Source organism: Gadus chalcogrammus, chromosome 19, assembly GCF_026213295.1.
Source record: "Gadus chalcogrammus isolate NIFS_2021 chromosome 19, NIFS_Gcha_1.0, whole genome shotgun sequence".
NCBI lineage: Eukaryota > Metazoa > Chordata > Actinopteri > Gadiformes > Gadidae > Gadus > Gadus chalcogrammus.
The window spans coordinates 9,964,698-10,036,312 of NC_079430.1; the positions used below are offsets into that span (position 1 = coordinate 9,964,698).

Genomic DNA, 71,615 nt, shown 5'->3' on the forward strand with positions numbered 1-71,615 from the left:
CCCTGGTTCGAGGAGCAAATAAAACGGACCCATTTGCCTTATTCAATGCAAGACCAAACCAGTGCGCTGTCATCAGTTTGCAAGTAGCGAACAGAAGTGTGAGCTCTGTAGCTGTTAGCTGGAATTGAACCCTCTTCGACTGCGTAAACCCTCGACCAGAAAACCGGAAGCTGAAACGAACTACATATAAATTTGGAATAGCGCTAACAGACAATTCTACAAATATGAAGACCACCTGCTAACGTGACGGATAAATAAATAGATGGAAAATAAGAATATTTAACGAGAATAATTGCCTACGGGATGACGAGAAAGTTTGACGGTAAGGTAATGTATCCACCTTTCTATCCACCTATAACATTCCATATACTCATCTCTCACTCTGACTAAATAATACAAAGATACGTTTTAATTGATCGCTCTTCACTGACCAAATGTGGGCCGAGGAATTGTGTCGAAGCTTCTCTCACTTGAAAACCTCCCGCGTTGAATAACAAAGGTTCTTTTATCAGGTAAGACAGCCTGCTTGATGTTATTTCTCTTCATAGGCTTCATGAGAGCTGGCTAATAGTTATTATTCTTCAGTGACCAGGTTGTTTTAGGCCAGGAAATGACTTCCCAGAATTGAGTTTAGAGGTAACACGTCTATTATCCTGCCATTACATGTCACTGTACAAACTGCTTGTGGGTTTTGTCAGTTTCGTTAGTCAGCTGTGAGGAGGCAAGATGAGGAGCTGGAGCTTGTGGGCATTTCTTCCCATATGCTTTTCATTATGCACCGCCATTGGACTCATACTTGTGTAAGTAACCCTTTACATTCGGACAGACCCCCTACATTTATAAAGACCATCTACATTGATTTTCTCACTCACACACACACACACACACACACACACACACACACACACACACACACACACACACACTCATACACACAAACACACGCAAAGACACACACACGCACCTATACCTGCATAAAATCATTATTTTTATTATATCATATAAGGCCTACTATCATAATACACCCATTCAGATTAGTAGGATTTACATATAGCCCCTACTTGGAAACTTCTCCTGTTTCGAGGGTGGAATAATGGATTTCTCATGTGCAACTATGTACTTATATTGCTATAGGTATTTCATCGCTCGACAATATGACACCATAACCTCTTTGGGTTGGCAGAGCAGGTAAGGGCTAAACACGTAAAGGCACCTCAAATCATACTGTATCTTGGCCTTGCAGTTCTTTTTAACCATTTGTTTACAATACTTTTTATTTTGTAGTAATAATCAGAGATCTCCACCGTATATAAGGTAAGAACTTAAGGGGCTTTAGTCTAGCTTGAGAATAATTTAATAAAGGTGTCCTACCATATCCATTGAATATGGTATTCAATGCATATTATTTTCTCAGTATCGCAGGCGATCAACCTCCCGCTAGCTGTGTCTTCAGTCAAGTTATGAATATGGCAGCTTTTATGGGTAAAGTGGTCATTTATATGTTTATATTGTATATGAATAAAATGAATACATTACATTAAATTACTATTCAATATATATTAATATTTGTATCATAATAATATAATAATTTATAATACTAGTCAATTCAATATATTAGTGTCCTATTACAGGTTTACTACATAACTATGTATTGTGTGATGAAATACCTTTATAGGAGAGTATGAAACTACAGTAGGGTTAGGGGTTAGGGTTAGGATGAATGTGTGTAAAGTAAGTTCCATTGTAGCCTATGGCGATACTGTTCCAGAACTATATTTCGTCTTAAATTCAAGCTGTTACAGGTTGTTACATTGCTTATTACATGTGTGATAAAACTAATGAGGACACTGTATAATCAAAAATGTAACCACATTTCAACTCTTTCATGTAAAAAGCTTTATTTTTTTCCTGTTTAGGATTCCTCATCGGGTTCCTCAGATACCTCCAGCTGAAGCCCAAAGTACGCAAGCCTTGGCTGAACATAGCCAGCCTGATCACCTTCTCTTTGGCCTCCTTTGGGATGACACTAGTGGGCAACTTCCAGGTAACATAGCGGCCTCCATACTACAAGGCACATCTAAGACATTGTTTTATTAATGTTCTGTAACAGTACGTTTACAGCTCTATCAAGGCTCAACATGAACCAAGAGTAGAACATTGTGGCCAGGAATGAAGGGGTTGATCTGGGTTAGTCAGGGAGGGAACCTTTTCATCACACCTTTGTTCAACAATGCCGTAAGCATTTAACTACAAAGAGAGTAAGAGGCAATCAAACATCTTTGTTCAAGACCATACCTTCAATAGAGAGAGCCACATGTTGACTGTGTGGTTCTTCACCCCGACCTCCTCTTGATGCAGTTCTCCAATGACGAGGCCGTTCACAACGCTGGCACCAGCCTGACCTTTGGCCTGGGCACGGTGTTCTGCTGGCTGCAGTCCATCGCCACCCTCAGACTCAATCTGAGGAACGAGGGAAGACGCTTGGGCATCATTCGCTTCGTGCTGTCGGCGGCCATCACCCTGAGCGTGCTGCTCTGTATCCTATTTACTATTTACTATTGGGTCATTTTGAATATGCCTTATGTCTGGTTATGTGACTCAACTTAAAGGCCCCCTATGGGTCTATGCAGCAAGAATGTATGATAGATCAACCTTACAGCTGGTAAAGGCCACTCTGTGGACTGGTTGGTCCACAGAGTTGGTCCAATTCATCATAAATCTGGGTAGACACACTCGCACTTATGATGTCACAAACGAGAAAATGAAATGGCGGGTAATGGCTATCAACATCACACTTAGTGATTTAAATATGGGCGATTTAAAGGGGACCCGTCAAGCTTGGCAATGTTTTACCAGAAGAGAGTACTGCTTCATTCACCTACTGTGAAAAAACCTTCTCTACAACATGAACCCAGTTCTACGCATTATAAATCCGGGAAAAAAGTTTGCCCATTGACGTCGTTCGTCTGATTTGAAGAATTCAAAATCCATGACCAATTACCGAATCCATTACCGATGCTCTATTATGACACTCATCCCATTTTTGCCCGGTTGCTCCTAAACGTTACATGTGACAGTCTTCTCCCTCATGTTGCGGGGTCATCATCTCCACGGGGCGCGAACGCAGTGGTGCCTGGTCATGTTCCTGCTGGCCTTCATCGGCACGTTATCTGTGGAGTTCCGCCACTTCAACTTCGATGTCGTCTGCATGGAGCACCAAGAGCCGCCCGTCACCCTGTCGGACAGGTTCTCTGTGGTGTCGGAGAATCACCCCGGTACCACGATGCAAACACAGGATCACCCTGGCTACTTTTGAGTCAAATAAGAGAGAACTAGTTTGTGGTATGTTCAAATCATCTGGCGTATCACAACTCAAGCATACTATTTTTTTATGCAGACCGTTTGGTCTACATTATGGGTTTTACGATCAAATGGCATAGCGTAATCCAGTTACGCCATAGCGTAACCCTTCATTAATAATGGTCACTCCTACTAGATGTATATATTTTTTCTACTTTTCATGTATATTTTATTATTCTTTGCTTATATTTTGGAGTCTCAGTTACCACAGCAAACAAACTAAATACCTCTTGCTGTCTAGATGTAGATTCAAAGTTAAACCGCAACCTTCAAGGTAATGTCCTAACTAAAGACCAGGTTCAAGAAAGCATATTCCAGACTTATGCATCATCTTTATGTAGGCCATGGTGGGCAATTCCACATTTACTCCAAGACTTTAGTGCATGTTTTATTATCCAACATGAGCACAATTGTTCTGCCAATGCAACAATACAGAACTTCAGCATACAATTCATTTATTGGAAGGTTTCGTCAAATCATGTATGGTCAGGATTTAGACGTCGGGTACAGAACCATTACATTAGGGCGAATCTTAGGCAGATATCACTGTCATATATCAAGTAGCACATTTAAATACATTTTGAAGTGTGTGCGCTTTTATTTTGTTGTGTGCATCTGTTTTCTCATTAGTATCAGAAGAAAATGCAATGCCGTTTGCGTAACTGGATTAAAATATTTCTTAAGAGGTTATTCATGGGCAACATTCCTTACAACGCATTCAAACACGTTTATAGGACACGACAACTGTACATGAGTGGAAGAGAAACGGGAATTACAAAAAAACGCTAGACAAACACTTGGTACAAACATACTCAGCTTCTGCTGTGTGACGGGAGGTGACCCATCCTGAAGAAGCCACCATACTGGTGTATATTGAGAACAGTTGGCACGCTGTGGGCATTCACTATAGGTTGGTTGGTTATCAACGGCTTTAATCTACTCACAATTTATTTATTTTTTTACTTCTTCTACTAAACACATGGCACAAGAGGGTATTGCGGACCCGGGGTCCATTTTCTTTCTTAACTCTGAGGTTAAGAATTCGATGGTCATACATTTAAATAGGACGATCATGTAAAAAGAAAAAGAAAAAAATCCTTAGAGATGGGTTCCAGGCGTGGCTAGTAGTCCCCTTGGTTTGATCTTGACTGTCACTGAGTACGAGAGAGAGCGAGAGAGGTTAGCGGTCGTGGAGACCGAGCCCCTCTCTCCCTCCCAGGGGTCGGTGTTAAACGCTCCCCGTGACTTGGAGCTGGTTGAAGGATGTGACGAGTGTGTAGAGGCCCCGCTCCTCCTCGCTCAGCTCCAGGTTCCCCGGCCTCACCACCACCACCACGTTCATCCCTGCGTCTTCCGCCGCCTTCGCTTCTGCACCCAGGGAAAGACGAGGTCAGACGTTAACACACAGTAATGACTATGCATAGGCCAACGATGGACATCGCTGGTATTGGCCAAAATATGGAATACTAAAATGGCCGATATCGAAGGGGACATTATACCACCAGGTATGAGTGTGATTAGCCGTTACAAGGCGCTTTGAAAAATCGGCCTCTTCTGATATCACAAGTGGGAATGTCCAACTAGATGTGTGCTGGATAGATCAGTCTACCAGCCTACCCAGTGGAATGTAGCAAACGTTGCTTATCTATCCAGCAAACATCTAACTGTACACTCCCACTTGTGATGACAGATTTTCAAAACGGCAAAGTCATTAGTGTACAGGCTGCAGATTACCAGTTGATTCAGTCTATAAATCCAGCCCTTCTGGCTGCTGGACACCTCTACATAGTGATATCACAAAGGGATAACTATTTTGATGAGACTATACATTATATACATGTCATGTATCGGCCCAATTTGGCTTATGAATCTCAGTATGGGCTAAGAAACTAGGGTATCGGTCCATCCCTAAAGTGTAACTTAGTAAAGAGTAAGAAACTGCTTGTTTAAGAAAGACCTAAGCTGTGTCAGGATTTAAAGCCAACAGTGGACTTAAAATGTGCACTCTGGGCATCTTTTTTCTGCTGCCGTCATCGCTTTTATTTTGAAACTTGATTTCCTCCCTAGAACAAATTGATTTAGGAGAGAGGAATACAAATCGCCCTGGGTTATTTGAGCCGTCGACGTCGTGTGTACATTTTCGTACTTTTTTCGGGTGGAATCTAGGATGGATCCGTTCATACTTTAAACATTTTGAAAAAAAGAAAAACCACTACACTGTGTAGGTTTAATAACGCCTGCACAAAAAGGCATAGTCACTCACAAGTGATAAATGAACAGATTATCTGGTAAATAAAGTTTACAGAGAGAGCTAAAACACTACCTCTAGAGACGTCCGTCAAGAATGTGATTTCTTCAGGCGGGCAACCAATCCGTTCAGCGATCCTCTCGTAGCTTTTACCCTCCACCTTGAGTCCGATGTTCGTATCAAAGTGGCCATCGAAAAGCTGCCATGGGAAGAAGAACAGCAACAGATAACAAACTGAGAACACAATTTATTCATTAGAGAAAACTGAAGACCCAGCTCTTCCAAGGAATTCAACTGACTGGTGCACTTTTTGTTTGGATTTAACCTCTTATGCATAACGAAAATCCTTTTAACGAAAAAGTAGGTCATTCGTATAGCACTTTTTTTGCAGTCAACGTAATTTTTATCATATGGTTTTAGTGTTACCAGCCTACCCCAAATTCGAACAAAAAACGCAACGCAAGCGTAGCTTAATTCCATGCACTTCCCAATCCACAATCACAATGATGCCGTCTTCACATCAGTCATTATATAAAAACGCGCTATATAATGTCCTTATAATTCACATTGATTATCTTCCTCGACTCTTTGGCTTAGCGCATCTTATCAATGATCTATGTCAATGCAAGGTGTAGATGTTCATGACCTTGTGAAAAATATGCACAATCTGAACATAAGCGCTTGTCTATATGCAGCGCTCCTCTTCATGAATGGAATGACTCTGTCGGGTGTATGGCTCGTGCTGCAAGCCGACTTACATCTAAAACATCTCCTTCCACAGAGTATCCAAACAGAAGCTTCTGGGCCTCCACGCTTCCAGAGGAGTAGATGTACACCTTCAGGCCGTGTCTCCTCCAACTTCTAATAGACGGAACTACATCCTGATACATTCTGTTGGTAACGACACACAAGAACAAAACCCTACGGTTACACCATCGGAACTCAACAGGATTCATGCAACATTGAATTTTAAATACCGCCGTCCTGACAGAAAGCAGAAGCGAAAATTGCAGCACATATATAGATGAACAGATGCAAAGCTCTGAACTCCACAACAAACACAGAGTCACAAAATCATTCATATTTAAAGATCTGTGAATTAAATAATCTGTTGTTGAAAATAACAACTTCTCCAGTGTATCGAAAAATAACTTTGCTCCCCTCCCCCCCATATGTTTATACACAAACTATATGAAGCAGCTTTAAGTGCAATTTGCCTCCACAACAAGCAAGTTTTGTGTCTGTGTAAAAAATCAATGCAAACCTCTGGCTCTTCTACTTACTCGCCTTTGATTCTCCCTGCAGAGTAAGCCGCCCGCCACATGTGACCCTGGAACTGCTTGAGCGCCGTGGTCTTCCTGTCAGCCGCCATCTGCCACAGGACGTTTTCCATCACCTCGTGGATGGCCTTCTCCTCGTCCGTGTGCACCGTCTGGTCAAGCACATGCACGGGACACGCCCGGTTCTGCCGGAGGTCCTCCTCCAGCTAACGTGAGGAAAGGCTTTACTTTTAGCATAGTATTATTCCTAGCATTTTGAAAAAGTGGTCGCACTGGACTTGAACTTTTGGGTAGCTACTCCAGTTCAGATGCGTGGCTTAAATGTTTTCCACCATTAATCCCCTGTTTTAATGGCTTAAATGGCTTAATGTAATTTTAATGCATTTGCTTTTACTGGTTACAGCCACGGTTCCTGCATTCAATACAGAAATAAAGGGTTTAAATGCTAGTTTGAAGGAGTGAATATTGTAGAGTTAAAATGGTGGAGTATAGCATTGACACTGCAAGGGATGGGAGTGTCCCACTTGGGTCGCCCTATGATAAGAATGTATCGAATTTCAGAAAGATATGTACAAAAGACTGTTCAATGGAGTAAGAATTAAGAACATCCATGTGTCTTGAAGTTTACAGATTTTTAAATGACTAATTCTTATTAATATTATGAATTATTAATGTCCAACCTCCATTAGCCATGGTAGCTGGTGAATAGTTAATATGACTTGCCCGTCTCTCCAACAACTCTACCTGTTTCTTTAGAAGATGAACATCCTGTTTGCATTCATCTTCTTCCCAGTGGGTTGACAGATAATCTTCAAGTTGATCTCTGATGTATGGAAATAAGATATCCTGCCAAGTACAAACATGCAGTTGTTTGATTTGTTCGATTTTGTGGAAGCATTTTATCTTATCTCAGAAACCATATAAAAACGACGACCTCCAGAGCATGAATGCACTGGCCAGCTTGTAACGGCTTCGCCCACTTCTGCACAGTGGCAAGTCTTAAGATGCATAATACATTTATCCAACATAAATTTTTTAAAAACATTTAGCGTTTGTTAATTTCCATTATATAATGCTTTCTCAAGCTTGTGGAAGTGCTTCAATATTACCCCATAGACAGGTGCCTCTAAATTCAGACTTTGAATTTGTTTGCAGATGATAGCTCTCGGCCTGACAGTCATTGTTCCATTGGCCTTTTATTAACCAGTATGTGTACTGTGCAGAACAATGCGCCTCTTCTTTGCAGATCGACCCTTTCGGTATGGAAACTGCCATTGGCATGCCCGTGCTTTAACCGTACACTAATGTCTCCCTATGTATACATATAGTATTATTATTAAGGACAGTACTAGCAAGAGCTTAACGTCATGCAAAAGCAGCGTGCATGCATGGTGGCACTCTGCAAAAACGTGGGATACAATGGAAACTACAGGTCCCCCACTGTGGGTTAACAAGGCCCCCCGGGCAATGTGATTGTCACAAAAATAGAAACTTACCTTAACAAAGGTTATCGGTGTTGTTGTCCCCTCAATATCCAGCAACAGTGCTGTGGTATTTGCTGGAATCGCCACAGTGGCCATGTTTTTTGAAAGAATCTGCAGCTAGTTAGCTTAGCTGACGCTAGCCTGGGCGTCAAAACGTTAGCCTGTAATGACAAGACGAGGGTGAAAGCGCGTACCAACAGAACCGTGCTCACAGCGAGGCCCGTCCTGCGGTGTTCCTAATGGTATTAAGGCCTACGATAAGTGTCGGTCTATCTATGGATATAGCATTGCAGCTAGTCGGCACAGGCTGGGACCTGACTGCAGACACCACACAGAGAATGGGTGCGTCTGTGACGGGGAGCTATAGGCGGACTTCAACTGTGCAAGGGGGGTGTCAACTGTCATCTGAATAAGTGTTTCACCCTCAGCTCACCTCAGTGAAACACTCCGGGTCGCTGCAGGCGTTAAGGGTATTGTGTAATTTAGAGTCACGCCTCAGAAAGTATTTTATGCAGTCCTTGTGTTGTACAACAGTGTCGGTCAAATTTGCCAGAGATTCATTTATTTTATTAGTTGATATATATACCTATCTGGACGAATAACTTTGTTTGAAATCATCCCAATCCCATCTAAATAAAATTTAGAAGGGAGGCATCTAGGACATATTTTGCAAAATAATGTGGAGCATAATAATTTGTAATATATAATAATAATAATACTAATTGATAAATACTTATTAATTATACTTATTATATGACTATAAGCAAAACACATAAGTGACAATTGCTGATAGTCGGTTTTTAAAGAAAGAAAATCTAATTTTTAAGCGAATGTTTGAAAATACATAGGATTGTACCCCTGAACCACCAGGGGGCGGTGACGGACCTGAAAGTTTAGAATCATCAACTGACGGCAGCTGAGGAAGAGGAGAGAAGAGGAAAACCTTACGGATAATATGGTAGTTGAGTTCCAGTTTCCTAATTATATGAAATATCAGCTTCTAAATAAGAAAATCTATTTTTACCAGCTCCGTCTTTTAAACGTACAAAACCATTAACCGACAACCGCAGCATATTGTCAGGTCCCTAATTTTGCTAACTTGAGCCACAAGGAGCGACAGTCTTTAGTCGTTATCCTAAATAACAGAGGCGGTTCTTCATCACCGAGGACAACCACAGCCTGTCATGTCGGAGGACCTTGAATTCGGAGATGACCCGACCATGATGACCATGGAGGAAGATGGAGAGGCGAGCAACGACGAAGCAATGTCTGCCACGGCTGACAGTGGCCTAGCAGGGGCCGAGTCCGAGGGATCAAAAATTGATGCCAGCAAAAACGAAGAGGACCAAGGGTAAGGAAACTAGACGTCATGTTAGACATGTTAACCTGAGAGCCATATCTTATCTTAACGTTCAACTATATGTTGACTCATTCATGTAAGACATGTTAGTACCGGCTTAGAGCAATGTCATATCTAAACAATGTCCACTGAAATGTGAGTGTGTGCCGGTATTATGAACGAAGGATGGTGTAACAGTCTGCACTGACACAATGTTGAAATATGCGAAAACTAAGGGGCAATTTAAGGAAGGTGGTTGATTGTTTAAATGTCTTATTTGAATGAAAACAGTAAATTGTAATCCTTCCAACGGTTTTTTAATGCCACCTGTGGTGACAACAAAAACGCGCTACCATGACGATGTCAATCATCACACATGTCAAGCATCAATTGTTATTACCTGAACATTTTTCATGAGTAGACTTGCACATGTCTTATAATACGTATATGCCTATTCAACATGCAATGTCAATCATATAGATTTTGGTGTCCTCCCAGCTCGGCATAATGGAATAAGGAAATGTAGGGAGGAAATTTAACTGTATATATCCATTAATAATATTATTCCCTTTACCCTGTGTCTATTTTCCTCAACTACATTTATATTCCCTATTACAGTTCAAACTTTTTGGACAATTCCCAAGCTTAGTTTTCCATGGAATGTTCTTAGTTTCTTCTCCCTTTGCAAGCACAGTGGTTCATAATGAAAAGCCTCCAATTCAAACCAACATCCAACACCGCCATCATCCCTCCCTCTCCACCAGTTCATCCTCATGCATCGATTCTTATCTCCACAGGAAGATGTTTGTGGGGGGGCTGAGCTGGGACACCACCAAGAAAGACCTGAAGGATTACTTCTCCAAGTTCGGAGAGGTGGTGGACTGCACTCTGAAGCTGGACCCTATGACCGGCCGCTCCAGGGGCTTCGGCTTCGTGCTGTTCAAGGAGGCGGACAGTGTTGACAAGGTGAATGGGGGGCTTCACTCCTGCGTCATGCATATCTTTTTACATTGACCCTTCACATTTAGTCCTTTGGACGAGGCTTTTATCCCAAAGCGACTTCCCGGTGAGGCTCAGAACGAACATAGCATGGATGCAGTCACTTGTACTACTACTCTTGGTGGTGCATGTTGAAAAGAACAACAACTGAACGGAATGCAGAGTATTTGTAGCAATCAGAAACAATAAGGTCATTTTTTTTTATTAGTTGTAGGTAGGGTTGGGTAAAAATATCGATTCGACAACGCATTGCAATTTATTTGTTCGCGATTCAGATTTTTTTTAAATCAATTATTTCCATTAAAAAAAAAAGAAGCATACTCAGTCATTGTAATCTAGATGCAAGTTTGTGTAAATGTACATGCCCTTTCACATTTGTCCATGTTATGATTATTACTTTTATGCTGCAATTTTAGCTCAGGAACAATACTATACAATGGTGTATTCCCTTTTTGCTAGTTCAAGCACAACAAAATGGTTAATTCATTTTGAAATGGTTCACTCTAAATAATATTTAGGTTTTGTCATCTGCACGTATTATTTAATCGATATCAAAGTAATTGGATCAATATCAAATCGAATCGATATCGAATCGAATCAAGACCTAAAGAATCGAATTTAATTGAATTGTGAGGTACCTGGCAATACCCAGCCCTAGTTATAGGACATATTACGAGTTTGGGGACATTCCAACTGTTCTAATATTCAGTCATATTTACGACTATGTATCCAATGCATCCAATGCATGTCATTACCTGTCATTGAAGAGCAGGTAGGGGTCTTCTTGCTCAAGGGATCGCACCCAGGTCCTATCCTGCCTAGGGATAGCCTGTGTTAACAAGTGCTCTATCCATTTGTTGTTACATATGTGCATGTGAGTTTTTTTACACAAATGGACCGATTTCGAGTGTGTGATTGTGTGTTGACTAAATAACCGGTGCGTCTTGTTGTTCAGGTGGTCACACAGAAGGATCATAAGCTTAACGGGAAGGTGATCGACCCCAAGAAGGCCAAAGCCATGAAGAGCAAGGAGCCGATCAGGAAAGTCTTTGTGGGCGGTCTCTCTCCCGACACCCCAGAGGAGAAACTCAGGGAGTACTTTGGTGCTTTTGGAGAGGTAGGCCTAGATATACACAGGGATATCTTTAATATACATCATGTTTTATCATGGCTTTATCCCATTAGCAGGCTAATCATGAGTTCTCTAATGTGTCTTTTGATGGTGGTGAATTTTCCCAGAATGCACTGCAGGATAAAAAGTTGTATAATGCCGGGAAAGGAATGCAGTATTAAAGGGCCTCCTCGGCTACCACATGGTGTTAGGTTGATTAGCCATTTAAAGCCACTTCAAAGGTGTTAGGCCTTATTTGAAAACGTATTTGTTCTCATCAATCCCATCGTTAAGGAAGACCACCTGCCTCTGAAGGGTTGCTGTGGTTGTAACATCTAAACAGGTGGAGGCCGTAGAGCTGCCGATGGAGAACAAGACCAACAAGCGGAGAGGTTTCTGCTTCATCACGTTCAAAGAGGAGGAGACGGTGAAGCAGATCATGGAGAAGAAGTACCACAACATCGGCCTCAGCAAGGTGCACCAGCTCTCCTTACGCTCCTCCTTAAGGCAGTCAGTGTGTTTACATGGGACAGCTAGATCGGATTAAGCCTTATACCGATTTTCCTGCTCGAACGGACAGTGTAAATTATCCGAACGTACATGGCCTTTAAGTGATCGGATAATGGCCGGAGCATGGCTGAATCCGCTACCCTAGGTGGCGCTGTAGCCCTTTCAACAAGTGGTTATAGAGCCACTTCCTGTTGACCTCTACGTCCCAGCAACAACGAACTCAGGCAGCATTCGAGAATGATGTTTTCAGCAGACAGCTGTCAGTTCACTTCGGGTCCATGTCATTTCTCCGACGATCCATTGTTCCGACCTCTCAAGTCAAGCCGTATACACGTCAGAAGAAAAAAACTTTTATTTTGACAGATGTGCCCGAAGTTACTGCTTTACAACCTCGTTGATGACCAACGTTTAGAAAAACATGTACTTTTATTTCAGCCTTGGGTGAAATCGAAGCGTAGTGTGTACTGGATGCATGTTGATGATGATACACTTCTTATAGGGGATAACGGCATGAAACCGGCTTCCATCTTCTGCGTCACCTTTTTAAATAAATCGTAGTTTCTCGTTTCCCGACGGCGACAACCATAAACATATTAAAAAAAAATATATATATATATATTTATAAAGAAATACGAATTGTTGATACGTCTATGGCGACAACAACATGACTACCGTCTCCTTCTACTTCCGGCTCACATCCCCCGGCCGCAAGATCTCGAGCATGCACAGAACGCGAAATCCCATACGAGATACGATGCGGGTTTACATGCAGGCAGAGATCGGACAATGATCGAGTTATCTAGGTGTTCTTATCCGATCTCGCTTGTCCGTTCATGTACCGATTTTGGTCCGAAGTAGAACGGGTAAAGGTGTTTACATACATTTTAAAACTCTGGTTGAGGCCTTTTTTGAGTGTCATGGACCTTTGTGCCTTTCTAATGGGTTTAAGTGAAGACCGACACGACAGAAGGTTGAAGAGAGGGAAATGACATGTAGTATAGGATTTGCAAATTAGGAAACCAACTTGGGTCGCACTACAAGGAAGGTTGTACATGGTTTGTGCACCTTGCAGCGGGTTGTTAAGGGCTGTGGATGCTCTTTGGTTATCTTTCGTCCTCTTAAAACCCATATGTTCACTTTTTAAATGCGTTGTCGGAAAGCTTTTACTCTCCCTCCCTCACTTTTATTGTAAATGATATCCATGCTGCTTGATCTTTTTTTTGCTGTACTGTTTTTCCGTATTTTGATATGTACTATAAAGAAAGGTATTGTTTTTAGGGATTATTATCTGAACAAGGGGTTGGGGACACAGCCTTAAAATAATACTGAAGGGTAATTTGCGTAAACGATATTCATGATGATATTAATACTGCACAATAATTTATTGGAAGTTGCAGTAGCCTTTATTAGTGCAAATAGGGACAACATAAATCAAAAAAATAAACATAAAGTAGTTCTAATGGTGTCATTAGAACTTTAATGACATTAGAACTGTCATTAAAAATAACTCCATCGTCAGAGGCTGACGGCCTGCTCTTGCCTTCAGGCTGCTTGTTTCATTCGGGGGACCAGAACGCTGAGGGCTATTTGCATGCTTGAGTAATATGCATTGCAAATGCATCAACACGTGATCACGCCGCTAAAACTTTAATATCATGATGAGCCACTTTTATCTTATGTACAAAGTTATGCCTGTATTATTGTGAAGGAAATGATATGAGACAGAAAAAAACAGCATTCATCAACGTTGGGTACTTTCTATTTGAATGATGGGTTGTAACCTGGGTGGTGTTCTTGTTCACTTGTTCAGTGTGAGATCAAGGTGGCAATGTCGAAGGAACAGTACCAGCAGCAGCAGCACTGGGGGGGCCGAGGGGGCTACGGCTCCCGACCTCGGGGAAGAGGGGGTCAGTAAATATACCGCCTACTGTAAACCATGACTAAAACCAGATTCATCGCTTCAAATTACGTTTTTCACTAATTTCTGGTTGTTTTTCCTCTCTATAACAATTGCCTTCATATGTTAGACCAGTGATCAAGCAACAGTTTTTCCTTAAGGATTAGTGTATTCAAAGCTGTTATTTCCACTTACTATAGTAACGGTCAAATGATTATGTGCCTCAGGCTTCAGGCATCGATTCCTCTTCTAGCAGTGCCTCTCGTTACAGGACCCAGTCAACACTGGGACCAGGACTACGACAACTATGGCAACCAAGGGTACGGAAACTACGGTAACTACGGCTACAACAATCAGGGCTACGGCGGCTACGGCGGAGGATACGACTACTCCGGCTACAACAACTACTACGGCGGATACGGTGACTACGACAGTAAGTCGTGCTTCTGGAACCGAGAGAGAGACGGAAAAATCTGGTAATTTTTTTTGTGCCAACGTAAATGTTGTCAACGTCTTTTACCAAATGTCCGTTCAGATCCGGAGGGCGGATACGGCAAGTCGCCGCGACGAGGCGGCCACCAGAACAGCTACAAACCGTATTAACGCCACGGAACGGCCACACCTGTTCCAAGAAGGTACGTGCCATCCCCACGGCCGTACCGCCAACCCCTCCCAGTCATAGTCGTGTCTGTTCGACGTACACACGTCATGTTTATATTTGTCGTACGGTAAAACATTAACGTGTAATCTTTGCCGTTTTGATTAATTTATTTTTTGCCTGTGTTTTTTCTTCTCCGCACCCTCATGTGCTTGACAACTAGTTTTTAACATAGCCGGCCTTCTGCTGCTGTCGTTGTGCATCTTTGTGTTGTCTTTCTTTTAACTGTAGAGTTAACAGGTAACGTACTGCTACTACTACTACTACTACAGTAAAATGGATGCCAAAAGCCCAAAAAAAGTTAAGGATGGAAAAAGAATGACAGAAAGAGCTCCCAGAAGTGTGTTTTGTCTCCTAACTCTCACATACCTTGTTTGTACCTGCCAGCGGACATTCCTTGCAGGCGAACCAGCTCCACCCCCAGATACTCTGTGCCCGCTCAGTGCGGACGGGGTACGAGAGGCATAGGCTCTCGAATGCCGCCATTTGGTATGGTCCTCCTACACCCTGTATCCGCATTTCTAAACTGAAATCACAAATAATGATTTTTGTTTTTCTTTTAATTCTGGGGGGAGGGGAGAAACCCCCCCGCCAGTTTGACGTCGTCATTTCTTTTCAGTTTGAGCTGTTGTATTTTATTTATTTTATTGTATGTAAATGTAAAAAAAAAAAAGAATTAAGTAATCGTATGTAATTGTTAATTTTTTTGCAGGCCTTGTACTGCCAATCCCTTCCCCCAGATGTAATGGTTAACTATATAACTGATTTGCTTTTCTAGACGTACAGCATTCTTTGGACTTTCCAGTTGCTTTTTCTTAATTCAAAACGATGTATTCCTAATGGTATTTTTTTTTAAATGTTTGCTTTCTCTATTTAGCGCCACTTGTAGCAGTAATAGCCTGTAGTCCATGAGCTAAAACCTGGTCGGTACATGGACGTGTACACGAAGCCTTGGTTCATGTAATTGTACCTGTATTTGTCATTTTGCTTTGTGTTACTGACAGGAAAGAGGAAAAGACTCGCTCTCTTTTAAACCTTGTTAATGTCCCTCTCTAACAAATTCTCTTTTTTTTAATATATGTAAAACACAGACGAATCTAGAAAGTACCGCTACATCTGCAGAAATTTGCATGTAATGTTTTTTATAAATGTGTATCTTTTTTAGTAAATAAGTACTTCAATTGAGTACTCTGGCCTCCTTTGACATCTACCATTTTGTACGCTGGGATTTCTAGCTTATGGACTAACTATGGTGGTTTAAAATCTTAAAACGTGTTCTAAGAGTGGTCCTCAGTTTCTCCTCTATGATTATTGACCTTGATAAATACAGGGGGTTCCTATGGTTTGTGGCTGAGGCCCTGCTTGTCTGACGTTCATCCCCGGCCTGAAGGCATCTCTGTTTGTTTTTATTTTTCCAGGCTTCAAGATGGCGGTAGAAGAAGAATCTGCGCGGGGGGGCAACGGATGGCGTGTGGTGTTGAGGAGGCACAAGAATCCAGTCAGAGGTTTTCAGTCCATTGTTTTTAATTCAGAGGTGGTCCTCCAATCACATCATTTTATCACTATCCTTATTTTATTCTATTCGTCAAAGATTTGACTTTTTTGCTGGGTTTTTGTGCGCAAAAAACAGGATTACTAAGAAAGACACCACTTTCCTTTTAAAGTGATCAACTTTTTGCATCAACCAGTTCTTAATGGCAGTATGTACTGGATAAGCTAAGCCAATAAGATATTATTGATTTTTGTGCTGGGAAACATTCAATCAGTTACCTGCCATCGTAATCCTCATTGTAGTTATAATAATATATACATTGTTACAGATTTAAGCAGTATTTGTTTACTTATATACAGTGGAATGGACACAAACATAACACGTGGAATAATAAAAAATAAATCAACATTCTGGGGTTGTGTCCTTTTGGATCACTATGTTGCACCAAAGATCGAGTATTGGAGTGTGAAGTTAGTTCATGGAGTACAGTAATGCCCACTTTTATACATAGCTCTGAGGTCAGACAGCAGTTCAACCTTTCATCTTTGATATGCTTACGTTAAAAAAGATCACAGTCCTTACAGTTTCAAATACTTGTCCATCACAAGTTGTACAAATATCTTCGTTATTGGTGTGATGAGTCTTGATGTTCTTTCAGAACTATGCTTTAACTAATTAAGCCTTTGGTGAATTAGTTTCTTTGAAAAAAATCAAAAGAAGCTGCTGCTATATAGTTTTGGTGGCAAAGAGAATGATGAGGATTAAAATGATTAGCACGATCACTCCGATTATAATCATCATCTTTATGTTTTTCCACCAGTACTTTCTGGCAACGCGAGTGGACGTCCTCTGAAAAGTGTCCGCCTGCAAACGAAAACAAATATAACGTCATAATTGTCAGTGAAAGACTCTTTATTAATTGAATTCCTCGTGAGTTCTATTGGTCAAAACCCTGTGACTTTAAAGTACACAGCCTTCGTCAATACTCCAATACTCACAGTTGCTTGCAGGTCCTCGGTTTTATCCATCAAGTCATCTAATCTGTCCCCCCTCTCCAACACTTTGTCGATGTTGTCTTTCAGGATAACTTTGACCTCGTTCACCTGACCCTGCACCTGTTCCATCTTAGAGGAGGAGACAGCGGCTGGGGCCTGAGGCTCGTAATTAGCCTGAAATAATGCAGAGGTAAAACCAAAGGAGAGAATAGAGTTCAAGCCCTTGGTATTGAACAACCTCTGCACCCTCACACTGCTTGGGTATGCACTTTTTTGTCATTTTTTCCTTCACGTGTTTTTTTTTTGTTTAAGATATTTTTATTAACAATATGCCAAAATGGACATGAAGAAATTTAACTTTTTCTTTTTTTTGGTTTCCAACATTTGACAATCGTATATAAAACATTTCCTTCACGTATTTTTTAAGGCTGATGAGCCATTAAAGGCAGCTTTAACGTTTTCCCTACACAGTGACAAGTGGGACTGTGCAACCAGATTAAGTGGGTGAATATCTCTGACGTCACTGATAGGTAACGGCACTCATCATCCCAGCTGGTGGTAAAATAGGAGCCCTTTAAGAGTTAATGTTATGATAGGATGTGTCCATTGACGTGCTCCGAATTGATTGGCTGATTTTATCATTCAAGTGATGCAATTTAGTCAATCCAATGACGTGATTCAGAAAAATGGCAGTTTAAACTTGATGTTTTTTATTGAGCAGCTAGCTCGGTTTTTCTTGCTCTGTTTTTTCTTGTGTTGTTTTGTAAACCACTTTCGTTATTTTCATCTGCTAAGCACTTTTTTAGCTTTGTGCTAACTTGCTATAGAACAGGGGTGACCAACACATTGCCCACGGGCACCATATGAGGCGCCCGCAGGCCTGTTCTAAAATAGCACAACTCATTCTTGAACAACTCTTTCCCACCTTTTTTAAGTCATTTTTGATAATTATTGTGAGAAATCATTAACTTGATCAGTGTCTTCACATAGATGAGTATCATCGGTTCAGAAAGGTTGGTGACCCCTGATATAGAACAAAACATATTCATAGCTAAACAGATACCCAACAAGCCTTTTTCAACCACCAGATATTGGCAGATTTAGTTTTTTGTGTATCATTTAGACAAGACATATAAGATAAGCCCACATACCTGCCTGTAAATGTATTTCATACAGGCTTACATACAAAGCAACAAAATAGTTCACTCATAAAAGAACATGAGGCATAAAGATAAGAACAGCAATTTGCTTATCATTTGCTTGAGGAAACATGCAGCGACAGGGCAAACAACATTTAAACTTCTATCGCGTTAAAGGAATTACAAAGTATGAACTTCCAAACACTTACCATGGTTAGAGATCCTAAAGAGTCAGAGGGGACCTCCTTCGAACCAAAATAAATCCTCAGAAAGTCGTTTGTCTTGCTCTTGTAAGCATAGTAAACAAATGATTAGGTCTGTGTTCCTGGTGGCTCTGAGTCACATTGTGAGTTCACAGTGTCCACAATTCACCAGGCCCTACCTCTCCTGTTGTTACACATTGATAAACTCATTTTCCATTGGCTCCCGACACTCCAGCCATAATCAGCGCAAAGAACTATAAAACGAGAACAGACACCAGTGACTTCTTCTTTTTACCGGCATGCTGGACCAAAAGGTACTTTCAATAAGGAAACGAAACAAACCTCAATATACCGGATGGCTGTGCCAGTGAAAGCACACCTTACGGATGATAATGTCTGTTGACTGTTTTCTTATAAGTGTCTATTCTATGTACCTCTATTCTATTTCCCCGAAAAGTGGTTCAAACTGATATGGCCGGGCAAAGGCCATTTATTTTCGAGCTGTTTTCTAAGGGAGCTGTCTGAGAGGCAATATAAGAGGGAGTCACCTGCTTTGCTGCAACCTCATTTATTTCTATGTCCTGTATTTGAATACTGTGTGTGTGTGTGTGTGTGTGTGTGTGTGTGTGTGTGTGTGTGTGTGTGTGTGTGTGTGTGTCTGTGTACATGCACGTTTATGTGCAAGGGCTATAACCAGGAAACAGGATTGTGTATTTAACAGAAATGTGTACGGAATGAGTTTATTCAGACATACCTTCCAAAATAAGAGAAACAACTAGTACTGGCTAAAGTATTGGCCGTCTGAAGGTTTAGTCAGAGTCATTTCCAGTACATACAAGCCTTAAAACTGTAAGGATATTGTTAACAACTGTGGGACAGAGCTACTTTATACAGTATGGGTTTGTCTTTGCTAGGAGACATATAAATTGTAATTGATAGTGTGTGTGTGTGTGTGTGTGTGTGTGTGTGTGTGTGTGTGTGTGTGTGTGTGTGTGTGTGTGTGTGCGCGTGTGTAAGCATGTGTGTGTGTGTTTGTGTGCGTGCGTGTGTGTGCTTGTGTATATATATATATATATATATGTGTGTGTGTGTGTGTGTATGTTTTGCATATGACTCACTCACAGAACAAAGGAAATGCACAATGCCAGTGTCACTTTATAGTAGAGCCCCGCCTGGTGGTAGAACTACTATCTTAAACATTACAACAGGCTCGGCCCCTGATGATGGAGGGATAAGGAGGGAGACCCAGAGCTGAAGTGTTGGTCGTTGGTGTTGGTCGTCGGGGCTCTACCTTGATACCCACACTTTGTACTCTGGAGAAGCAACACAATGTTGACTTTGGCACTGGGGCTGATTACAAATCATTCATATGTAAAAATAGTTTCAATAAAGTCGGTATCTGTGTTTATATTAGATAAAGCGGAACATATGTTGCCAAGCCAAGGATAATTTACGTTATCTCAGCTGAAAATCCCCAAGGACAAAACCTAAAATGGTTATTGAGCTGTGGTTCAAAAGAATATAATGTAAACACAAATTACAAATTAGTTATTTGTAATTTGTTGCAATACTTTGAAGTTCCATGTCCCCTTAACATCAATATAACATTAGTATATTTTGTTAATCATAAAATTAAATTATTAATTATTAATTAAAATAAAGTTCAGGTATTAAATACACATGCCATTCACATTAACGTTTTTTTATTTCAATCAAGCTGTTTGAAATAAACATCTGCACATCTGAATCCGTTGGATAAGGACATGCTGGTATGGTTTATATGTTCTTATTTCCAAAATATTGTTTGGTCAGTGCAATGAAATAAGGTCGTTGTATAGCATGATAATTATTGTTACTCTGTTAAACACGTGTGTGTCTGTGAGTTAGGTTTAGGATGTTAATTTAGAATGCATTATTATGTAGTATTTATATTAAATATTTATCATAAAATACGTGGTTCATTTTACTGAATGATAACGTGATTATGAGATCAAATGAAACACTAATAACCTATCTATCTATTTTAAAGACGGTTCTAAGGACTATTCAATTCGTGCATCAGAGTTCTTCTTGTTGTCTACAGATAAGGTGATCAATTCTCAGGGGCGTTTCTGGGTTTCATAAACATCCAGGGCTTAGCCCAGAGGGAAAATGATAATGCGTGCGTAGGGTGCAGCACATTTTTCCATAATGCTTTACCTAAATAAACAAAATAAGTAGTTTATTATAGCTTTAAATAGCTACCTGACTGCTGTGCTGCTTATCCCCAAAAAGTTCCATTCAAGTTATTGCAGAGTTAAATTAATACAAGTGAGTTTTATGCTCACTTGTATTCATTTTACTCTGAAATAACTTGAATGGAACTTTATATATATGGATCTGACTGGGGATAAGATAGGTTAATACACTTGAGGTGGTAAACAGTATGGTTATGTTTTTAAACTGTTTATTCTCTTGCCAGAAGGACTATCTAGAAGGACTAGGCTATTTTGAGATGTCACTGGAAGCCCCATGTTTCTTTCAAAATAACCGAACTACCATTAGTGACTAGAATCATTTCATCACTTCTAGACTGAATTGAATTAATGCATTCCATTGTTACCAAATATTGAAATATATATATATTATTATTTATTATTTTTTTCCCAAGAATTATATTCGGGGCTAATTAAATAATATCCGGGGCTTAAGTCCCGAATAAAACAGCCTAGTGGCGTCTTTCTCAAGATCCTGAATCCACAGGCGCCTGTGGTAGCCTACGTTTTAATCACACCATTATCACTATCATTATTGTTATTAACCTTTTCACTATCCTTACTTCTTCCCTAAAATAATTATATTCCTTTGTGCCAACGTTGCATGTTAATCTATGTCGACGTCATCTATTTCTACCATCCTCATCTATCTTTGGAATCGTTTTGTTTTCGCTTTTTTGTGTGTTCATGAAATTGTTCACCAAACTTCTACCACACACATTGTTGTCTCATCTAACCATTCATTAAAGTCACATCTGACTTTTCCCCCGATGAAAACACCAACCCAGACCAATGTGTCCCAACCGAGTGTTTGACCGAGGCAGACGTGATCAAAGGGCTCCACGTGGACATTTGGAACAAATGGGCACCAGGGGGCGCCGTGTAGCGAGGGCCTATACTGTGGCAAGAGAGGACTTATAGCTAGGGGACTTTGTATAATGAGGGGCTTGTGAAGCCCTCTGAGACTTTTACTTTTAACAAGGGGCTATGCATATTACATTTAACCTTGACTGTATAGCGTGTTCAGGGTTCGTTGTCAGGCCTTGATGTCATGAGTCACGTGATCTACCATCTTTAACATTTTCCATTATGTTCTCCTCATTCACAACAAGCAATTCTCAGGTCAATTATCTTTACTTTAAGGTTTTTTGCCAAATATTTGCAGACTAATCTTCGTATCCGATGTCAGTTGAGTTCATTTAATTGGATTCATAACCAGACCTTTGTCGGTGTCCTTGTCCAATGGGCCGCCCCGGGTCCAAGGCTCTGATGTTAGGCTACGCTGCAGGTGAGACCCAGGAGTGTATTCCCCTGCCATCCTGCTGACACACAAACCTAACCGCAGGATGAAGGAGCTGTGTTGTGGAGACGACCCGACTCCGGGACAAGGGTGGGCTACATGCCTCGAACATATAGGATAAACCTCTAGGATGTAGCTTCGACCTTACCGCCGACTTACCAGTGTGTAGAAATCTATCAATTTGTGACATCACAAGTAGAGAGAATATCCACTCAGATCTATGACAGACAGATCAACTCTGGCAATACAGTCCACCAATCAACTCCATCCAGTCGGTCGGACCCTTGGACATTGTGATGTCGTAAATCAATACTATTTTGAAATAGCTTGTCATGGCTCATCTCAGCATGACCTGCTGGTAATATAGGGGCTTTTTAAAGAGTAATGCTGAAACATCGAATACCGAAAAAGACTCAAGACTCACCTGTTCAGAGTCCACCTCGACTCTGCATAGCCACCCTCCCCCTTCTGGCCACCATTGTACATTGTAATGTATTGTATTGTATTATAGTACTTAACTGTGTAGCAACTGCAGTAGCTGCTATCATTGCTGTAACACAGGGAATTGGTTAGCATAGCGATTGTTGTACTTGCACTTGGTTTTATGAACATCCTTACAGTACCGACAGCGATATATTGTTGCACTTCTTATGACAAATGTACTTATTGTAAGTTGCTTTGGATAAAAGCTTCTGCTAAATGCTCTAAATGTAAATGTCATCGCTGTCCCCAGCTCTTTTGTGGCATAATTGATTCATTTATTGTGTTGCACATTACTTGTACTACTACTACTACTAAAACTATACTAACAATTGCTAATGTACCTACAATTCAGTTTTGAAAACCTGTACACATATTTGTTAATATGGTAAATAGATTGACTGTGGAAAGTATCTAAAAAAAAGTAGCGTTTGCCCAATGCGTCTATGGCCCTAGATCCATACAGCATCAAGCTGCCTGAAACCCAGAGACTAAACTAGCTGAAGAGCTGCCTCTACCTCCTAATGACTCCCACTCCTGAAGCCAATACAACCACACAACCCATAGAGGGCATCAAAGTTCCCTTTCCTCCCCCCACCTCGAAGGCCCCACTGGAGCACATGGATAACCTCGGTGCTATGGGGCCCCCTATGGTCCACGTGGGGGTCCTCTCTGTCCAGCCTGGAGCCGACATCAGCCTGGAGGAGGTCCGACGCAGCCTGATGGAGAAGGGGGTGAGGTCATCCCAGCCAGGTACCTGGACAGCCCCACGGTCTACCACCTCCTGCCCTGTTTGAGGGCCCCAGGTCAGAGAGAGGGTACTTGGGGGGTCTTATAACTGTCTTAAGTGTGGTAAGGGTGTGTGTCAGAACGAGCCTTGGCCTGAGCCCTCTTTCCCGTGTGTGTGTGTGTGTGTGCGTGTGCGTGCGTGTTTGTGTTCGCACCATTACATCTGAATCTGAATCTGCCTTGTTGCTTGACTACAGATAAGCTAAGACGAGCTCTGTCTTCTTTATAAAACAAATAACAGATACATTGTAAGAATGTTGTAATTGTATTATTATATTTTTCTCATTGATATTTAATAATCATATGAATATCTAATTATTTACTGATTACTCCAATCGTTGTACCTTCTAGTATTGTTTCTTCTTCTCATCTGTGCCCGATATAAGGTGCTATTACTGTCCCGAGCACTAGATGGCGAGGGCAATACAAATGAATGATTAAAAAACAAAGATTCTGTTGAAAGAAGCATTATATATTCGTTTTATTCTATCACTTCATTATATCAGTCTTTTTTAAGCGGCAATATTTTATGTAGGCCCTGATCATCATTATTACCAACATAAAGCATATTAAACTAATTTACATATTCACATTTATCACATGAATCAGATATTAGCCTATTTATTCATTACAAACAAGCCTACTTTATGATATATTGAAGTTTTGCAATGAGAATATTTACCTAGCCATTGACCTTATACTAGCATGCTGGTAAATCTTTCTACACAAAATATGTTTTGAATATATTGATGGAAAATCGCAAAGGAAAGAGAATACCAACACTCCGGTGACGTTTTCATTGTACACTAAGAAGAAACACTACTTTCAGGTTATTTTAAAACCATTTCTTGTTAAAGCTGTTAAGCGTATGCAAAGTATCTGACATAAGATTAACAGTTCGCAGGTTCAATTCAGAGCTTCCTGAGCTGCTCTGATGTCTCAAAGGGATTTCTTCATCTCCACTCCAGTCAGCTTATTTGTCAGATGGTTTGATGGGACTACAGAGATACCGACCATCTTGTGAAACGGACCAGAGTTTGTGTTGATGTCATTATTTCCCCGGCTGTGACGCGTTACCTTGTAGAAGCCAGGAGTAGGCATCCTTCAAGCAAGTTTATTTGTTCTCAAATGTAAATTGGGTTTCTAAATTAATAATACATAGGTGCTTATAAAATAATAACTATCTAATGCCGTCTCTGACCTTTTTCTTCAATTAGTTTGTTATGACTTCGCCACCCGAACACTTTGGCTTTAATTATTCAAATGCATTTTTTGGTGCCAAAAAATAATAATCCATCGACCAATGAGATTCGGACGAAATGCAGAGAATATCAAATATTTAGCTAACTGCACTGCCCCTTAATGGAAAAAAATCCCATTTGAAATGAACATTTTAAAGTCAGAATCATGCATCAAGGAACGTAATAGCGATGTCAATAATTCACACCTGCATTTCACACTTTATATTCATAACTATAACCACAATCATGGAATTTGGAGGCATGACTGTCTCTCAATCTTCGGAGTTCTCTCGGAAGTTACACCAGTGTAGATCTTCAAGTATGTTATTATTATTATTATTATTATTATTTCTCATATTATTAGGGTAATTGTATCCTAAATGTGCAGTGTCGAACTGACCGATTTGACAACAGCGTGTAAAACATCCTGAGGATTCCGAGCTAAACGTGCCCAGTAAACAGAGGTGATCGGTCTGTTGAGACCCCATGCAGGCTCCAAGCAGCTCCTTCTGCCAGCACTACGTTGAATGAGCTCCTTTGAAAATATTTGGGGGCCCATGAGCGGTTGCGTTACTCCAACATGATATCGGTCGTTTGTTCATGAGGTACCTTTTAATGTTCAGGCCAGGAAATTAATTCGGGAATGTTAAGGAAATAAAGTGACATTAAACGGCACCTTTATTTATTTATTTATTTATTTATTTATTTATTTATTTATTTATTTATTTATTTATTTTCTTATAATTGATCACTTGATTCTGAGTAAGCCTCATTCATGTCAAGATAGCGAGATCTCTGTTTATCTAAATTGGAGATTTACATACATATTTATCGTAATTGTTTAAGCTAAATAATTAGGATACCCCTCCCCCTCCACTTCTGAAATCTACTATCATTTATTTCCTTTATGTATTATCCGACACCTTACTTCACAGTGCCAGACTTCAGTTTCTTATTTACATTGTCTTCTCTATGCTTCTATTGTCTCCATTGTGTATCTCTGCCTCTCCTTCCTTCCCCCTCTCATTCCCTCCCTCCCGTTCTCTCCCCTCCCCCTCCCACTGAGTAGAATTTGGTGATTAATCTGAGGATTAACTACTTTTATGCTAATTAAGGTGTATTATGCAGCAGTTAGGGTATTAAAGTTCACCAATAAATGACACGCATACTGATGAGAATGCAAATGAGCCCGCCACGCAAGGATGCTCGCCTTTCTGTGTGTGTGTGTGTGTGTGTGTGTGTGTGTGTGTGTGTGTGTGTGTGTGTGTGTGTGTGTGTGTGTGTGTGTGTGTGTGTGTGTGTGTGTGTGTGTGTGTGTGTGTGTGTGTCTGTCTGTGTCTGTGTGTCTGTCTGTGTGCCTGTGTATGTGCCTGTGTGTCTGTGTGGGCTGATTATGATCCCTACTAGCTAGGAAGACCATAATGTCAAACACATCATAACCATTTTAGCTAAAGAGTCTGGATAATGACATCATGCTTGGAGCAGGAGGAAACCAGTTGAATAGATTAAAGATGTAATAGAAAGGCTGTGTATATTTGAATATATGATTTTTATCAAATATTCCAGCAAATGTTATCTACGACAACCAAATCGAATACTTTACTAAGAGAGAGCGCAACACACACACACACACACACACACACACACACACACACACACACACACACACACACACACACACACACACACACACATACGCATGCACGCAGATAGAAATAGTGTGTGTGTGTGTGTGTGTGTGTGTGTGTGTGTGTGTGTGTGTGTGTGTGTGTGTGTGTGTGTGTGTGTGTGTGTGTGTGTGTGTGTGTGTGTGTGTGTGTGTGTGTGTGTGTGGTTCGTATCCCTTTCCTCTGGCTCCCATGTTGTTTAAACCATGCTGAGAGAATAGAGGCGGTCATCAACATGCTTTTATTGAACTGTCTGCTGCAAATGAGACCGCCGGGGACTCCAGTCAATCACACAGCACGAGCACGCCGAGCCCATTATGCTCCGTTCGGTTCCACCAGCAGGGGGGGCTGTTCCGCGGAACATGGGAAATGTTCAAACATCAACCCCTTATTTGCAATGGTTTCATGGATTTTTATTGTATGCATACGAAATTTCGAAAAGGCATCAGGAAACATTTTGTTAATTTGATTTTGGTCGAATATGGGGGCTTTGGCTTTTCGTTGCAAGCAGTCTGACAGTCATCATGATTATCTTTACCTTCCTACTCGCACAATGATACACGACGAAGAAACCCTGATATTTATTTATAGATGTAGGCTAATAGAGACCAACAGAACGCGCCCTATTTAATAGCAAGGCGACCAGCTAAATGGTTGCACTGGGACATTATCCAATATATTTCCTTTGAACAAATCCACATTCCAATGGACTTTAAAACGTCACAAAGGGCGTCTCACACAACCGCTGCGCCCTCCCCCACAAAACCACGAGGGCCCTGTTGACAGAATCACCGCCCCGACAACCAACCGACACTTTCCACTGTCCCGCATTAAACACCGTCATAACGTCGTTTTACAGGGGTGCGAGCGTATTAAAACCGAACGTCTAATTCAACCCCTTTTCTATTTTTCTCGACGCACAAAGAACAAACGGAAAATCTGTAATTCTGTGTCACGTTCCCCTTTTTTCCTCCAGCGCCCCGGACGAGCGTAAGTCACGCCCCTTCTTGATTTGTCAACAAAGGGGCTTGACGAGCCTTTACGAAGAACCGCCCTGTATTCCGAAAAAAGTGGGGGTTTGTCTATAGGCTACAGGGACAGCGGCTCATATGGTACGTTGACTTCCTCCGTGGATAAAGCTATCATGGCGGAGCGCACACAGTCGCCCCCAGCCAAAAGGCTCTGCTGTCGACCGGGCCACAGCGCGACATGTAGACAAGGCCATCGGGCCGGAGGAGGAATGCCATGCGGCGGCTCGGTGACTTGCGGGTCGAGCAAAACCCACAGCCCAGAATCTCTCTTGGACATCGCGGCGAGAAAAGTGGCCGAAAAGTGGCCCTTTCAGCGGGTCGAGGAACGCTTCGAACGGATCCCAGAACCGGTTCAGAGGCGGATCGTGTTCTGGTCTTTCCCACGGAGCGAACGGGAGATTTGTATGTACTCGTCGTTTAAAACCGGGGGAGACGAGGTCGGATCTAGCGGGGAGAACAACGATGAAACGCGACTCCCCTTCCGACGAGGCGTCGCATTGCTGGAGAGTGGCTGCGTGGACAATGTGCTGCAAGTCGGTGAGTGATGCCACCACCAACCAGTCACACGAGTAAAACCAACCACATCGGTCCTAGTAAGACAAGACGAATCGCACAAACATCGCTTTGGGCTTCATCGAGGCCCTCGAAAATGAATAGCTCCGAAGAAATGTAAGGTAGACAACAGACCTAGGGAGCTGGCCGGGGCTTTAAACCGTGGGCATACACCCCGGCTGTGCGCTGTTGATGCAGGCGTCGAAACCCAATGCGTAATCGGAACGCTGCGCTCTGCCGTTATAGAAACATAATAGACCCACTGCTCAGCTCACGTGTCAGGGCATTTATTTTGAGATAGTATGGATGCGTTCCCGTGGTTATGTCCATTTATATATTATTTTATGCAACAAATAGGCAACGCCAAGAAGGACATTTTTCTATTGTATTATTTTTTGCTGGAAATAAAGTACTGGGGCCCTAAACAAGACAGGCAGACACAACATGAGAACTCTAATGACCCCGATACACAACAAATGATTACGTACAGGCTATATCACATGGCTGTATTATGACGTGCTCTTGTTATATCATGTTTATTATTATGCATGTGGGGTTATTATCGATTTGCTAACAATGCTGCTCACGCGAAAAGTTTGGTTTATTTTTCGATCAAGTTAGTCATTACTTGACGGAAACGAGGTTAGGCTACACACACAAAAATAGAACAATGGAAAAAAGATCTGGTTTAGGTCGTTGGAACATAACCACCACCCCGCGTGTGTTGGTGATCATCCAGACATTGGTGGTGGATGTATATCCGATATGCTGCTCCATATTAACCCCGCTGTTATTAATGTAAATATCGATCTACAGAGGGAGTACTGAACTAGGTTTGAATATAAAACTGCTGAGGTAGAACAAGTAGGATTTTTAGGTTTTTAACCACTGGAAAGAGACATTGTGTGTGTGTTTAATTACATGAAGCAAAGTTCCCAGATCATTATGCTATTCTAGCATAATGTAATTGGACATGAAACAAATCTTGGATTACTGGACACGAATGTCAGCCTTCCAAACGCATGGCAAGAAAAAATGGCATTGATGTAGATATCGATTTCTATTTATTTGTTTTTAAGACGCACCACATTTATTTTTTATATAGGCCTACTGTCCTTTGCGCAAAAGCGGAAATAAGAGTTGAAAGTGTTGGGGGGGACCTTGCTTCCAGGCTAGACCAGTTGGCCTTGATTGGCCACCATACGACCCTCACTATTTCCAGTGGGGTTGCACCAAGTCCTTATGACGGAAACCCAAGCTCAGCTAATGTGTCGAGGGAGGAGTCAACGCTCCATCCATCACATCCGTGCACTTCTCTGGTCCCATGTGGTCTGTCGGTGATCTGGACCCAGAGTGTCTGTCGGCAGTAATTTACTTACTGCGGTTTATATTTGTATTTGAATTACAATCTTGAAACATTCTCTGCCTGGCTCGGTAGCAATACAATGGTTCGGTTTTCCATGTGTTGACAAAGAAAAGCATTCTTACTCTTCAATCGTTCACATGGATCCCAGACATTTTAAAGTCAAACGAAATTTGGTAGGTTGTTAGGAATAATCCTTTCAACGCTTATGTTTGTTTAAAAAAAAAAAAAATCAGACTGGATCCCAACGGTTTTAATAATGGGACTTTCATCTGTTATTTATTCTTGCTGAAGTGAAAATCCTGACACTGGTAATAGTTTAACACTGTAGAGAGGATGGAAGGGTTGTAAATCCCACTGATCCATTAATGGTAATCATTTATCCAGTTGACATTATCATTCTATGCAAATTTAAAGGCAGGGAGCTCAATAAATTTGCACTCGGAAGCAACAGTCAACAGCACATTTCCCTAGCCTTTGTTTATCTGATTGTGTTTCTCCAATTGGGGCTTTTGCTGTTTATAACGTCTGTACAGGGTTCAAAGTCGTTTGGAAATTAAGTTTTGGCATTGGTGAAAGAGCACTTTTAGCACCAAGGTCACAGTTTGGGTCTAACATATTTAAATGTCACTTTCAGCAACAAAGAGGATTATTGTCCAGTTGGACCACTCACATGCCATCTATCAGGAATATATGATGACAAGCTTTGTGTGAGCTTATGGGATTCCAAGTGATGTTATTAACAATGCGGATATTTTTGGCACTAGCTAGTCTTTATTGAAATTATGAATATGGCAGGGAAATCGAATCTGAATAATATAACCGTGGTGATTCTTTCCAGGGACAACGCTAATATGGTGGGTGGGCGAGAGGCAGAAAGTGTGTATTTTTTTTCTAAACGCAATCTTCCTCCTTCAGAGAGTATGACATAACAGTTTTTTTGTTATCATTCATTTCTTACAAAATCAATGATTTGACATGCCCTGGAATGTAATCTCCCTCTGAAACCAAATAACCGAGTGGCTACCGACAACGAGAGAGACTTCCGACTCTCCTCTCAAGGGCAACGACATAAGCACGTCCTTATCTCAGGTCTCTGGGACTCCTGCATGTCGGGTATTGAAGGTTTAATAAGTGATTGTGACGTACATGCTTAATGGCCTATCTCCGCCTGTGAGTGCAGTGTTTATTGGTGATGGAAAGGTCCTCCGTTCCATCTTTATGTCTGCTTTCTCCTCTCTTTTTCTTTCTTATTCTGCATTATTGGTTCATATAGAAACATAGTACTTCACCTTAACTCGTCTACTGGAATGACGTGAATACATGTCAATCAAAAATACAAAATGTGTATTTTAGAATAGCTTGAAAGGAGAATCTGATGTATATCTACGTATGTTTGTTTATTACCCTGATACTGTGATTGACACTCCCATTGACTTTATGAGTCATAGATCTGGGGCTCGGACCATGTGTGATGGTCCACTATTTAAATTATATCTGATTAGTTAATCCAAAACAAAAATTCAAATTAGCTGCAAGCCCGGTCGGGCAGTAGACGATGGGTTTCCTGAAAACCTCCCTGCTATTTGTACATGCAGGACGTGCCCAGGCCAGGTATGTCTCAATGGCTCGGCGTTTTTGACTTGTGTCCCACCAGCTTGGCTCAGCATGGCTCCCTGTCACCATAAAGAGGAATCTCGACCGGCCTCTTCAACCTCTTTCAAGCATTTTTGATACCCCCATGTGACCAGAAAACGGTTCAACACAGCCCGGCCCTGTGCCTATCATGCCTACCTTTCCAAACCCCCAAATATCTACTTACTGTCTCCTCAGTCAGGGACCCATGGTCATGTTTTGGCAATACATATGCAAACTGAAGTACTGCTTATTGTAAAGTGACTGCATTTATATGGTCAATAAAACGATTTTTTGTTTTTTGTAAAAAGCCGTAATATCCCCCCAAAAAAATAAATGCTTTTGCCGGTCTCCCAAAAACAATTTGTGACAGTCTTCTCTGAGCTCCGTCTGGGCGGCCATTGAGGTCTGTGTCCGAGAGAGGGTTCTATTATATATTTTCGGAAACTAATAGTATACCACCGCTGTGTGGCGTTTGTCATATATTACGTCGCTCATTTTAGCGCTCATACTCAGCAATGTGTACTAGCTTGGACAAAGTTGGCGGTGTGCGTAACCATGGGGATGTCACGTCCCCTTCCCCTCCTTCGTAGAACTCTGAACTCAAACCGATTCATTATTATATGTCATAGTGTTCGCATTTCCGCTGAAACAAGGGGCTTGCTTTGACTGTAAGCGGATACAGTTGAAGCCAAAAACGTTAGCTTGTTGGTGACAAATGGACAATGATTGCATAGAGTTTAAAGTTTAAAGCTCCCTATCTAATGGAACTAACACTTCTCAGATGTTCCTGTTGTTACTGGTTTGGGCTTGGAGTTCTGCCCAGGTATTTTCCAGAACGTTCTCCATTGGCATTCCATTCAACGTAGCTGAATGTCTGAAATGTTTTTCCACATCAACCCAAACAGCTTATCCAAATCACTGTTTCCCATCCATGTGCAAACTGTGCATGGACGTCACACACACACACACACACACACACACACACACACACACACACACACACACACACACACACACACACACACACACACACACACACACACACACACACACACACACACACACACACACACACACACACACACACACGGTACAGAGGGCTCTGGCCAAGGCTAGTTCTCAGTAATAATTCAACAGTCAAACAACAACATATGGTTGTTCATATTTGATTTATCTATCTCCTTGAACACTCACACACGCCCACGCGCGCGTGGTGGATCCAGCTTGTGATCCCTACCTACCGAGGGGAGCACTGTTGCATAGTGTAGCCCTCACACCCTGCAGGGTCTTCTGGTTCAGGGCTATTCTTCGTGGGGCTTTCAAGGAGTCAACAAAGCAAGTCAAAGCATGCCAAACGCCTGGCATCATGGGAACACATGGCCTCAGAGGATTGGCCCCTGATGAGCTGTGGCCGCCCTTCACACCGCCTTTGAAAGGATCTCTTCAGATCACTCAGGGCCTCAGCACACAAGTGTGTGTTTGGCTCTTTCCTGCCTCTAGCGGGGTCAAGGAGGCCACGCTGATAGGGACAGATAACCAAAAGTGGAAGAGAATGTCGTGAAATCACAGATAATGCTGAACACCTTTTTTGTTATTATTAATTAACATTGGATAGAGTTCAGCGGTGGAGCCTGTGGGGATCAAGCCTTGTTCGGGTCTCCGAACCGAGCGGTACTGGGTTCGATACCACGATCTCTGCCACCTATATGCAGGCAGGCCTTCTTAGGCAAGATGCCACCCTGCCTCCTTATTAATATCATTCATCGGAATTCATCATTCTTCTGAATTCAGTCATCTGAGTCGCTTTGAATCAAAGCATCTGTCAATTGACTAAAGTCCAATATGCAATAGAGCAGTAGAGCAGAGGAACCTAATGGAGTGCTGGAGATACTTTAACGTGGGGCAGCGGACTCCACCACTGCCCAAACCACCACTCCGGCACCAGCTGTGCGTTAATCCAAAGTGGCTCAGGAGCAATGCTTGTGTTATTAATGGGGTTTTAAAGGTGTCATCCATCAACAGGCAGTTACCCATAACTCAGCCGGGACAGGAGGGGGGTCTTAATGATGACCCCCCCCCCCCCCATGCTACTGTTATCCTCCACGGTGATCCCCTCCTACCAGGTCTCCCTTCTATCCACTCCCTCTCTCCTTTTGTCCTCCTTCTCCTCCTCCTCCATCATCTCCTCTCACCCGGTAACCTTTGACCTGCCACTCACAACTTGTTTTAAAGTTAGTTGTATAAAGAACAAACGGCGGTGCAAATCTTTGCTGGGCTGTGTGAAGTGAAATCCTTGAGCAGGAAGCCTAGCCCCCCACCGGCTCTGGAAGGAGATGTAGAGGAATTCACTGAACATTCACTTGAATGCGCATGCGCTTAATGACTAAATGGTGGGATACCGAGTCGGTGGTTTACATCTCTCTGCGTGTCACCATGTGAACCAGGTTTCCGGATCTCATTTGAACCAGAATACCAACTCTGGTGACGTAAAGTATTTTTCTCAAAGTAGGTAGCGTTGTCTTTAAACGTGCGTGTGCGTGTGTGTGATCTTTTCACTGGCAATGGACTTGCGGACAACTCCTCTTCTCGTCCCCCCCTCCCTTCCCATGCAGTCAGCAATTCTGTAATCAGCCACTTCCTGCTTCCTGTTTAACCTCTCCCTCCTCTAGGATCTCTTCTGTTTTTAAACGTTTTCTTCCCCATTCTCTCATTCTTCTCCTCCCCCTCCTAATGATCTCTCCCTTCCTCTATCTTCACGTTCAGTTCAGCATGGCTCACAGAAATGCCATTGTTTGAATGCATGTTTCCACAGTTTGTGTGCAGTTGTAAACATGGTCGCAGGATGCGGCGTTGTCCCACACACAAACGCTTGAGAAATTCGAGAATCATTCATTCTAAAGTGAATACAAAGGAAGTTAATCCACAAACCGCTAGGGGTTAGGGATGTTGTTCAGAGATGCCGTGGTCCATGAGTCAAACTCCCCAAAAACATTCTGTCACGTTTGTCCACATTTTGGTCCATTCCACTAACTAGGTGACCAGAATTTAGGAGGCAAATGATGTATTGATTTAGCTTGGGGAACACAGGCACTTTTGTCCGCGTATGTACTATGTTTGAGATGGAATATGAACGTGTTCATGACCTCCCTCATTGAACTAGTACATTCCATTCTCATAAAGTGTGTGTGTGTGTGTGTGTGTGTGTCTTCAATTGATTATCGCTTTGTCATTGGACATCTGAGGATGCTTCAGATTTGATAAGCAAGATGGCGAACATGATGACAATCCCTTCCCCATCGCAACAAAGAGTGGTTTGTTGAAAGAAAAAAGGAGGTGAGAAAGATTAGCATTGCAGAAAAAGGTTCAGAAGATGGGAGAGAGACAGGACGGAGGAGGGGTAGAGAGAGGTGGAAGAGAGCGATAGAGAGAAGGGATGTGAAACCTAGCAAAACAGCCCTTTTCCACGGCCGTTCCTGCCGGGCCAATTGCTAAACACGGGGACCGCTTCCTCAGTAGTTTTGTTGAGCAAGCCAACGCTCTCTGGTTCACCCAGATAGAGTGGAGATAAAGAGGTTATGTTGTTCTGGTTGGATGTGGAGCCACGATACGGCGTGACCTACATCCTGTGGCCCCTCCCCTTGCTTCTCTTTTGTTTTTTTATAGCGGGGGGTGCCGTTGTGACATCACGACAGACGGTTGGTATTACTCAGACGACTGGGATTTCTTGACTAATCAGCGAGAGCACGCGCGAAGAGACGAACCCACACTCGCACTCAAGTACACACACACAACGTGTTCACCACCGGGTGTTTTGAGTCACCACTCCCACGTGTGGTGGACATTTTTAAGATGCTCTCGCTCTCTCCCTGTCGACATCGAGTTTTAACCCGGTTCATGTGTCATGTTCTGCTCCACCGGACAGACAGATACTGGGTCCGGAACAGCCAGTTTATCCTCCATCATGTCCAATCTTGTTCTGAAATGTAGGCCCGGTACCGCGGACGAGTTGAACACGTTCAGTTCGCTCGCACACGCACGCACACAGGATAGAGGTTGTTCTTTGTTCAACGGCAATCCGTTTGTGACTTATCCTTGAAAAGAGCGATACGACGGCAATGAGTATGGTACTTCCGTACGCACACGTGTTTATTTTAAAGCGTAATAAAGGAACCTGTCTGGCTAGTCATGGCTTTACCCGGATCATACCTTTGGTATTATCAATAGAAAGCAAACGACATGTTTTGTTAGTCAGCGGTGACATGTGCTGTGGAACACGTTGTTCTTTTTATTGCGTTGTTTATTCACAAATGTTCAATTTAATTGATTTTGCCATAAATTCAAGGAATACCCCTGCTGTTACAACATCGCAGAAGTAGACTGTGTATTTCAGTGGTACCACATGGGAAAGTTGCACACACACACACACACACACACACACACACATATTTCCATGTCGTTTCCAGGCTGTTTGTGTAGTCTGGTGAACACCTGTTAGTAGTTCAGAGGCCATGGGTCAGAGGTGTTTCCAGACCAGCAGCAACTTGCCCCATTAGCCCGCTAACTCTGCACAACAGGTGTTTGTGTAGGCGTTGTGTGGGTTAAGTGTGTATTTGTACAAATGCACAAATACACACCAAACCACAGAACACATTGCACCCTTTTATGTTCTCATACAATGTTTGTTTTTTTGACTAAACAAAGGCCAGAAAACGTAGCTCAAATATGATCAGTCAAGAAAATGGATAAAAGCGTATGATAAAAGGCTGTGATTATGCAATGTACAAACTGGGACAAGAACGCTTGTTGGCATGAGCTGTCAGGTCTTTGAAGGGCTATCCAACAGGGCTATGAATCTGAGTACATGGGCACAGCGGGCCCACAGTGTGGGTCTGAGATGGATTCTAGGTGGTTGGATGGTTATAGAGTTATAGAGCGGGCTTTAGAGTTATGCGTCATAGAATCAAGTTAGGGTAAGGTAAATTCTTATACTATTCTTAAAACAATTGATTTTAGCATTAAGGCTTATGGTTTATATCCCCTAAGGATTATTATAGTTTATAGTTGTCTGTTAGTTACAGCATTAAGGGTAATAATTGTATAGCCATCATCAACTTAAGGCAAATTATTTATAGCATTATCAAAAATAGTTTATAACCCATAAGGCTTATTATAGTTTATAATTGTCTGTTTGATACAGCATTAAGGCTAAAATGTTTATATCCTTAATCATCCTCAGGCTAATTGTTTATTGCATTATAGCGTATAACCCCTTTATGACCCCAAGGCTTATTCGTTATAGCATTGTGGCTAATATTGTGGCTGTATAACTGTCTTTTGGTTATGGCTAATAAGTTCTTGCATTATGGCGAATGGGTTATAGTGAAAAAAAATTGTCATAGCGTTGGGGGCTCATAGGTCACAGTAAGGCTAGATGCGCTGCGGTTGAGTCGTCGAAGGAGTTAACTTTCGTTGCCGTGGGTGACACTCAGTATTATGCAAGCTGTGAGATGGAGAGAGCGAGACGAGGAAGTGCGTTACAGAATGCTGAGCTCAGGGGTTTGGCTCGCTGCCAAGCATAGAGACACACACACACACACACACACACACACACACACACACACACACACACACACACACACACACACACACACACACACACACACACACACACACACACACACACACACACACACACACACACACACAGCGCTCAGCTGAGGGCATTCCAAGCCTGCTTCTCCCAACACGCCCCTCCTTTGTTTTGGAAGACCCGGCCTATTCTCCTCCCTATTCTCTCCATCCGGGGTCTCTATTCCCCACTCTCGTTCTGATTTTCTCTGTCTCTTTCTCTGCCTCTGTCTCACATTTGCACTCTTTTCGGTCTCCTTTTTTTCTCAGTTTCTGGTTTCTTTGTCACTCCATGTCCATGCCTCTTTCTTTCTTTCTTTCTTTCTTTCTTTCTTTCTTTCTTTCTTTCTTTCTTTCTTTCTGTCTTTCTGTCTTTCTTTCTGTCTTTCTGTCTTTCTTTCTATCCGTCCCGCTCTCTTGCTCTCTCGCCCACCCTCGCTCCGCCTCTCTCTGCGCTCTCTCTGTCTCGTCATCGGGTCAGCTGTGGTTCAGGCGTGTGTGTGGGGAGGGACTCTGTGAGGGAGTAATACGCTGATGCTGTTTGTGGAACAGCAACCGGAAGCTAGCGGGCTAGGGTAATCTAATGCATACTATGTATACTGTTTCATCACTCTGCTGAACAGGCAAATAGGAGGACTATATATTATACACATGCAAAAAATGAAACCCCACCTCTTTGAAAGTCACAGAGACTGTTTGACAGTGGTGTTAGTAATTGGTAGTAATACAGTTGTGTGGTTGTTTGATAGTAAAACAGAATGTTAACAGTAGAGGAGGATATTTGACAGTAGAGTATATTTAGCAGTATTGCAGAATATCTTACAAAGTATGTTTGTCAGTAGAGTATGTTTCGCAGTAGTACCGTACAGTATGTTTCACAGTATAATTCACAGTAGCCCGGTATATCTGACCCCTATAGAGCCTGTCTGACACCCCTCCTCCCCCCCCCCCCCCCCCCCCCAGGCTTCCATCTCAGCGGAACGGTGCGAGAGCCCGCCGCCCCTGCATCGGCGTCCGACCCGGCGGCGGCCCCGGCGACGGGGACGACGTCAGTGGCGGAGCCCCCGCAGCCCTGCGGCGTGAGCGTGAGCTTCGACCGCTGCAAGATCACGGCGGTGACGTGCACGTGTGGCAACAAAGACATCTTCTACTGCGCCCACGTGGTGGCGCTGGCGCTGTACCGCGTGCGCAAGCCCGAGCAGGTGAAGCTGCGGCTGCCCATCTCGGAGACGCTGTTCCAGATGAACCGGGACCAGCTGCAGAAGTTCGTGCAGTACCTGATCACGGTGCACCACACCGAGGTGCTGCCCACCGCCCAGAAGCTGGCCGACGAGATCCTGTCGCTGGACTCGGAGATCAACCAGGTGCACGGTGAGTGATTGATTGATTTTATTATTTGACGTTTTTGATGTATAATGTGAACAGCACTCAAGGTCATGCATTGAAATGCATAAATAGTTAGATAAATAAAAACCGAAGGCTTATTTCCGTTGTGGTCCCTGTACGGGGACAAGAATGAAGTGGGTGGGGGGGACTAGGAGCAGCTGGTGGGGGGGGGGGGGGGGGGCTTTAAAGGAGGGCCTGGGATGGCGATGTAAAAGATGTGATTGTGCTTGTTTCGATGTTTCACGACATGTGATTGTGCAAGCATTGGGCCGCCGAGAATTTGTGACCTGCCCAAAATCTCAGCAGACGTCAGCGAAACGTGCGTGTGTGTCGATGAGTCAGGAAAGCAGGGTGGGGCCACGTGATTTATTTAGATTCGGATTTCCCTGCCTTTTGAGGTGCGTTGCGTGTTTATTCTTTCTAGTCGTGGTGACGTGTGGCTTCCGGACAGGTTTGAGTGACACAACCTGCTCTCTACGGGATTGCCTTCTAGTTCCAACATGCGTCTAGTCATCAATTAACGACTGCGGCTGCATTTGCATGATTGCACATTCCCGCCTGCCATTGTGCCGGTGTTTTAAAGTGACAAATGAGTGGCTTGTGGCGGAATGCAGAATGCATGTGCTTGCGGTCGTGCTTGACGGAACCTGGAGTTAGAGTTAAAGGTGGGGCAGAATCCCTTTTTATTCCTGCAGTCCCCCATCCAGACGGGGTGAGCGTGTGTGTACAAGAGACATGGGAGTGTAATTTCTATTGGAATGCAAATACCGAAGACGATCATAAGGCACAATGTCACCCAGCCCAAAGATATTAGCATGGTGGCTCACTGTGTGTGTGTGTGTGTGTGTGTGTGTGTGTGTGTGTGTGTGTGTGTGTGTGTGTGTGTGTGTGTGTGTGTGTGTGTGTGTGTGTGTGTGTGTGTGTGTGTGTGTGTGTGTGTGTGTGTGTGTGTGTGTGTGTGTGTGTGTGTGTAGGAGCCCCGGACCCCACAGCAGGGGCCAGTGTGGACGATGAGAACTGCTGGCACCTGGACGAGGAGCAGGTCCAGGAGCAGGTGAAGCTCTTCCTGTCCCAGGGAGGGTACCACGGCTCTGGGAAGCAGCTCAACCTGCTCTTCAGCAAGGTAAGCATTCTCCAGACATGCTGGTAGCCTGGCCCGGTCACACAGCAACCACACCGTCCCGTAGTTGATGCTAACAGTATGCAGGAGAGGTATGAAATAACCATACTGATCACTGTAGCCATGGGAATGCTTTGACAATTATTGCCTCAGAATTACCCATTCGTTCAACTGCACAGTCATCCATTCACTCATACATTTGTCCATGCAACCATTCATTCAATATTCATCCATTCACACAAATGTCATACACCCACAGCCGTATCAAAATTCACTATTACATCTGTACGTCAGTTATCATATCGTGGCAACGTAGCTCATAAGCGTACCTGTTTCTTGTTAATGTCCCTGTGTCTTCCAACATAGCTGTGTCTTTACCTGTGCCCCTGTACCTATGCCCCAGGTGAGGGAGATGCTGAAGATGAGGGACTCCAACGGAGCGCGGATGTTGACTCTGATCACCGGTCAGTTCCTGGGCGACCCACGGCTGGCGCTATGGAAACAGCAGGGGACCACCATGACGGACAAATACAGGCAGCTCTGGGACGAACTAGGTAAACACACAGGAAGTACTCTGTAGAACCTACCAGAACATGGGCCGAACTAGGTAAACACACAGGAGCAATGCTGTTAAACATCCCATAACATGGGCTGAACTAGGTTAATACACGGGGGTTGCTATGTAAAACAGACTATAACACGGGGCAACTAGGTTAATGCACGTGAGGAAGACTGTAGAACATACCAGAATATGGGCTGAACTAGGTTAAAACATAGGATGTACTCTGTAGAACATACCATAACATGGGCTGAACTAGGTTAAAACATAGGATGTACTCTGTAGAACATACCATAACATGGGCTGAACTAGGTTAATGCACAGGAGGTACTCTGTAAAACATACCATAACATGGCGTGACTTGGCGACACATACATGAGGTGAACTATGTAAAATATACAAATACTTAGGGTGAAGTAGGTCATATATACAAATAGATGTTGAATACACAGGATAAGCTATGTGAAGTATACAAATACATGGGGCGAAAGAGGTATAATACATACAATGAATGGCATGAAGGTTAGGTTAGGTTAAATGTACGCCGATACATTAGGGACAATACACACATATGCATGGCGGGGACAACGTTAAACGTACACTGATACATGGGTTTGAACTATATCAAATTCAAAACAACCGCTTTACTTGCTGGCTTACATACAGAGATGCGGCACAAAGTGTGTGTGTGTGTGTGTGTGCTTCTGCAATACACCCTTAATACCAACACATCGTGGTGCACATTTGTGTTACAATAACAGGCGTGTGCGCCTCACGTGTCCTAAAGATCCAAAGCCACGCCAACACTTAACCAAGCAGCTCTTCTGAGTGGACAGGTACAGCAGGTTTATGTTTGACCTCATTCATGCAAAATGATATCCAGGATGTCACACAGCAGGATCAAGATTTTAATAATAACATAATGGAGCTCTGGTCCATCACAGCCAGGTCAACAGACATTCACCCTATAGGGACTTCAGAATTAAATGAAGGACAGCCTAAGGATGGGAACGGTAGCCATGCTGATGGGCTGGAGCTCCAGCATGTGTTTTCCAGAACTAGGACAGATAAAGGATCCGTTCTAAAGAGCTTTCAAGGGTATCTTCTTTTCCTGTTGAGTTGTGTGTTTCTTTGATATGTGTTGAGTTTAGTGCTCACTTGAACACTTAAGCACCTTCGCACTAAAGGCCACTCTCTCTCCCATGAGTGGAGCTGTTTTTCCCAGTAACCATACAATCAGCTTTACTGTCTAACACCAAACGTCAACATCATTACTCAAATGTTAGGAGCTTCGTTCGGGTGCCTCGATTATCACGAGCTGTCAGTGACGTAGAAATGGCGTTCCGGTTGAGTGACAGCGTGTCAACACGGGCCGTTAGTTGTCAACAGAGAGCAAGGGTTGCCGGAGAAACAGGAACAGGCGACTCCAACCCAAATTAACCCCCATGGGCTCAGCTTAGTTTAGCACCGTTATGCTACGATGGGCTTAGCTCAGCACTGTGTATCCTGCAATGGGAGGGTGCACACAAACCGTAAACATCGGCCATTTTAACATTAGGTATTTGAAAAGGGCACAGTGCGTACAGTACTGTACGTCTCCTGTCTAAAAACTTGCTGTCTCAACTGTCAACACGACAAAAAATATATTTTGTACTACAGTTAACTAATGTGTGTGTGTGTGTGTGTGCGCTAGTACGTGTGCGCCTGTGTATATGTTTGTGTGTGGACATGGACACACACTCGTCCAGCTCGTCGTCCTAAATGAGGGAAACCTCAACGATGCCCTACAAGTGTATATAAAGGTTTGCAATGTAAGTAAACGCGTGTGTGCGTCCCCCAGGCGCGCTGTGGATGTGCATCGTGCTGAACCCCCACTGCAAGCGGGAGCAGAAGGGCTCCTGGCTGCAGCAGCTGCGCCGCTGGAACAGCGTGGACGCCTGTCCCTTGGAGGACGGTAACCATGGCAGCGAGCTGACCCACCTGACCAACGCACGACCTCAAGGCCCGCACGGCCACCCAGGTGAGATGTCCCGGCCAATCGGAGCGAAGGAACCCCCCCCCCCCCCCCCCCCACTGTCTCTTATCATGAGACTCCTAGGACTCCCGTTCCCACTCGTAGCCGGTGTGACCTTCAAGTAGCGCCCCCTCTCTCTCCCCCGCCCTGAGATCCAGCCTCTCCCCCGTGATGTCACAACTCCCTGGTGTAATCCCTCACCCAGGCCTCTCTAGGCTCCATGGTAGTTTATTATTGTCTTAGCTCTTCTCATGCACCCTTTTCAGGCTAATACTGATAATGTTGAGTGCAAACACATATAAGTATTTAGTTGCTTTTTTCTCAATCATTGAATTGGCATGGATCGACTTGGGTTATTCCGCGCATTTGATAGACAAAAAGGCTTTGACACGCACTCAATCACTCACTCACTCACTCACTCACCGACTCATTCACCCACTCACTCTCACTCTCTCTCACACGCACGCACGCACACACGCACGCACGCACGCACGCACGCACACAGTGGACGGCTGTGTAACGTGCGCTCCTGCCCCCCTGTCAGACGCCCTGGCGCGGCCCCACCGGACGGTGTTCACACGGGCCATCGAGGCCTGTGATCTCCACTGGCAGGACCCCCACCTGCAGCACATCATCGCCCAGGACCCCGTCACCACCTGCTGTTACCACGACAACCGCCACAGCGCCCTGTTCGACCCCCGCGGCCGGCCCCTGTGGCACGGTAAAAAAAATACGCTAATTAGTGTTACTCTGATATATATGCACCTATTCCACAGGGTTATATTACAATATGTAATATTACAATATTACATATTGTAAATAATTGAATGTATAATAACTATGTCTATAATAAATATTATAATAGATAATCATGTTTATATACAATTCTATTGGATACTTTAAATGATTAACCATTAATGTTATTCTACACATTCAAATAATGATTTATGCGGCATCAATACGTGACACATGCATAAATAATATGACAAACAATGTATTTAATAAGTAATAATATATTGGGCTCACGGCCGGAACATCCCTAAGACTCCTGTTAAGTACCACTAGTAAAGTGCTCTTTCATAACGTGCGTATTTGGAAACGGGCGATTGTTGGGCCTCCACTATTGCTGCTTGCAATAATGCTGCCTCATCCAAACGACTCACACTGTCCGGATGAACGGTTGTTGAGAAAATCTAAGCAGACACAGATAAACATACATACAGATACTTCTTACATTTGAGTTGGATAGCGCTCAGCCTTAGTAGCAGACGTGAGGAACTGACTGCTGTCATTACTTACAGGCTAGCTAAAATTGGAACCAGGCTAGTTAGCGACAACGGACCTAACTAGCCTGGGCTAGTTAGCTATTTTGAAACAGGCTATTTCCTGGGAACAAAAGCAGTGTTTGCTAAAGTAACCACGCTGTTTCTTGATTTTTTTTTTAGCTTATTGAAACCAATTAGCCAGCAATGTAACATCTCCGTTCTCTTCCGTCCTCTGTAGTTGCATGTACTGTTGCAAACAACGTAGAGCAAGCCGTACCCAGCATGCAGTTCGGCGGTGAAAAGGTTTTAGGAGTCTGCTCTCAATGCACTACAGTGTTTACTTCTGAAGTAGCAACACACTAGGGATAAATGTCTCCCATAGATGTCTAGATCTCACTATGAAGCGGCACATCCTTGGGTCCTCAGCAATACACCGCGAAGTGGAATCATAGCACGGACATACAGAGACTCCTCTAATTTTACTTGGATCTGGTTATTTATTTTTTAATCCAAAGCGATTTGCAATGAATTCAGAATCATGGCATGGAGGAGCATGAAGGGGGTTAGGGCATGTCGAGGCCACACATGATGGGCTGTGCTGACAGAGTAAAGAACCTCAGACCTTTTTGACAGGCAGTCATATACCCCACCCACATTATAGTTCCGGATCCTAATATGCAAACATCTGGCTGAGATCAAGTGATTTATAAATTGATATGTATAAATGTTTCATCGTGGTCACAACAGAGCATGTTCCCACTGCCTGCGCCCGAGTGGACGCTCTGAGGTCACATGGTTACCCCAAGGAAGCGCTGCGATTGGCCATCGCTATCGTCAACACCCTGCAGAGGCAACAACAGAAGCAGCTGGAGTTATTCCGGAATCACAAGAAAGGTTTGTTGCTTTGTTTGTTTGTTTACTTTCCCTTTATTCTAGTATATCTATATGAAACTTTCAATGTTACCCTGAAAAAGTTCAATAGTTTCCTTAGATTGTTTGTATACTTTACATTTACATTGATATTCAAAATATGCTGTATATATAAAAAATATATACAGCATATTTTCCATACTACTAATTTTGACAGATTTTGACTTTTACTATTATTATTTTTTCTAGACCAAAGACAAAAAAATGATAGATCACTAGAACCTGTGGATCAGAATGCAACAAATCTTTCTCCATTTTATTTAGAGCTATAAGACACGGTATACTTGTGGCCCGATTATTATCCATAAGGGTGTTTCAGGGAGGAGCCATACTGAGCATGTTTATGAAGCCAAGCCATGTATATAAATAAGACGCGGGGCACCTCCTCTTTGTTGTCTAGCAGATCGATCACGATTCTGTTGGCTCCTTCTGACCTCATGTCCTCTTATGTTAGGCTGTAGGACCCGACTCCTCATGTTAAGCTGTGTGCGTTTCCACTCACAGACCTGCTGCATAAGGGCGTTACCTCCACCACCAACCCCGAGGGCTGGGTGGGCCACCCCCTGGACCCCATCGGCACCCTGTTCAGCACTCTGATGGGCACGAGTCAAGGGGGCAGCGAGGACTCAGCGGGGGGACGGCTGGACTTCTCAGGTACATGGGGTTCACACACCCTCCCACTGCTAAGGATGAGCACGTCGACACAAGCACGCACACGCCACGGACATGCAGACTGACACACTGAAAAATGCAAGCGTGCACACACACAAGCGCACACACTGAAACACGTGTATACACGCTGAAAGACTCATGCACGGACACACCTGTGTTTACATGTATTGACACACACACACACACAGATACACACACAGACACACACAGAGAAACCGCTCCTAATATCAAATCAATACGTGCCAATGTGCTGACTTATTTCTAATCAATCAATCCCCCGCCCCCCTCCCCCTCCCTCCCGTACCATTCCCCCCCCCCCTCCACAGCCAAGAGAGTGAAGCACCCCACGTTCCCCACGCACCGTTACCTTGACGACGGCGAGTCGCTGGTGTGCCTGGCGGTGGAGGTGGCGCTGCTGGGCCTGGGGCAGCAGCGGGCCATGCCCGACGGCCTGTACGCCCAGGAGAAGGTGGGCCGCCACGAGGAGCAGCTGCTGGGGCGCCTGCAGGAGGTGGAGCTGGACGACCGGCTGGTGAAGGTGTTCCGCCGGCAGGCCGCGCTGCTGCTGGAGGGTGAGCGGGGACGGGGAGGAGGAGGGCCTGTACACGCACGCACGCACGCACGCACGCACGCACGCACACACACACAGGCGGTTCAGCACGGACGGACGCACAGCCACACACAGATCTACACACGCGTTAACGCATAGACACACATACGTGTCAACACTTATGTGTCCACACATGTGTAGTACATACCCATGTACAAACACACACATAAAACACAGTGTGTGTGTGTGTGTGTGTGTGTGTGTGTGTGTGTGTGTGTGTGTGTGTGTGTGTGTGTGTGTGTGTGTGTGTGTGTGTGTGTGTGTGTGTGTGTGTGTGTGTGTGTGTGTGTGTGTGTGTCCTATCTTATAATTTAGCAGACCCTTTTATCCGACATTGTGTTCCTCATATTTATGAACGTATAGGCTTGATTGTGTTCTAAGTGTGTGTGTGTGTGTGTGTGTGTGTGTGTGTGTTCCAGCCGGTCCCCACAGTGGCCTAGGGGAGATGCTCCACAGAGAAAGTGTCCCCATGCACACCTTCGCCAAGTACCTGTTCACCACTCTGCTACCTCACGATGCTGAACTGGCATACAAGATTGCACTTAGAGCCATGAGGTGAGTCGATCACGGCTGGGAATAAGAACCGCAAAATAATGCTGGTCAATACCCCGGGGCGTAGGGCTTGTAGCGACGTCACATCACAATAATCGCCTCCGTTTTATTTTATTCAAGTTATTGTGGTGGTGGCGATGCTTCTTTGGGTCAGGTTCAGTTATGAATCATGAAAGGATTTTGACATTGTTGTTTGAAACAGCTTTTCTTATGAGAGACGTGGCAAAACAAATTCTTTGTTAGCCTAGGTTGTGGCTCATTAACGTTGATTTAGCATGTACTTAAACTCTTTCGAGTCCTCTACATATGGGGGAGTATAGCTAATAAAAATACCCATGATGCATTCTGATGTACTAGCCCTATTTATTGCTTTTTATAGGAGGTTCCGGACTGTGGGGGTTGGGTGTTGGAGGCCATCAGATTCCTTCGACATTTTGGAATTCTTATTACATAATTGATCAGTGCTGGAAGGCGCCGTTAATACATGTGTGAATATAATTTGATATGGGGTCATGTGGTTTTGGTTTTCTTCCTGCCGGGATGATGGATGATATCACTCTTTATACATGAGATTCATATCATCCAAATTCCCTGACTTCCATCGCTATGATTTGATTCACAGTCTTTTTATTGGAGGAATCAGACATTTTTTTAGGTTAGAGTAATAAATGAAATAAATGGACTCAGACATCCAAACCAAAACCCTCTGGAAGCTTATGAAACCATGGCTGAGGAGTAATAAAATGATTTATGCTTACGTAATGCTATTATTTAAGAATAAATGATCATTGTCATTCAAATATTTTCCTTCATATTTTTATTATTATATAATTTAAAATACATTTTACCAAAGTCACTTACAGTGAATTCCATTTAACCTCGTTAGATCCCAACATGTGTAGCTTTATGTTTCCACCACTGCTTGCATGCATTGGTCTCTGAACTGTCAGTGGCACACGCCACCTTTGACGGGCCTCCTCCATAACCGATCCCAGCTGTCATCTATGAGACGTCCTTTAGTGTGTGTGTAGAGATGGCTTGGTTTTACCTGTATTTATTGCTGGCTCAATGCACAGGTGTGCAGCCTTACCCAGCCCCAGAGCCTCATCCGTCGGCCTCGGGCCAGGGGTGACTGCCTCAACCAGCCACACACACACACACACACACACACACACACACACACACACACACACACACACACACACACACACACACACACACACACACACACACACACACACACACACACACACACACACACACACACACACACACACACACACACACACACACACGTAATCTCTTTTATGACCATATAAGAGCGTCCTGTTCCTCTTTTGTTTGTGTGTGTTCAGGCTGCCGGTCCTGGAGCCCTCTAGTGACCTGTCTCGCTCGCACCACATCGTATCCGTGGTAACCAACCGATACCCGCGCTGGTTCACTCTCAGCCACGTCGAGTCCCAGCAATGTGAACTGGCCTCCACAATGCTCACGGCTGCTAAAGGTAACACGCACGCACACGCCGGGGCAAGCACACATAATACCCAGTCACCCATACACACATGCATGCACAAACGCGTTTGACGCAAGGGCACGCACGCAAACACATTACCACTCGCATGCTCACAAACTGGATAACACAGAGTCACTTATACACACACGTGCACAAACCCGTTTGACACACGCACACACACGCGCAGAGACTGAATGACAAATACATCATTATGCTTCGGTTTAGCCCGATGGCATCAAACCTCAAACTGTTGACACATTCTTATTTAGAGTTTAGAATATGTAACGCTCCATGACTCCACTGTACCAACATGCTGCTGTCGGTCCATCAGGGGACGCGTGCAAACTGCAGACGGTGCTGGAGTCCATCCAGAAGAACATCCACTCCTCGTCGCACATCTTCAAGCTGGCCCAGGACGCCTTCAAGATCGCCACGCTCATGGACAGCCTGCCCGACATCACCCTGCTCAAGGTGTCCCTGGAGCTGGGGCTGCAGGTACGCACGCGCACACACGCACACGCACACGCACACACACACACACGGTATTGTAAAATGGTGTCCGCCCCCTGCTGGCCATTAAAGATTTTTTAAGGATTAAACTAATGGAGTTATTCAAGGTAGTATAAATTAAGCTTGTCTTTAAAAGATTGAACGAAAGTCATGCCATTTGTCAAATCTATGCCTGTTAGGCTATTATTAGGGTTAGGGTTATATTAGGTTATATATTAGGCTATTACCGGTATGTTATTAGTTGAGATGGTAGAGCAAGTTTAGGCCGTAGCTTTGTGTGTGTGTGTGTGTGTGTGTGTGTGTGTGTGTGTGTGTGTGTGTGTGTGTGTGTGTGTGTGTGTGTGTGTGTGTGTGTGTGTGTGTGTGTGTGTGTGTGTGTGTGTGTGTGTGTGTGTGTGTGAAACTATAATTGCTTTGTGGTTAATAATTTAGTTTAATATGAAGGAGATGAGCACAACCATCACTTCAAGCTGTCATTTAAACGTGGAATATTACAAACTTCTTGCCAACCTTTTTGAGCGTGCACATGAGTGCAACCTATTATCATCAATGCATTTGGATTAATTAACCAAACAACATTGTCAATGTTTGACTTTATTGCATAATAGTCTTTATTTAGGAAAAATGTTTTTGAACAGAAAACACAGACCATCCAAATTATTATCATAGCAAAATAAAGAGGCAGTTGCATGTGACCATGAAATAACTATAGATGTACATCTAGGCTATAATAAAACATATTTATTGATATTTAAATGACAATACAATGTGCATGTCATGTAAATAAATGGTCCAATCCAACAAGGAAAACAAATGACAACATGCTAAATTAATAAGGGCAAGAATTGAAGAAGCAGATTTGATCTAACCCAACCATAAATCATACAGAAAAGACTTGAAAAAAGACTGATGCAACCGCCTACACCTGCACTTATATTCCGCCTACCCTGCCATTACTCAAACTGCTCCTCTCTAACACACACACACACACACACACACACACACACACACACACACACACACACACACACACACACACACACACACACACACACACACACACACACACACACACACACACACACACACACACACACACACACTTTGAAGACATGGGGGATGGAACCGTGAACCTTAAGGCTGGGGGGGGGATCCCTCCAGCCCCCACAGCCCCCTTGCTGACCCTGTGTCCCCCTCCCTGCGTAGGTGATGAGGATGACCCTGTCCACCCTGAACTGGCGGAGGCGGGAGATGGTGCGCTGGCTGGTCACCTGTGCCACGGAAGTCGGTGAGTCCAGACCTCAGTGAAGACCCCTTTGGGCAAATGGATTAGATTAGATTAGCATTAGATTAGATTAGATGGGTACTCTATCCGTCTCTGGCGGGGTCTCGGTTGCAAAGGCAGCACACGACAAAACTAAAAAGATCAATCTTAAAATAGAAATGAGATCACAGTAGGGCACAAAAAGTACAGTGCGTATGTATAGGTTATTTAGTATCAAAGACAATCAAGTGTAGTTTTTAATTCATCAATCATTAAATTATTCCGGTTAAAACGACACATTTCTAATAATGTCATTTAATTTGATTTTAATAAAGAGATAACACGGGCGGTATCTCCGGAAACCTATGTTTAATAAACACAACCAAATTCTCACAAACCAACACCGCCAAACGCCACTGTACCGCTCAACCCTGACGTCATCCCCCTCTCTGTCCACCAGGGGTCTACGCACTGGACAGCATCATGCAGAACTGGTACACCCTCTTCACCCCCACGGAGGCCACCAGCATCGTGGCCACCACCGTCGTGTCCAACAGCACCGTGCTGCGGCTCCACCTGGACTGCCATCAGCAGGACAACCTGGCCAACTCGGCCCGCACCCTGGCCCTGCAGTGCGCCATGAAGGACCCCCAGAACTGCGCGCTCTCCGCCCTGACCCTCTGCGAGAAGGAGCACATCGCCTTCGAGACGGCGTACCAGATCGTGCTGGACGCGGCGGCGGCCACGGCGGCCACGGGCATGAGCTACACGCAGCTGTTCACCATCGCCCGCTACATGGAGCACCGCGGCTACCCCATGCGCGCCTACAAGCTCGCCACGCTGGCCATGACGCACCTCAACCTCAGCTACAACCAGGACACGCACCCGGCCATCAACGACGTGCTGTGGGCGTGCGCGCTCAGCCACTCGCTGGGCAAGAACGAGCTGGCGGCCGTCATCCCCCTGGTGGTGAAGAGCGTGAAGTGCGCCACGGTGCTGTCGGACATCCTGCGGCGGTGCACCATGACCACGCCGGGCATGGTGGTGTCGGCGCTGCACAGCCGCCGCAACTCGGGCAAGCTGATGTCCCTGGACAAGGCGCCGCTGCGCAAGCTGCTGGACGCCACCATCGGCGCCTACATCAACACCACGCACTCGCGGCTCACGCACATCAGCCCGCGGCACTACGGCGAGTTCATCGAGTTCCTGAGCAAGGCGCGCGAGACGTTCCTGATGGCGCAGGACGGCCACATCCAGTTCGCCCAGTTCATAGACAACCTCAAGCAGATCTACAAGGGCAAGAAGAAGCTCATGAATCTGGTGAGGGAGAGGTTTGGGTGACGGGCCGACGGGCTGGTGTACGTTTTCACTTGAATCCCCTCGTCCCCCCCTCCCCATCTCCTTCCCCACTTGGTTCAGAAGTAGATGGGGATTCCTGCCGTCGAGATCTGCCGTTCAGACAGCCAGAACCGGGTTTCCACCGCGGTGGAGAAGGAGCTTGTGATGCTTGCTCCACAGGTGAGCTTAGACCGTCGCAGTCTAAATCATGGTATTAAATCAGGTTCTCCGGAGGCTTTAGAAATACCAGTATTTTGCGTACTTTCAGTCCATCTTAAAAAGGGCCCCTGTTATACCACCAGGTGTCATGTTGTGGAGCCATTATGAGCCATTTCTATCTATCTCAAATCTTTTCCTTTGAGGCGTCACAAATGTGGGATTGTCCAATCAGCTGGACGGAGTTAATTAGACAGTATGGTAGTTGGGAGAGCTGTCCGTCGTGCATATGAGCCGACACTCCCACTTAGTGATGTCTCGAAGGGGTAGATTTAAAGCACAAACAAAAGACTTGATACAATTCAAAACAGAAGTAAAGACGAAATTGCATTTAATAACTACAGTGGCAACAAACAAACTATAAGCCACACTTGGTATTTATGTTCATGGTCAGTTTACAAACAGAATTGTCATAGCATTGAAGATAAATACAAACTCTTTTGCGTAACACCAAGTGAATTTCCAACTTGCACTTCCATTTCCTCGTGGATTACCTAGAGCCTCAAACTAAACAGAAATGGCTTTAAACCAAGAGGACTCCCTATCTTAAGCAACAATTACCTCTCGTAAGGATTGTGTGTAAGCTTTAGTCCACCTTCTGGCACATAAAGAAGTTTGTAGAAGAAGATCCACAGAAATCATCGTTCCTTTGAATCAATATTCTTAGGTTTTTGTAATACTCAAATACTTGTTTTCGTTTTTTCAGTGTTGCCATTCATACTTCTCACATTTAACAAAGTACAGAAAAACACAAAGATACTGTCGTCGAGTTACTTGTTTGTGAAAAATGTCAAAATACATTCTCAGGGACTACTTTGGAAAATCAAAAAAAAAAAGTTAAGAAGCATTTTATTGTACAGAACACACAGATTATTGCGTCTGAAGATGTAAAAAATGTATACATTTACTAATTTATGACAAAATATTATATGTAATGCAAATACTTGAAGTTTTGGTATTTGTTTTTCTTTTTTACAAAAACATATCAGAAAGACTTGAACTGTGCGCCGGGTGGTGTTTTCTGAGGCCAGGTGACTGTCCAATGGCATTTGCATCGGATCCGTTGACCGTCAGTAACCTAGCAACAGCGCGTGTCAGTTGATTGTCACCGAAGGCAACGGAGGTTATTGACACCTTTTATTGACAAGCTGTGAAGCATCCAAAGGTGGACGACCTGAACAATGTTTTGAGTCGTTGTACTGATGCACTGTGACGACTCTTACGGTGAACAGAAAAACGGGCTAATTGCGAGACGATAAGTCGTCTTATTTTGTTATGTATTAATACACAGAAAGCATGCGTTCACATAGTGGAGCGCAGGTGGGGACCATAAACCATGGTTTAAAGAGTCTTCTGAGCAACAAGCCCTGGATCAGAGACTTACAGCCGACAGCATTCCCCAGGCGGCCATCTTGGTTCTAAGGAGGACCAAAGATGGCCACTATGTGAATAAGGCCCATAGCGCTCTGTTTTTAAAGGAAAATTCCACTGGTGGGCCATCCTCTATTCGTAGATGTAATATGTCCACCAGTCTACCCGTAATAACTTGGAATGGCACAGCTACTGCTTTCTGCTTCACCCTGGACTACAACAAGTCCACTATTACTACTTCAGTGTCTGCTATGCTAGCTAGCAAGGTGGCTAATGTGTCCGTTGTCGTTTTTTTTCCAAGCTCTTCCTGAATCAACAGCGATTTACAACTCTACTCTTTACTTTTTTTTTACCCTTATAGTGCAACTACCAGTTTTGTTGTTGATTTGCTTGCCAGACTAAAAGGGGAACCTTAAACATGTATGCCTTTTCTGTTGAACAAGCTAATGTTGCTTGACAGTGGAATTTCTCTTTCAATACAATTTTTACCTTTAAAACTACAGTATAACATGGGTACAGTAAAACTGGTTTCTTGTCCTTTGTCGGCCATTAAAGGAAAACTTGTTTAGGCCCAAGAAATGTATATTTGCCTCCTCTGTAGTGATACAGACTTTGTGCAGGGCAGAAAGTAACTGTTTAGGTCTTGACTGTTCAGCTTTTTATAGCCTACTGTATATGGTCCATGATTTATTTTTATTTTTCATTTGTTTGGCTGCTTTAAAATAACCAAATGACCATTTGTAACTACCAAACCTTGTTCATTTAAAAATAACAAATCAACAACATTTTTTTACTTCGGTTTCTTTTTTATATTCTGTATTCTGTGCTTTAAAAGCCCTTTGTTTCTCTTTGTTTCTTGTTTTTCTGTGAAAATGATTCAGTGTGACTTTCCCCTGTCCTCACTATAGGTCTGTTACTAGCTCCCTTGTTTATAAAATAACTATGATCATTTTATTTATTATATTGCGTAAAAAGATTGTACCACTGTTTCAACTTGCTGATGAAATGGAATTTTAAGGTTTGATACAGTAATATCAATTTATTTATGTAACTGGATCACTGTTTTATAAACTTGTTAATGATTCATTTTTCTTTTGATTAAAATTTTGAGAGGATACGGTCACTTTGTTTTTCTTTAAAACAAAAGAAACACGTGGTTTATCATTTAGAGGAACTAAAGAGTATGTGAATTCAATATATAAATTGAACACACAAGGCCCTTGAGGGAATCCATGAGATTAATTCTTGGATTTGGTTGATTTAATATTATTAATATCATTCAGAGGACTTAACCCCAAGATCCTTTGACATGTTGTTACATGATGCACAGGATAATCAAAATCACTTTCACCTTTCACCAAGGAATACGTTTTTTATCGGCCGTCATAAAATAAAACATAAGGGTAACACTGTCGTTTTTTATCAAATAAAACCTAAGGGGTAACAATGTCGTTTTTTATCAAATAAAACGTAAGGGGTAACACTGTCGTTTTTTATCAAAAAAAACATAAGGGGTAACACTGTCTTTTTTATCGGCCGTCATAAAAAAAAACATAAGGGGGAACACTGTCGTTTTTTATTGGCGGTCATCAAAAAAAACATAAGGGGTAACACTGTCGTTTTTTATTTGCCGTCATCAAAAAAAACATAAGGGGTAACACTGTCGTTTTTTATCACAAAAAACACAAGGGGTAACACTGTCGTTTTTTATCGGCCGTCATCAAAATAAAACATAAGGGGTAACACTGTCGTTTTTTATTGGCCGTCATCAAAAAAAACATAAGGGGTAACACTGTCGTTTTTTATTGGCCGTCATCAAAAAAAACATAAGGGGTAACACTGTCGTTTTTTATCACAAAAAACACAAGGGGTATCAGTCGTTTTTTATCGGCCGTCATCAAATAAAACACAAGGGGTAACACTATCGTTTTTTATCGGCCGTCATCAAAATAAAACATAAGGGGTAACACTGTCGTTTTTTATCAAAAAAAACATAAGGGGTAACACTGTACGTTTTTTATGGGCCGTCATCAAATAAATAATAAAATGTGACACTGTCGTTTGTTATCAAAAATAGGGCGGCTTAGCTCAGGAGGTAGAGCAGATGTCTTGAAACTGCAAGGTTGGTTGTTCGATCCCCAGCTCCTCCTAGCTGGGCAATTATAGTACAATTAAAAACATAAGGGGTAACACTGTCATTTTTTATGGGCCGTCATCAAATAAATAATAACATGTAACACTGTCGTTTATTGTCAAAAATAGGGCGGCTTAGCTCAGGAGGTAGAGCAGATGTTTTGAAACTGAAAGGTTGGTTGTTCGATCCCCAGCTCCTCCTAGCTGGGCAATTATAGTACAATTAAAAACATAAAGGGTAACACTGTCGTTTTTTGTCGGCCGTCATCAAAAAAAACATAAGGGGTAACGCTGTCGTTTTTTGTCAGCCGTCATCAAAAAAAAACATAAGGGGTAACACTGTCGTTTTTTGTCGGCCGTCATCAAAAAAAACATAAGGGGTAACACTGTCGTTTTTTATCGGCCGTCATCAAAAAAAACGTAGGGGGTAACACTGTCGTTTTTTATCGGCCGTCATCAAAATAAAACATAAGGGGTAACACTGTCGTTTTTTATCACAAAAAACATAAGGGGTAACACTGTCGTTTTTTATGGGCCGTCATCAAATAAATAATAAAATGTGACACTGTCATTTATTATCAAAAATAGGGCGGCTTAGCTCAGGAGGTAGAGCAGATGTCTTGAAACTGAAAGGTTGGTTGTTCGATCCCCAGCTCCTCCTAGCTGGGCAATTATAGTACAATTAAAAACATAAGGGGTAACACTGTCATTTTTTATAGGCCGTCATCAAATAAATAATAACATGTGACACTGTCGTTTATTACCAAAAATAGGGCGGCTTAGCTCAGGAGTTAGAGCTGATGTCTTGAAACTGAAAGGTTGGTTGTTCGACCCCCAGCTCCTCCTAGCTGGGCAATTATAGTACAATTAAAAACATCAAGGGTAACACTGTTGTTTTTTGTCGGCCGTCATCAAAAAAAACATAAGGGGTAACACTGTCGTTTTTTATCAAAAAAAACATAAGGGGTATCACTGTCGTTTTTTATCGGCCGTCATAAAAGAAAACATAAGGGGTAACACTGTTGTTTTTTATCAAAAAAAACATAAGGGGTAACACTGTCGTTTTTTATCGGCCGTCATCAAAAAAACATAAGGGGTAACACTGTCGTTTTTTATCGGCCGTCATCAAAATAAAACATAAGGGGTAACACTGTCGTTTTTTATCGGCCGTCATCAAAAAAAACGTAAGGGGTAACACTGTTGTTTTTTATCGGCCGTCATCAAAAAAAACATAAGGGGTAACACTGTCGTTTTTTATCAAAAAAAACATAAGGGGTAACACTGTCTTTTTTATCGGCCGTCATAAAAAAAAACATAAGGGGTAACACTGTCGTTTTTTATCACAAAAAACATAAGGGGTAACACTGTCGTTTTTTGTCGGCCGTCATAAAAAAAAACATAAGGGGTAACACTGTCGTTTTTTATCAAAAAAAACATAAGGGGTAACACTGTCGTTTTTTATCACAAAAACATAAGGGGTAACACTGTCGTTTTTTATCGGCCGTCATCAAAAAAAACATGAGGGGTAACACTGTTGTTTTTTATCAAAAAAAACATAAGGGGTAACACTGTCGTTTTTTATCGGCCGTCATCAAAAAAATCATAAGGGGTAACACTGTTGTTTTTTATCGGCCGTCATCAAAAAAAACATAAGGGGTAACACTGTCGTTTTTTATTGGCCGTCATCAAAAAAAACATAAGGGGTAACACTGTCGTTTTTTATCACAAAAAACATAAGGGGTAACACTGTCGTTTTTTGTCGGCCGTCATCAAAAAAAACACAAGGGGTAACACTGTCGTTTTTTATCAAAAAAAACACAAGGGGTATCACTGTCGTTTTTTATCGGCCGTCATCAAAAAAAACATAAGGGGTAACACTGTCGTTTTTTATCGACCGTCATCAAAATAAAACATAAGGGGTAACACTGTCGTTTTTTATTGGCCGTCATCAAAAAAAACATAAGGGGTAACATTGTCGTTTTTTATCACAAAAAACATAAGGGGTAACACTGTCGTTTTTTATCAAAAAAAACATAAGGGGTAACACTGTCGTTTTTTATCGGCCGTCATCAAAAAAAACATAAGGGGTAACACTGTCGTTTTTTATCGGCCGTCATCAAAAAAAACATAAGGGGTAACACTGTCGTTTATTATAAAAAGGAACATAAGGGGTAACACTGTCGTTTTTTAATGGGCCGTCATCAAATAAATAATAACACTGTTGTTTATTATCAAAGTTCGGGGGGCTTAGCTCAGGAGTTAGAGCAGTTGTCTTGAAACTGAAAGGTTGGTTGTTCGATTCCCAGCTCCTCCTAGCTGGGCAATCATAGTACAATTAAAAACATATGGGGTAACACTGTTGTTTGTTATCGGCCGTCATCAAAAAAAACATAAGGGGTAACACTGTCGTTTTTTATCAAAAAAAACATAAGGGGTAACACTGTCTTTTTTATCGGCCGTCATAAAAAAAAACATAAGGGGTAACACTGTCGTTTTTTATCACAAAAAACATAAGGGGTAACACTGTCGTTTTTTGTCGGCCGTCATCAAAAAAAACACAAGGGGTAACACTGTCGTTTTTTATCAAAAAAAACACAAGGGGTATCACTGTCGTTTTTTATCGGCCGTCATCAAAATAAAACATAAGGGGTAACACTGTAGTTTTTTATCAAAAAAAACATAAGGGGTAACACTGTCGTTTTTTATCACAAAAAACATAAGGGGTAACACTGTCGTTTTTTATCGGCCGTCATCAAAAAAAACATAAGTGGTAACACTGTTGTTTTTTATCAAAAAAAACATAAGGGGTAACACTGTCGTTTTTTATCGGCCGTCATCAAAAAAAACATAAGGGGTAACACTGTTGTTTTTTATCGGCCGTCATCAAAAAAAACATAAGGGGTAACACTGTCGTTTTTTATTGGCCGTCATCAAAAAAAACATAAGGGGTAACACTGTCGTTTTTTATCGGCCGTCATCAAAAAAAACATAAGGGGTAACACTGTCGTTTTTTATTGGCCGTCATCAAAAAAAACATAAGGGGTAACACTGTCGTTTTTTGTCGGCCGTCATCAAAAAAACCACAAGGGGTAACACTGTCGTTTTTTATCAAAAAAAACACAAGGGGTATCACTGTCGTTTTTTATCGGCCGTCATCAAAAAAAACATAAGGGGTAACACTGTCGTTTTTTATCGGCCGTCATCAAAATAAAACATAAGGGGTAACACTGTCGTTTTTTATCAAAAAAACATAAGGGGTAACACTGTCGTTTTTTATCACAAAAAACATAAGGGGCAACACTGTCGTTTTTTATCGGCCGTCATCAAAAAAAATATAAGGGGTAACGCTGTCGTTTTTCATTGGCCGTCATCAAAATAAAACATAAGGGGTAACACTGTAGTTTTTTATCAAAAAAAACATGAGGGGTAACACTGTTGTTTTTTATCGGCCGTCATCAAAAAAACCACAAGGGGTAACACTGTCGTTTTTTATCAAAAAAAACACAAGGGGTATCACTGTCGTTTTTTATCGGCCGTCATCAAAAAAAACATAAGGGGTAACACTGTCGTTTTTTATCGGCTGTCATCAAAATAAAACATAAGGGGTAACACTGTCGTTTTTTATCAAAAAAATATAAGGGGTAACGCTGTCGTTTTTCATTGGCCGTCATCAAAATAAAACATAAGGGGTAACACTGTAGTTTTTTATCAAAAAAAACATGAGGGGTAACACTGTTGTTTTTTATCAAAAAAAACATAAGGGGTAACACTGTCGTTTTTTGTCGGCCGTCATCAAAAAAACCACAAGGGGTAACACTGTCGTTTTTTATCAAAAAAAACACAAGGGGTATCACTGTCGTTTTTTATCGGCCGTCATCAAAAAAAACATAAGGGGTAACACTGTCGTTTTTTATCGGCCGTCATCAAAATAAAACATAAGGGGTAACACTGTCGTTTTTTATCAAAAAAACATAAGGGGTAACACTGTCGTTTTTTATCACAAAAAACATAAGGGGCAACACTGTCGTTTTTTATCGGCCGTCATCAAAAAAAATATAAGGGGTAACGCTGTCGTTTTTCATTGGCCGTCATCAAAATAAAACATAAGGGGTAACACTGTAGTTTTTTATCAAAAAAAACATGAGGGGTAACACTGTTGTTTTTTATCAAAAAAAACATAAGGGGTAACACTGTCGTTTTTTATCGGCCGTCATCAAAAAAATCATAAGGGGTAACACTGTTGTTTTTTATCGGCCGTCATCAAAAAAAACATAAGCGGTAACACTGTCGTTTTTTATTGGCCGTCATCAAAAAAAACATAAGGGGTAACACTGTCGTTTTTTATCGGCCGTCATCAAAAAAAACATAAGGGGTAACACTGTCGTTTTTTATTGGCCGTCATCAAAAAAAACATAAGGGGTAACACTGTCGTTTTTTATCACAAAAAACATAAGGGGTAACACTGTCGTTTTTTATCACAAAAAACATAAGGGGTAACACTGTCGTTTTTTGTCGGCCGTCATCAAAAAAAACACAAGGGGTAACACTGTCGTTTTTTATCAAAAAAAACACAAGGGGTATCACTGTCGTTTTTTATCGGCCGTCATCAAAAAAAACATGAGGGGTAACACTGTTGTTTTTTATCAAAAAAAACATAAGGGGTAACACTGTCGTTTTTTATCGGCCGTCATCAAAAAAATCATAAGGGGTAACACTGTTGTTTTTTATCGGCCGTCATCAAAAAAAACATAAGGGGTAACACTGTCGTTTTTTATCGGCCGTCATCAAAAAAAACATAAGGGGTAACACTGTCGTTTTTTATTGGCCGTCATCAAAAAAAACATAAGGGGTAACACTGTCGTTTTTTATCACAAAAAACATAAGGGGTAACACTGTCGTTTTTTGTCGGCCGTCATCAAAAAAAACACAAGGGGTAACACTGTCGTTTTTTATCAAAAAAAACACAAGGGGTATCACTGTCGTTTTTTATCGGCCGTCATCAAAAAAAACATAAGGGGTAACACTGTCGTTTTTTATCGACCGTCATCAAAATAAAACATAAGGGGTAACACTGTCGTTTTTTATCAAAAAAAACATAAGGGGTAACACTGTCGTTTTTTATCACAAAAAACATAAGGGGTAACACTGTCGTTTTTTATCGGCCGTCATCAAAAAAAATATAAGGGGTAACGCTGTCGTTTTTCATTGGCCGTCATCAAAAAAAACATAAGGGGTAACACTGTCGTTTTTTATCGGCCGTCATCAAAAAAAACATAAGGGCTAACACTGTCGTTTTTTATTGGCCGTCATCAAAAAAAACATAAGGGGTAACATTGTCGTTTTTTATCACAAAAAACATAAGGGGTAACACTGTCGTTTTTTATGGGCCGTCATCAAATAAATAATAACATTTGACACTGTCGTTTATTATCAAAAAAAGGGCCGCTTAGCTCAGGAGGAAGAGCAGATGTCTTGAAACTGAAAGGTTGGTTGTTCGATCCCCAGCTCCTCCTAGCTGGGCAATTATAGTACAATTAAAAACATAAAGGGTAACACTGTTGTATTTTATTCCCAGTCATCAAATAAAACGTAAGGGGTAACACTGTTGTTGTTTTATTGCCCGTCAACAAATAAAACGTAAGGGGTAACACTGTCGTTTTTTATCAAAAAAAACGTAAGGGGTAACACTGTCGTTTTTTATCAAAAAAATCGTAAGGGGTAACACTGTCGTTTTTTATTCCCACTGATTAAATAAAACGTTAGGGGTAACACTGTTGTTGTTTTATTGCCCGTCAACAAATAAAACGTAAGGGGTAACACTGTCGTTTTTTATCAAAAAAAACATAAGGGGTAACACTGTCGTTTTTTATCGGCCGTCATCAAAAAAAACATAAGGGGTAACACTGTCGTTTTTTATCGGCCGTCATCAAAAAAAACATAAGGGGTAACACTGTCGTTTTTTATCGGCCGTCATCAAAAAAAACATAAGGGGTAACACTGTCGTTTTTTATCGGCCGTCATCAAAAAAAACATAAGGGGTAACACTGTCGTTTTTTATCGGCCGTCATCAAAAAAAAATAAGGGGTAACACTGTTGTTTTTTATCGGCCGTCATCAAAAAAAACATAAGGGGTAACACTGTCGTTTTTTATTGGCCGTCATCCAAAAAAAACATAAGGGGTAACACGGTCGTTTTTTATCGGCCGTCATCAAAAAAAACATAAGGGGTAACACTGTCGTTTTTTATTGGCCATCATCAAAAAAAACATAAGGGGTAACACTGTCGTTTTTTATCGGCCGTCATCAAAAAAAACATAAGGGGTAACACTGTCGTTTTTTATCACAAAAAACATAAGGGGTAACACTGTCGTCTTTTGTCGGCCGTCATCAAAAAAAACACAAGGGGTAACACTGTCGTTTTTTATCAAAAAAAACACAAGGGGTATCACTGTCGTTTTTTATCGGCCGTCATCAAAAAAAACATAAGGGGTAACACTGTCGTTTTTTATCGGCCGTCATCAAAATAAAACATAAGGGGTAACACTGTCGTTTTTTATCAAAAAAAACATAAGGGGTAACACTGTCGTTTTTTATCAAAAAAAACATAAGGGGTAACACTGTCGTTTTTTATCGGCCGTCATCAAAAAAAATATAAGGGGTAACACTGTCGTTTTTCATTGGCCGTCATCAAAAAAAACATAATGGGTAACACTGTCGTTTTTTATCACAAAAAACATAAGGGGTATCACTGTCGTTTTTTATCGGCCGTCATCAAAAAAAACATAAGGGGAAACACTGTCGTTTTTTATCGGCCGTCATCAAAAAAAACGCAAGGGGTAACACTGTCGTTTTTATTGGCCGTCATCAAAAAAAACATGAGGGGTAACACTGTCGTTTTTTATCCAAAAAAACATAAGGGGTAACACTGTCGTTTTTTATCGGCCGTCATCAAAAAAAACATAAGGGGTAACACTGTCGTTTTTTATCAAAAAAAACATAAGGGGTATCACTGTCGTTTTTTATCGGCCGTCATCAAAAAAAACATAAGGGGTAACACTGTTGTTTTTTATCGGCCGTCATCAAAAAAAACATAAGGGGTAACACTGTTGTTTTTTATTGGCCGTCATCCAAAAAAAACATAAGGGGTAACACGGTCGTTTTTTATCGGCCGTCATCAAAAAAAACATAAGGGGTAACACTGTCGTTTTTTATTGGCCATCATCAAAAAAAACATAAGGGGTAACACTGTCGTTTTTTATCGGCCGTCATCAAAAAAAACATAAGGGGTAACACTGTCGTTTTTTATCACAAAAAACATAAGGGGTAACACTGTCGTCTTTTGTCGGCCGTCATCAAAAAAAACACAAGGGGTAACACTGTCGTTTTTTATCAAAAAAAACACAAGGGGTATCACTGTCGTTTTTTATCGGCCGTCATCAAAAAAAACATAAGGGGTAACACTGTCGTTTTTTATCGGCCGTCATCAAAATAAAACATAAGGGGTAACACTGTCGTTTTTTATCAAAAAAAACATAAGGGGTAACACTGTCGTTTTTTATCAAAAAAAACATAAGGGGTAACACTGTCGTTTTTTATCGGCCGTCATCAAAAAAAATATAAGGGGTAACACTGTCGTTTTTCATTGGCCGTCATCAAAAAAAACATAATGGGTAACACTGTCGTTTTTTATCACAAAAAACATAAGGGGTATCACTGTCGTTTTTTATCGGCCGTCATCAAAAAAAACATAAGGGGAAACACTGTCGTTTTTTATCGGCCGTCATCAAAAAAAACGCAAGGGGTAACACTGTCGTTTTTATTGGCCGTCATCAAAAAAAACATGAGGGGTAACACTGTCGTTTTTTATCCAAAAAAACATAAGGGGTAACACTGTCGTTTTTTATCGGCCGTCATCAAAAAAAACATAAGGGGTAACACTGTCGTTTTTTATCAAAAAAAACATAAGGGGTATCACTGTCGTTTTTTATCGGCCGTCATCAAAATAAAACATAAGGGGTAACACTGTCGTTTTTTATCAAAAAAAACATAAGGGGTAACACTGTCGTTTTTTATCGGCCGTCATCAAAAAAAACATAAGGGGTAACACTGTCGTTTTTTATCCAAAAAAACATAAGGGGTAACACTGTCGTTTTTTATCGGCCGTCATCAAAAAAAACATAAGGGGTCACACTGTCGTTTTTTATCGGCCGTCATCAAAAAAAACATAGGGGGTAACACTGTCGTTTTTTATTGGCCATCATCAAAAAAAACATAAGGGGTAACACTGTCGTTTTTTATCACAAAAAACATAAGGGGTAACACTGTCGTTTTTTGTCGGCCGTCATCAAAAAAAACATAAGGGTTACCCCTTATGTTTTTTATCGGCCGTCATCAAAATAAAACATACGGGGTAACACTGTCGTTTTTTATCGGCCATCATCAAAAAAAACATAAGGGGTAACACTGTCGTTTTTTATCGGCCGTCATCAAAAAAAACATAAGGGGTAACACTGTCGTTTTTTATCGGCCGTCATCAAAAAAAACATAAGGGGTAACACTGTCGTTTTTTATCAAAAAAAACATAAGGGGTAACACTGTCGTTTTTTATCGGCCGTCATCAAAAAAAACATAAGGGGTAACACTGTCGTTTTTTATCACAAAAACATAAGGGGTAACACTGTCGTTTTTTGTCGGCCGTCATCAAAAAAAACATAAGGGGTAACACTGTCGTTTTTTATCAAAAAAAACATAAGGGGTAACACTGTCGTTTTTTTATGGGCCGTCATCAAATAAATAATAAGATCTGACATTGTCATTTTTTATCAAAGATCCGGCGGCTTAGCTCAGGAGGTAGAGCAGTTGTCTTGATACTGAGAGGTTGCATGTTCGATCCCCAGCTCCTCCTAGCTGGGCAATTATAGTACAATTAAAAACATAAGGGGTAACACTGTTGTTTTTTATTCCCAGTCATCCTATAAAACGTAAGGGGTAACACTGTTGTTGTTTTATTGCCTGTCAACAAAAAAAACATAAGGGGTAACACTGTCGTTTTTATCGGCCGTCATCAAAAAAAACATAAGGGGTAACACTGTCGTTTTTTATCAAAAAAAACATAAGGGGTGACACTGTCGTTTTTTATTGGCCGTCATCAAAAAATACGTAAGGGGTAACACTGTCGTTTTTTATCGGCCGTCATCAAAAAAAACATAAGGGGTAACACTGTCGTTTTTTATCGGCCGTCATCAAAAAAAACATAAGGGGTAACACTGTCGTTTTTTATCGGCCGTCATCAAAAAAAACATAAGGGGTAACACTGTCGTTTTTTATCAAAAAAAACATAAGGGATAACACTGTCGTTTTTTATTGGCCGTCATCAAAACAAACATAAGGGGTAACACTGTCGTTTTTTATCGGCCGTCATCAAAAAAAACATAAGGGGTAATACTGTCGTTTTTTTCAAATAAAACGTAAGGGGTAACACTGTCGTTTTTTATTGCCCGTCATCAAATAAAACGTAAGGGGTAACACTGTCGTTTTTTATTCCCAGTCATCAAATAAAACGTAAGGGGTAACACTGTCGTTTTTTTATTGCCCGTCATCAAATAAAACGTAAGGGGTAAGACTGTTGTTTTTTATCAAATAAAACATAAGGGGTAACACTGTCGTTTTTTTCTCAAATAAAACATAAGGGGTAACACTGTCTTTTTTTATCGGCCGTCATCAAAAAAAACATTAGGGGTAACACTGTCGTTTTTTTATTGCCCGTCATCAAATAAAACGTAAGGGGTATCACTGTCGTTTTTTACCAAATAAAACATAAGGGGTAACACTGTCGTTTTTTATTGGCCGTCATCAAAAAAAACATAAGGGGTAACACTGTCGTTTTTTATTGGCCGTCATCAAAAAAAACATAAGGGGTAACACTGTCGTTTTTTATCGGCCGTCATCAAAAAAAACATAAGGGGTAACACTGTCGTTTTTTATTGGCCGTCATCAAAAAAAACATAAGGGGTAACACTGTCACAACACCCACCCCTTGTCGGTGATTGGTTGGAATACTATTTATTTGGTTTTGAGTGGTTGGTAGTACCATTTGTTTTTGTGTGCGATCTCAGAGCATAGGCTGCCTACAGAGACACGTTTTTTTGACGGCCTGCTTATGGGGCAGGCAGCTAGCGGATCGTGAGGAAAGATCAGATGAATGTGATTATTTATGTTTCGGCCTAGATTCGCTGATACAACCTCTAGAACATAACATACTGTCGTTTTTGTTGGCCATCATCAAATAAAACTTAAGGGGTAACACTGTCTTTTTTTTTTCAAATAAAACATAAGGGGTAACACTGTCGTTTTTAATTGGCCGTCATCACATAAAACGTAAGGGGTAACGATGTCGTTTTTTATCATATAAAACATAAGGGGTGACTTTATCATCGTTATATTTTATTTATAAGGGCCATTAGAACTGCATTATTACATTTCACTCTGATGACCTACAAATGTTAATGATTAATTTGACGATGGCTTGTGACTTAAAGACGTGCATGAGAAGTAACGTCCAATCAAAGCCCCCATCCAAGGTGACAGAATTTCTCCTTTTGTTTTGTCTCCTAGCAACAAGGGCCCTCTGGCAGTTGATTGGTCCTAAATAATTATAGAAATGGCTTTTTATATAGTCTCAGTGAGACCCTTTAATATGAATAGATTCAATTGAATTTTTTTTAAATTCTCCATTACTCTTTTTTTTTTACATCGTATTAGGTCTTGTATTATCAGGATTGTGTTATTTCATTTTGCACACTTTTTTTAAAATAAATAGTTATTGTATTTAGCTATAATTAGATCTTTCCTCCTTTAAATAATCATTGTATCGGCTCCCCAGTGCACCTACTGTATGGGGATACACACTTTAGATATAGTCTTATTCATGGCTGGGGTCCATAATTCAATCCTAATTAAAAGAAAATCCTCCAGAGATGCTGACTTGAGCAGTCTTTCTCAACTCACCCAGAACTGATGATTAATAGGCTGATGGAATTGTACTTCAATAATAATTTCACTCATTACAGCATTAAAAAGAAGAGATCTGAATTCTTTGTTTAAAGAACTTAAATTTAAATTGCATTTAGAATTACCACACAGCCTGGTTTTGCAATAATACCTTGCCAGGGACAATGTAAAATATTTCCTTTGGGATTATTTAATTCATTCATCATTATATTATGCTTAAATGATTAGTTTACATAGTGGAATTGAAACTCTATAATTGATCAGTGATAGCAAGCAAAATTATGATTGACAAGTTAGGAAAAAACTATATATTTACGACAGCATTTTATTATAAAGCGGACGTCCTTAGCCACAGATTTATGATATCTGTATATAAACTTGTTGTTAAAGAAGAAAAGTATAAATACTCACTTTTTCTTTCCTTTCAATCTCAACATTCTCTACTCTGATCGCTTTCAGTGGTCCTTTAACAATATAAACATTCAGTGCACACAAATAGAGGTTAAATTACCTCAAAGATCATAGTGGTACTACAAGAATATGCACACACACACACACAAACACACACACACACACACACACACACACACACACACACACACACACACACACACACACACACACACACACACACACACACACACACACACACACACACACACAAACACACACGTACATACATGTACTCACTCACTAACTCGCCATGCACACTAGCTATGCACACCAACATACATACAAACAAACAAATACACAACCACACGCGACCACATGCATCAATTTATAGCCACTCACATACACACAATCTTGCCTCACTCACTCCTTCACTCACTCACTCACTCATGCAAACTGGCTACATACCAACAAACAAACAAATGCACACACACACACACACACACACACACACACACACACACACACACACACACACACACACACACACACACACACACACACACATTATGAATGTATGGGGCTACAGGGTTGGTGTGTGTCCTTGTGGCCTTTGGCGTGGTCCTGTGGGACGTGGCATTGACGTACCTGCAGGCAGTCATTAGGAGCCTGCCTCCTGGCCAGGCATCGACCTCCTGTTCCAGAACCAGGGGAGCAATGGACGTCTAGACCCTAGAGTCTAGACTGTACAGGTTGGTCCAGACGCCCCGGTGAGGGGCAGTGGGGGGGCCGTGGTGTGCTGGCTACACTAATCTGTTGTTTACTATCCATGTTGTGTATTTGTTGTTCTGTGGTTGTTTACTATATATGTTGTTGTGTTGTTGTTTCCCATGCATTTAGTTATGTTGTTGTTATTTGGTTGTTTCCTATATGTGTTGTTGTCTTGTTGTTTACTATTTGTGTTTTTTTTATGTTGTTGTGTGGTTGTTTACTAAATATGTTGTTGTCTTGTTGTTTCCAATGTATTTAGTTATAGTGTTGTAATATGGTCGTTTACTATATGTGTTATAATGTTGTTGTTTCATAGGTATTTTGTTATGTGATTCTTTACTATGCCATTTTATTTATTTATGTGTCTTTAAAGGTCTTTGCAGCCTTATTTTCCTAATTTCTTCACTCATCCATCTACTGAGAGGGAGAGTTTTGTTGTTTATGTCGTTGCTTTGTCCTTGCACTGCTCTACTGTCTACTCCTCCATAATTCTTATTGCACTGTAAGTGCGCTTAAACAATAAGGGTACTTGTAGAACTTGGCTGTTTATTTACTATACTGTAAAGCCCCTACAAATAAATATATGTTAATCACTAAAGAAGAGAAAGAGGTGATGTTCTCAAAAGAAGAGAGAAGGCGAAGTGGTGTACACTTATTGGACATGTTGATGCCCCATTGATCTCCATCTCTGAAAGCCATTTGACGTAACCCTGTTCACATCAAAATTGCTTTTAATTTTTTAACACCATACAGGATACTGCATGCCTGTAGACACAATTGAAAAGCGTGGGTGTGTGTGTCCCGCATGAGAAAAACAATATTTATCAAAACATTGCAAATAAACGCTTTATTGTACATTCGTCTTGACTTGTTTGTTAGCACCTCCTACAGGACGGGAACCGCAGCTACAACTAGCCTATAGCACATTAAAGGTGTTTGCCAATTTGACACAGAAATGAAGACAAAGAGCGAAACAAATGCACTTGACTGGGGGCTATCCTAAAGACTATTTAAGTTTAAGTTTATGCGTTGAATCCCGGTAGCTTTGTAGGCCTGTTGGTGAGCTTAGCTTTAATATTGCACAAGGCAGGGTGCTGCATGCTGACTAATTGTCCCCACCACATTGTGCCGGGAAGCGTAAAGCAATGTTTCAATAAGGCTAGTTCTCGGAAACAGAAGACGAGTATGAGACATTGATGACCGCTTCCTATTTAGAGCAGGGGCCTCGGAAAAGGAAGTTGTCATCAAAGTCTCACATCCTCGCTCCTTATATTTAACGCATGCCCTAAAACCACTGGGTGTCCCGCTCTGCTGGCGGTGGATCCCCACTGAGTCATGGTGATTCATCACATCAGGAGCCAGATATCCAATATCGTAGTGCACACAGTTGTGTTTAATACAATACAATTGTGTGCAAAAGGGTCTACAACCCAAGATCCAGTAACAATAATCCTTGCTGTAAACCCCAATGACTAACGTTACTGTTATGTTGTGTATAATTGCGGGTATTTTGTATCTAGAAGCATGCCTATATAGGAGGGAGTTTTACTAAGGATATTATAAAGATTAATGATGATTACATCGGTAAAAATAATCAGATCTCATGTATTTTTTATGTGTTAGCATATGACACAATCTATTTTAGCATTTGCCAGCATAACTATCTGAAGACCTCAGCCCTTGATGTTTAAAGGAATAGCTCGGGGTCCCTATCAACACCAGTTATTGGATTCAAATAAGTAAAACGTTTTAACATTTTAAATCGACATAGACATCTTACCATGGCCCAATGAGCATCTGAAGCGCGAGTGACTGTTTTTCTACATTGATGGAATTGTGTGTGACAGTCTTTGAATAAATTTGAAGCAGACTTCATTATCAATGAACTGAAACAATGGAAATCACACTGCTTAAGGTGGACATTTCAATCCCGCGATCTGACCTTCTAGTATATAGCATTACATTTTTCAAAGGCTAAAGATTGAAAAGGATTGCTGCAACCACCTTTTATTGAAATTAATTAGCATAAACATTAACACACAAAGTGGTTTTGTGTATAATGCCTGGCAATGTGTTTGGCAGTCCATCCCCCAATAACTCTCTGTTCTGGGCTGGCTCCTCTCTCTGATGGGGTTATGTTCTGAATAAACCTACTGTTTATTGACTGTTTGCTTTGTATAATACGTAACAAAGCATATAGATCATGTCTCACTAGGACCAACACACACACACACACACACACACACACACACACACACACACACACACACACACACACACACACACACACACACACACACACACACACACACACACACACACACACACACACACAAAGAATGGGAAGGCTATAGATTACTAAACTGTAAGTGCCAGTGACTCCCAAGGGCAATGTTTGAGGTCCAGTGAACAGGACTAAGGGCCTCGTTCTTGCCAGCCACCCTTTCCGTACTAAATCTGCTCCACTGCCTCTTGGGCAGAATCACAATCAGTAAAATCAGCCTTTTGAATTTACTGCCATCTATGTCTTAGCCTATAACATAGAATCATCTCGCTTCCTGTTGTTTGGTGGTTTAGCTATTCCAGATGTGGCACACACACACACACACACACACACACACACACACACACACACACACACACACACACACACACACACACACACACACACACACACAGTATGTGTGGAAGAAAGTTGAATCCAATAAAAGGCACCAAGATGACTAATCATTTCGTATTAAGTATCGACTTCATTCATGATAGTAAATGACGGTACTGGAGTTCGGGACTCGGTTGATGGTTGCAACCATCAACCGAGAACCGTGGTTATGGTTCTCTAGTGCCATCGTCTGTCATTAGAAGGTAACTACAACAAACATATCCCTCATATTGTACAGTGTTTGTGTTGTCATGCCTAAATTAATAGGAATTATTAAAATACCTTCGATTTATTTGTTAGTAAAATAAAAAAGAGAAAAGCTAAACCAAGCTTTGGCCTATAATTGTTTGTAATATTCAACCAATTAAAAAGCATTTATTATTATTATTATTATCTAACTACTTATTATCTATAAGTAAGTCATTTACAATACAGATATTTTCATTTGTTAGAATAACTAATATATCCTGCTTTGGAAAAGCAATAACTTGTGTAGGCTTTTAATGTATATGTTTAGAGCCAATAAACGACATTCATGTTTACTTTCTTGATCATTATGTGAACAAACATGAAACCGTTATTCTGATGGACATATGAGGAATATGCGATCATCAATAATACCCGAATAACCTTTACAGTTTAGAGAAAAACTCTTTGGGCGAGTCTCTAGCGCATGCGCTCTCCCGTCCCTCGCTCCCGCTCACACTGACCTACCAGTTTCTGCAGCGCAACTTGAAGGAAACCGGGGCTCTAGCAGGAACACGCCCAGTGGCTCAATACTGGAATAAATCACATCGGCATGGCCGCTATTTTTGGGAAGATAATATTTGGCATTTATGTGGACATCAAAAGAAGCGATGGTAGGTACACTACGCCTTCAACTAGGCCCAGTGAAAATCACGGAGCAAACCCATATTCTAAGAGAAAATCGTGGATGTCTCCAGGCACAAGCTCCACCATCATCTTTGTTGCTGCCTGCGCCTTGGCCAACACCGCCGCCGATTTGGGGAGGATCGCTTGGGGTTCGGAACGAGACGATTCCTCAGGATAAACCTCGCGTCTTTACAATGGCTACAGTCACTCGGGTTGACTATAATTGACTGTCAACCACCGAGACGTGACTTACAATTTCATTCACCACCTGTGCGGTAGTCTGGCCAAATAGGTCGGCTGTATTTTATTATCCCCCTCCACCCCACGCCATCCCTAGAGGACATGATCTTGGTCCCTAAGCCAACGTGACCGGCGTTATGTATAACTTTAAACCCCTGAGGAAAATAGTACATAGATGGCATTCAGGGATTCAGCCTGTTCGATGATTTTTCGTTTAAAGTGGCCTATTGGATCGGTAACCACCATGCATGCGTGTCCTGTCACTTGAGTGCAATTACTTAAATCCTCAAACCGCAAATGAAAGATGCTGCTATATTTAGGTTACTGAAGCTATTTCATGACACAAGCTGTGCCAGCTGCACAGTACAGTAGAACCATTAATTTCCGCCCAGAAATAGGCCATTTGGCATTTCGGCGTCACGCTATGACCATACACTTCTGCCTGTGTCAAAGTGGTACGATAGTCACTGAACCAACAGCTGGATTGGAAGAAAAACGACGAAATAAGGTTTTGCCACGGGAGTGAACGGGTTGTGATTCGATGCGCACGATCAAAGGGTAGATCATTAGCATACTACGAGTGTCTGGGTCCGCTTCGATCATGCAGCAGCGAACACGCCTTGTAGCTCCATCATCTGGTGCCTGCTGTCTGCTTCTCTCCTCCACCACAGGCAGAATACACCATGCGATGGTCACGGCTCTCAACGAGGAGAACGAGAGCGTGACAGTGGAATGGTTGGAGAATGGAGACACCAAAGGGAAAGAGGTGGGACTGAGGAAGAAGAGGGAGCTAAATAATGAAATAAGGGTTGTGCCTTTTGTACACACGTTGTCAATTGGGATTGGATTTCAATCTATCAGACACTGTTTCACCTTGGAATTTAGGTTTCCAGTTCATAATTCAAATCCAGACATGCTGTAGTTCCAGGCATATGAAGCTATACAGCAATATAGCTATATTGTAATAGCCTTTCAGTGAAACGTACCGTACTGACCATACATACATACTCATGAATAGCTGCTCTTGACTAGCTTTCATCTGATTGGCGGAGCCTGTAGAAAGATACCTGTCATAGCCTGGGTGTTTGAGCAGAATGTGAATACCAAGCTCTCAAGCTGTAGCTCATCCATTAGTAATACATGACAGCCACATAGTAACTCAGGATCATAACAATACAGTATTACCGGAAAAAAGTGTCAGGTAAAAGGACGTCGACTGTGCACCTTTATTTAGCATTGAGCATAATGATTTTCAGTGAGTTCAGATACAGGTCATTTAGGTGTATGAAGGGTATGTAAAGAGGATCTTGCTCCAGCATGCCTACAGGTAAGCTTGATACATAAATATATTTAAATATCAGTTCAGAATACGTAGAAACATGTCTCATGACTGTGAAACCAAATCGCCCCTCTGGGACAATCAAAGACATATTCTCTACTCTACTCATTTCCTTTCAGCCGAGGATATCTATGATTCGCTGGGTGCAGTACCAGGGTGGACTAACGTTGGTCCTTGTGCCCTCAGATTGACCTGGAGAGCGTTTTCGCTCTCAATCCACAT

General features: G+C 42.0%; 5 protein-coding genes across 11 annotated transcripts in view; 4 read left to right on the forward strand and 1 right to left on the reverse strand.

Moving 5' to 3' along the window:
• The first annotated feature begins 235 nt into the window (after positions 1-235).
• On the forward strand, positions 236-6,480 carry tmem150c (transmembrane protein 150C). 4 transcript variants are annotated; one of them, XM_056578636.1, is made up of 8 exons: positions 236-327; positions 699-800; positions 1,135-1,188; positions 1,285-1,314; positions 1,415-1,482; positions 1,917-2,044; positions 2,359-2,536; positions 3,078-3,326. In XM_056578636.1, exons 2-8 carry the CDS (start codon positions 727-729, stop codon positions 3,314-3,316), a joined length of 771 nt encoding a protein of 256 aa, XP_056434611.1. In that variant the 5' UTR covers positions 236-327; positions 699-726; the 3' UTR covers positions 3,317-3,326. The 4 variants fall into 4 exon arrangements, with proteins under 4 accessions (XP_056434611.1, XP_056434613.1, XP_056434610.1 ...); XM_056578638.1 differs by having other exon boundaries at positions 238-322; XM_056578635.1 differs by lacking the exon at positions 236-327 and adding an exon at positions 421-512.
• On the reverse strand, positions 3,495-8,852 carry enoph1 (enolase-phosphatase 1). Its single transcript, XM_056578633.1, has 6 exons — positions 8,385-8,852; positions 7,633-7,734; positions 6,892-7,094; positions 6,367-6,499; positions 5,684-5,807; positions 3,495-4,728 (listed from the first exon to the last, which is right to left on the reverse strand). The coding sequence occupies exons 1-6, from the start codon at positions 8,466-8,468 to the stop codon at positions 4,589-4,591; spliced, it is 786 nt and encodes a 261-aa protein (XP_056434608.1). The 5' UTR covers positions 8,469-8,852; the 3' UTR covers positions 3,495-4,588.
• Positions 8,853-9,244: 392 nt separating this feature from the next.
• On the forward strand, positions 9,245-19,288 carry LOC130372563 (heterogeneous nuclear ribonucleoprotein D0-like). Of its 4 annotated transcripts, none has more exons than XM_056578629.1 (9): positions 9,245-9,330; positions 9,551-9,723; positions 10,509-10,677; positions 11,666-11,827; positions 12,165-12,296; positions 14,500-14,661; positions 14,764-14,863; positions 15,274-15,375; positions 16,305-19,288. In XM_056578629.1, exons 1-9 carry the CDS (start codon positions 9,328-9,330, stop codon positions 16,481-16,483), a joined length of 1,182 nt encoding a protein of 393 aa, XP_056434604.1. In that variant the 5' UTR covers positions 9,245-9,327; the 3' UTR covers positions 16,484-19,288. The 4 variants fall into 4 exon arrangements, with proteins under 4 accessions (XP_056434604.1, XP_056434606.1, XP_056434605.1 ...); XM_056578631.1 differs by lacking the exon at positions 15,274-15,375 and adding an exon at positions 14,142-14,238 and having other exon boundaries at positions 16,305-16,391; XM_056578630.1 differs by lacking the exon at positions 16,305-19,288 and adding an exon at positions 14,142-14,238 and having other exon boundaries at positions 15,274-15,363.
• Positions 19,289-27,277: 7,989 nt separating this feature from the next.
• Positions 27,278-54,592, forward strand: LOC130372317 (zinc finger SWIM domain-containing protein 6-like). Its single transcript, XM_056578275.1, has 14 exons — positions 27,278-28,015; positions 37,623-38,030; positions 39,020-39,168; positions 39,569-39,719; positions 41,565-41,744; positions 42,283-42,459; positions 43,751-43,897; positions 44,438-44,587; positions 44,932-45,177; positions 45,635-45,770; positions 47,123-47,271; positions 47,612-47,775; positions 48,997-49,078; positions 49,515-54,592. Exons 1-14 carry the CDS (start codon positions 27,592-27,594, stop codon positions 50,393-50,395), a joined length of 3,444 nt encoding a protein of 1,147 aa, XP_056434250.1. The 5' UTR covers positions 27,278-27,591; the 3' UTR covers positions 50,396-54,592.
• A 15,086-nt stretch (positions 54,593-69,678) lies between these two features.
• Positions 69,679-71,615, forward strand: part of LOC130372604 (kinesin-like protein KIF2A) — an 11,956-nt gene continuing 10,019 nt past the window's right edge. The window contains exons 1-3 of the mRNA XM_056578706.1: positions 69,679-69,801; positions 70,726-70,820; positions 71,580-71,615. The exon at positions 71,580-71,615 is cut by the window's right edge and continues 87 nt beyond it. Coding sequence (XP_056434681.1) covers positions 69,741-69,801; positions 70,726-70,820; positions 71,580-71,615 — 192 coding nt within the window. The 5' untranslated portion in view covers positions 69,679-69,740. The remainder of the gene's footprint in view (positions 69,802-70,725; positions 70,821-71,579) is intronic.

What these genes read in the sequence shown, in the direction of transcription:
- LOC130372563 (XM_056578629.1), top strand. An exon ending in ACTTTGGTGCTTTTGGAGAG is followed by an intron (nt 11,828 to 12,164) that starts GTAGGCCTAGAT and finishes ACATCTAAACAG; the next exon opens with GTGGAGGCCGTAGAGCTGCC. An exon ending in CGGATACGGTGACTACGACA is followed by an intron (nt 14,662 to 14,763) that starts GTAAGTCGTGCT and finishes ATGTCCGTTCAG; the next exon opens with ATCCGGAGGGCGGATACGGC.
- enoph1 (XM_056578633.1), bottom strand. Translation starts at nt 8,468, where the DNA reads ATGGCCACTGTGGCGATTCCAGCAAATACCACAGCACTGTTGCTGGAT. An exon ending in CACCGATAACCTTTGTTAAG is followed by an intron (nt 7,735 to 8,384) that starts GTAAGTTTCTAT and finishes TGTACTTGGCAG; the next exon opens with GATATCTTATTTCCATACAT. An exon ending in CTTGACGGACGTCTCTAGAG is followed by an intron (nt 4,729 to 5,683) that starts GTAGTGTTTTAG and finishes CCCTGGGTGCAG; the next exon opens with AAGCGAAGGCGGCGGAAGAC.
- LOC130372317 (XM_056578275.1), top strand. Translation starts at nt 27,592, where the DNA reads ATGGCGGAGCGCACACAGTCGCCCCCAGCCAAAAGGCTCTGCTGTCGA. An exon ending in GGCCGCGCTGCTGCTGGAGG is followed by an intron (nt 45,178 to 45,634) that starts GTGAGCGGGGAC and finishes TGTGTGTTCCAG; the next exon opens with CCGGTCCCCACAGTGGCCTA. An exon ending in ATTGCACTTAGAGCCATGAG is followed by an intron (nt 45,771 to 47,122) that starts GTGAGTCGATCA and finishes GTGTGTGTTCAG; the next exon opens with GCTGCCGGTCCTGGAGCCCT.
- tmem150c (XM_056578636.1), top strand. Translation starts at nt 727, where the DNA reads ATGAGGAGCTGGAGCTTGTGGGCATTTCTTCCCATATGCTTTTCATTA. An exon ending in TCTTTGGGTTGGCAGAGCAG is followed by an intron (nt 1,189 to 1,284) that starts GTAAGGGCTAAA and finishes TTTATTTTGTAG; the next exon opens with TAATAATCAGAGATCTCCAC. An exon ending in CACCCTGAGCGTGCTGCTCT is followed by an intron (nt 2,537 to 3,077) that starts GTATCCTATTTA and finishes TACATGTGACAG; the next exon opens with TCTTCTCCCTCATGTTGCGG.